The 71677-nt window shown below is 49.0% G+C and overlaps 2 protein-coding genes across 2 annotated transcripts in view; one reads left to right on the top strand and one right to left on the bottom strand.

Annotated features, from left to right (window-relative positions):
* The window catches only part of PRELID1 (PRELI domain containing 1), a 13402-nt gene extending 1435 nt beyond the window's left edge, over window positions 1-11967 (top strand). Inside the window, exons 2-6 of the mRNA XM_075344526.1 lie at window positions 305-515; window positions 803-1028; window positions 1114-1227; window positions 11036-11114; window positions 11582-11967. Of these exons, the coding sequence (XP_075200641.1) occupies window positions 424-515; window positions 803-1028; window positions 1114-1227; window positions 11036-11114; window positions 11582-11721 (651 nt within the window). The 5' untranslated portion in view covers window positions 305-423 and the 3' untranslated portion in view covers window positions 11722-11967. The remainder of the gene's footprint in view (window positions 1-304; window positions 516-802; window positions 1029-1113; window positions 1228-11035; window positions 11115-11581) is intronic.
* A 15729-nt stretch (window positions 11968-27696) lies between these two features.
* Window positions 27697-68959, bottom strand: MXD3 (MAX dimerization protein 3). Its single transcript, XM_075342320.1, has 6 exons — window positions 68595-68959; window positions 53498-53594; window positions 53132-53161; window positions 29418-29532; window positions 29077-29251; window positions 27697-28994 (listed from the first exon to the last, which is right to left on the bottom strand). Exons 1-6 carry the CDS (start codon window positions 68662-68664, stop codon window positions 28876-28878), a joined length of 606 nt encoding a protein of 201 aa, XP_075198435.1. The 5' UTR covers window positions 68665-68959; the 3' UTR covers window positions 27697-28875.
* Window positions 68960-71677: the final 2718 nt, after the last annotated feature.

Genomic DNA, 71677 nt, shown 5'->3' with positions numbered 1-71677 from the left:
AAAAACCTAACAAAACAGTGTTTCCTGGAGCGATTTCTGCTTGAAAACTTGTGTTTTTTGCGATCTTAGGAAAATCCTCAGTGTGGACACCCCCTTAGTTTGGCATTTGTGACCAGGTCGTGGTATTTTTAAGTACTCCGCTGACGTTCCCCACTAGTGACGTGTCATGTGGAGGGTCCTCTGCAGGATAATCCCTCGGCCTGGCCTTCTGGAAATCCTCTGTGAGGATACTGATCGGTATAGCACGGATTACACATTTCCCGCTGCTGGATTCTTATGCTTCTCTTTTTTTCTTTGTGCACAGTCCCATTATTAGGACGCATGCCAGCCTCACCCCCAGACGGTTTCTCCAGGTGACCTCCCCTCATCACTGCCATCCCCTGATGGTTTCCTGAGCTTGGCGCAGTGATTCTCCTGGGAACAATGGTGAAGTATTTTTTAGGCTTGAATGAGCTGAGGAGCTCGTGGGACCAAGTGTTCACTGCTTTTTGGCAGCGTTATCCAAACCCCTACAGGTACGTCCGGACTTCTGAGTGAGGGGCAATGTTTGTGTATCAATGCTAGTAAAACTCGTCACCGCTGTTGGGGCTCGGGCTCCTGTCCTTTGTCAGTGCCTTGGAAAATGATAGCCATTCACCACATATGCTCTTGGTGACGCACATTATTAGTCAGTATAAAAGACATTCCATGTTATATTAAATTGTGTGTGCGAAAAACAAGTCCCATGGCCAATTATATCACATGGTGATTTACTGAAATTCATCAAATATTTTAACATATCCATTTCCTTCTGGACACACAGCAAACATGTCCTGACCGAAGACATTCTGTACCGCGAGGTGACCAGTGACCACAAGCTACTGACCAGGAGACTGTTAACCAAGACCAACCGCCTGCCACGGTGGGCAGAGCGATTCTTCCCTGCCAACGTGGCCCATGCTGTGTACGTCTTAGAAGACTCCATAATTGATGTCCACAAGAAAACCCTGACCACGTACACGTGGAACATAAACCACAGCACCGTCATGGTAGGAGGCCCAATGTGAAGAATAGTTTTCATAGTTTATTTATCTTTCAGGGTGTTTACCTCCCTTCTTTATTCTTACACTACAGTCTGTGGAGGAACGCTGTTTATACTGTGAAAATTCAGCAAACAAAAATTGGACCGAGGTTAGAAGAGAGGCCTGGGTGTCCTCCAGGGTGTTTGGTTTTAGCAGACCAATACAGGTGAGAAAATCGGCAGTACCATGACTAAGGGGGATGAGTTTCTCCAAATGCACAGGCCTGTTGTGCATGCTGTTTACATTGGTTTCTCTTCTAAGATATTAATGACTGAAAAGTAGAACAGCTGAAGTGAGGCCTGCGAATCCCTCTCCTCCATCTCTGAGGAGATTACTTCACAGATTACTGAGCTAGCCGATGGACGGGTCTCCTGCAAAGGGATTCTCCAAGCTACGGTCATTGTCTATCTCTGAAAATATACAAAACAAAAAGTAAATGTTTGTAAACTCTTGAGAATTACCTTCCCTTAAGTTTAGGTGGTTATGACTACAGATGAGCGTACCCAAACTCTTCCCGCTGTACACGGGTATGCTCGTTGTTCAGCCCGGTTGCAGTGTTTGGATGGCTCACACTGGTGGTAACAACAGCGTGATGGGATGTAGTATGTGCAGAAAATAATAATGGAAATTCCTGCCCTGTATCTCCTGGAAGTGATCTGTTTATGGCTGGCTGCATGTGGGCCGAGAACTGAACCTCCATATCAGTGACTTCTAAAGAGGTTCAGGTCAAGTCCAGATCCAGAACTGAACTTTGCCTAAAGTCCAGCTGAACTCGCTAAACCCAAACAATATCCTCAGGCACCTGTAGGCACTCAAGTTCAAAAGTTTGGGGTCACACAGACCATTTTGTCTTTCTTCGGCGCTCCATTGGGAGACCCAGACGATTGGGTGTATAGCACTGCCTCCGGAGGCCACACAAAGCAATTACACTAAAAAGTGTAAGGCCCCTCCCCTTCTGGCTATACACCCCCAGTGGGATCACTGGCTCACCAGTTTTCTGCTTTGTGCGAAGGAGGTCAGACATCCACGCATAGCTCCACTGTTTAGTCAGCAGTAGCTGCTGACTATCGGATGGAAGAAAAGAGGGCCGATATAGGGCCCCCAGCATGCTCCCTTCTCACCCCACTTGCGGTTTGTAAGGTTGAGGTACCCATTGCGGGTACGGAGGCTGGAGCCCACATGCTGCTTTCCTTCCCCATCCCCCTGAGGGGCTCTGTGGAAGTGGGATCTTACCGGCCCCCAAACCCTGAGGCCGAGCTCCATCCACAGACCCAGAGACCCTGCTGGAGGAGCTGAGTACAGTCAGGGACAAGGCCCTGCAACGTTCAGGTACTCTGTGTCCCCGCACAGACAGGCCACGCACACTCCAGGCTTGCTGGGTGTGCTAGTGCGCCGGGGGCACTAGCGCTGCGCGCTCGGGTTAGAGTCACTGCAGCTTAGCTGAGTGATTTTATGTCTTGGGAACTACCGCGCCGGCCGCTCCGGGAGCGGCGGCGCCGCTGGGACTTGTAGTGCGCCGGGGACTCGCGCTGCCCGCGCTTTTACGGCGGCAGCGCTCATAAATCTAGTCCCCGGCTTTTGCGGCCTAGCTCTGCTTCGTTCCCGCCCCCACCCTGTCAATCAGGGAAAGGGAGAGACGCTGTTCTATAGCCAGCGCCGAGGGCTGGAGTCTTATTTACATACTCCAGCCCTCTCACTGGGCACAGTGGGGACGCAAGTTTCCCGCTCTTGGTCTCAACACGCCCAGGGCCCGCCCCTCTCCACAGGACGCCGGCAGCCATTCCTGCAAGCAGTCTGGCTGGAGAACGGACACAGGCTCTGGGGGACTCAGACAAGGGACTCTGGCGACCACACACCCGCGTTTATGCGGGCGGTAAGCTGCACATAAGTGCTGGCCCCACTAGTGCCACAGTGTTATTTGGTGCATTTTTTCCCTGTACCATATTTATTTATATTGCACTGTACAGTCGCTTCTTGGCTTATACCCTCATTGCTCTGAGGAGACAACAACATGTCATCCGCAAAACGCAAGGGTGCCAAGGCACAGGCGGTATGCACTGCTTGTGCCGCATGTGGGGCTAATCTACCGGCAGGTTCCAATGACCCCCATTGTGTGCAATGTTCGGTCCCTGTGCCACTTCGTCAGCCAGAGTCTATGGTAGTAGTGGCCCAGGCAGAGACGCCTGTGAACCCTGCCCCGGTGACGGGGACAGAATTTGCAGTTTTTGCTGATAAGATGTCTGTGACTATGACAAAAATCCTGGAAACCTTGCAGTCCAGGCCAGTTTCTCAGACCATGGACACTGCTGTGTCTATGCTCCCCGGTCCCCCTCAGTTGGAACTAATCCGTACTTCAAGGGGGTCCCAGGCATCACAGGCTGAAGACTCTGACTCGGATGACAGTCCCAGGCAGCCTAAGCGGGCTCGCTGGGAAAGACCCTCGCCGTCATCACACTGGTCAGGGTCTCAGCGAGACGAGGCTCTGTATGAGGAGACAGAGGTGGGTGATCAGGAATCTAATCCTGACACCGCTCTCAATCTAGATACCCCTGATGGTGACGCTATGGTAAATGACCTTATAGCGGCCATCAATAGACTGTTGGATATTTCTCCCCCAGCCCCTTCAGCAGAGGAGGCAGCTGCACAGCAGGAGAAGTTCCAGTTCCGGTATCCTAAGCCTAAATTGAGTACTTTTCTGGACCACTCTGACTTCAGAGAATCAGTCCAGAAACATCATGCTTATCCAGATAAGCGTTTCTCCAAACGTCTTAAGGATACACGTTATCCCTTTCCCCCTGACGTGGTCAAACGCTGGACCCAGTGTCCAAAGGTGGACCCCCCTATCTCCAGGCTTGCGGCTAGATCCATAGTTGCAGTGGAAGATGGGGCTTCACTTTAAAGATGCCAATGACAGACAGATGGACCTTTGGTTAAAGTCTGTCTATGAAGCTATCGGCGCGTCGTTTGCTCCAGCATTCGCGGCCGTGTGGGCACTCCAAGCTATTTCAGCTGGCCTGGCACAAGTGGACTCTATCATACGTCCAGCAGTGCCGCGAGTAGCGTACCTAACCTCGCAAATGTCTGCGTTTGCGACTTACGCTATCAACGCTGTCCTGGACTCTACGAGCCGTACCTCAATGGCGTCTGCCAACTCTGTGGTTTTGCGCAGAGCCTTGTGGTTAAAGGAATGGAAAGCAGATTCTGCTTCCAAGAAATGTTTAACCAGCTTGCCACTATCTGGAGACAGACTGTTTGGTGAGCAATTGGCTGAGATCATTAAACAGTCCAAGGGTAAGGACTCCTCCTTACCCCAGCCCAGATCGAGCAAACCTCAACAGAGGAAGTGGCAGTCGAGGTTTCGGTCCTTTCGAGGCTCCAGCAAGACCCAATTCTCCTCGTCCAAAGGGACTCAGAAGGAGCAAAGGAGCTCAGATTCCTGGCGGGCTCATTCACGCCCCAAGAAAACAACCGGAGGAACCGCTTCCAAGGCGGCTGCCTCATGACTTTCGGCCTCATCCCTCCGCATCCTCGGTCGGTGGCAGGCTCTCCCGCTTTTGCGACATTTGGCTGCCACAGGTCAAAGACCGGTGGGTAGCAGACATTTTGTCTCACGGGTACAGGATAGAATTCAGTTCTCATCCTCCGCCTCGGTTCTTCAGAACCTCCCCACATCCCGACCGAGCAAATGCCCTTCTGCAGGCGGTGTGCTCACTAAGAGCAGAAGGAGTGGTGATCCCTGTTCCTCTGCAGGAACAAGGGCAAGGTTTTTACTCCAATCTCTTCGTGGTTCCAAAAAAGGACGGCTCGTTCCGTCCTGTTCTGGACCTAAAGCTGCTCAACAAGCATGTGAACGCCAGGCGGTTCCGGATGGAATCCCTCTGCTCTGTCATTGCCTCAATGTCTCAAGGAGATTTCCTTGCATCAATAGACATCAAAGATGCTTATCTCCACGTGCCGATTGCTACAGAGCACCAACGTTTTCTACGTTTCGTGATAGGAGACGACCATCTCCAGTTCGTAGCTCTGCCATTTGGTCTGGCGACAGCCCCACGGGTTTTCACCAAGGTCATGGCGGCAGTGGTAGCAGTCTTGCATTCTCAGGGACACTCGGTGATCCCTTACTTGGACGATCTACTTGTCAAAGCACCCTCTCAAGAGGCATGCCAACACAGCCTGAATGTTGCGCTGGAGTCTCTCCAGACTTTCGGGTGGATCATCAACTTTTCAAAGTCAAACCTGGCACCGACTCAATCACTAACGTATCTTGGCATGGAGTTTCATACTCTCTCAGCGATAGTGAAGCTTCCGCTGGACAAGCAGCGGTCTCTACAGACAGGGGTGCAGTCTCTCCTTCAGGGTCAGTCGCACCCCTTAAGGCGCCTCATGCACTTCCTAGGGAAGATGGTGGCAGCAATGGAGGCAGTCCCGTTCGCGCAGTTTCATCTGCGTCCACTTCAATGGGACATTCTCCGCCAATGGGACGGGAAGACAACTTCCCTAGACAGGAAAGTCTCCCTTTCTCAGACGGCCAAGGATTCTCTGCTATGGTGGCTTCTTCCCACCTCATTTTCGCAGGGAAGATCATTCCTGCCCCCATCCTGGGCAGTGGTCACGACAGACGCGGGTCTGTCAGGGTGGGGAGCAGTTTTTCTCCACCACAGGGCTCAAGGGACGTGGACTCAGCAGGAATCCACCCTTCAGATCAATGTTCTGGAGATCAGGGCAGTGTATCTTGCCCTATTAGCCTTCCAGCAGTGGCTGGAAGGAAAACCGATCCGAATTCAGTCGGACAACTCCACAGCGGTGGCATACATCAACCACCAAGGAGGGACACGCAGTCGGCAAGCCTTCCAGGAAGTCAGGCGGATTCTGATGTGGGTAGAGGAAAGAGCATCCACCATGTCAGCAGTTCACATCCCGGGCGTAGAAAACTGGGAAGCAGACTTCCTCAGTCGCCAGGGCATGGACGCAGGGGAATGGTCCCTTCACCCGGACGTGTTTCAGGAAATCTGCCGCCGCTGGGGGGTGCCGGACGTCGACCTAATGGCGTCTCGGCACAACAACAAGGTCCCGACCTTCATAGCGCGGTCTCGCGATCAAAGAGCTCTGGCGGCAGACGCCTTAGTGCAAGATTGGTCGCAGTTCCGGCTCCCTTATGTGTTTCCACCTCTGGCACTCTTGCCCAGAGTGTTACGCAAGATCAGATCCGATTGCGGCCGCGTCATACTCGTCGCCCCAGACTGGCCGAGGAGGTCGTGGTACCCGGATCTGTGGCATCTCACGGTCGGCCAACCGTGGGCACTACCAGACCGTCCAGACTTACTGTCCCAAGGGCCGTTTTTCCATCGGAATTCTGCGGCCCTGAACCTGACTGTGTGGCCATTGAGTCCTGGATCCTAGCGTCTTCAGGATTATCCCAAGGGGTCGTGGCCACCATGAGACAGGCTAGGAAGTCCACTTCTGCTAAGATCTACCACAGAACGTGGAAGATTTTCTTATCCTGGTGCTCTGCACAAGGAGTATCTCCCTGGCCATTCACGTTACCTGTCTTTCTTTCCTTCCTGCAATCTGGGTTGGAAAAGGGCTTGTCGCTCGGCTCCCTTAAAGGGCAAGTCTCGGCACTATCCGTGTTTTTTCAGAAGCGTCTAGCACGACTTTCTCAGGTGCGCACGTTCCTGCAGGGGGTTTGTCATATCGTACCTCCGTACAGGCGGCCGTTAGATCCGTGGGATCTAAACAAGGTCCTTGTTGCTCTCCAGAAGCCGCCCTTCGAGCCTCTGAGGGATGTGTCACTTTCTCGACTCTCACAGAAAGTGGCCTTTCTGGTAGCGGTCACGTCTCTTCGGAGAGTGTCCGAACTAGCAGCGCTGTCATCCAAGGCTCCTTTCCTGGTGTTCCACCAGGACAAGGTAGTGCTGCGCCCCATTCAGGAGTTTCTCCCTAAGGTGGTATCCTCTTTTCATCTTAATCAGGATATCTCCTTGCCTTCCTTTTATCCGCATGCAGTTCATCGGTATGAAAAGGATTTACATTTGTTGGATCTGGTGAGAGCACTCAGAATCTACATTTCCCGCACGGCGCCCCTGCGCCGCTCGGATGCACTCTTTGTCCTTGTCGCTGGTAAGCGCAAAGGGTCGCAGGCTTCCAAAGCCACTCTGGCTCGATGGATCAAAGAACCAATTCTTGAAGCCTACCGTTCTGCTGGGCTTCCGGTTCCATCAGGGCTGAAGGCCCATTCTACCAGAGCCGTGGGTGCGTCCTGGGCATTACGACACCAGGCTACGGCTCAACAGGTGTGCCACGCAGCTACCTGGTCGAGTCTGCACACTTTCACCAAACATTATCAGGTGCATACCTATGCTTCGGCGGACGCCAGCCTAGGTAGAAGAGTCCTGCAGGCGGCAGTTGCCTCCCCGTAGGGGAGGGCTGTCTTTGCAGCTCTAACATGAGGTATTTCTTTACCCACCCAGGGACAGCTTTTGGACGTCCCAATCGTCTGGGTCTCCCAATGGAGCGCCGAAGAAGAAGGGAATTTTGTTACTTACCGTAAATTCCTTTTCTTCTAGCTCCTATTGGGAGACCCAGCACCCGCCCTGTTGTCCTTCGGGATTTTTGGTTGTTTTTCGGGTACACATGTTGTTCATGTTGAATGGTTTTCAGTTCTCCGACGTTACTTCGGAGTGAATTTGTTTAAACCAGTTATTGGCTTTCCTCCTTCTTGCTTTTGCACTAAAACTGGTGAGCCAGTGATCCCACTGGGGGTGTATAGCCAGAAGGGGAGGGGCCTTACACTTTTTAGTGTAATTGCTTTGTGTGGCCTCCGGAGGCAGTGCTATACACCCAATCGTCTGGGTCTCCCAATAGGAGCTAGAAGAAAAGGAATTTACGGTAAGTAACAAAATTCCCTTCTTTCCATGAAAAATCATACTTCTATTAAATGAGTTGCATAATGAATAGAAAATATAGTCCAGACATTGACGAGGTTAGAAATAATGATTTTTACTTGAAATAATTTTCTCCTTCATACTTTGCTTTCCGCACAGAATGCTCCTTTGCAGCAATTCCAGCTTTGCAGAGCTTTGGCATTCTAGCTGTTAATTTGCTGCGGTAATCTGGAGATATTTCACCCCATGCTCCCCCCCCAACACACACAAGTTGGATTGGCTTGATGGGCACTTTTTGCATACCATAACGGTCAAGCTGCTCCCACAACATCTCAATAGGGTTGAGATCTGGTGAAAGGGCTGGCCACTCCATTACAGATAGAATGCCAGCTGCCTGCTTCTTCCCTAAATAGTTCATGCATAATTTGGAGGTGTGTTTTGGGTCATTGTCCTGTTGTAGGATGAAATTGGCTCCAATCAAGCGCTGTCCACAGGGTATGGCATTGCAAAATGGAGTGATAGCCTTCCTTATTCAAAATCGCTTTTACCTTGTACAAATCTCCCACTTTACCAGCACCAAAGCAACCCTAGACCATCACATTACCTCCACCATGCTTGACAGATGGGGTCAGACACTCTTCCAGCCCCTTTTCAGTAGTTCTGCGTCTCACAAATGTTCTTCTGTCTGATCCAAACACCTCAAACTTCGATTCATCTGTCCATAACACTTTTTTTTTTTTCCAATCTTCCTTTGTCCAATGTCTGTGTTCTTTTGCCCATATTAATCTTTTCCTTTTATTAGCCAGTCTCGGATATGGCATTTTCTTTGCCACTCTGCCCTGAAGGCCAGAATCCCGGAGTAATCTCTTCACTGTAGACATTGACACTGGCGTTTTGTGGGTGCTATTTAATGAAACTGCCAGTTGAGAACCTGTGAGGAGTTGATTTCTCAAACTAGAGACTCTAATATACTTGTTGCTCAGTTGTGCAGCGGGGCCTCCTACTTCTTTATCCACTCTGGTTAGGCTATGTGCGCACGTCGCGTAAAAACATGCAGTTACGCTGCACTTTGTAGCGCAGCGTAACTGCATGCGTCCTGCGTCCCCTGCACAGTCTATGGAGACTGTGCAGGGGCCGTGCGCACGTGGCGTTTAAGAGCGCAGCGCTTCGGCTACTGCCGAAGCGCTGCGCAAAAAGAAGTGACATGTCACTTCTTTCCTGCGCTTTGCCGGCAGCTCCTGCACGGTCTATGGCAGGAGCTGCAGGCAGAGCGCATGGAATCGGCGCTCACTACGGACATTTCTGCAGCGATCTAAAGCGCACATGTGCTCTTCAGATCGCTGCAGAAATTTCTGCAGGGCTTGTATGCAACGTGCGCACATAGCCTTAGAGTCTGTTTGTGCTCTCCTCTGAAGGGAGTAGTACTCACCGTTGTAGGAAATCTTCAGTTTCTTGGCAATTTCTCGCATGGAATAGCCTTTATTTCTAAGAACAAGAATAGACTGTCGAGTTTTTCATGAAAGTTCTTTTTATGGCCATGTTGAGAGTTTAATGGAACCATCAAATGTAATGCTTCAGATTCTCAACTAGCTCAAAGGAAGGTCAGTTTTATAGCTTCTCTAATCAGCAAAACTGTTTTCAGCTGTGCTAACATACTTGCACAAGGGATTTCTAAACATCCATTATCCTTCTAACACAGTTAACAAACACAATGTACCATTAGAACACTGGAGTGGTGATTGTTGGAAATGGGACTCTATATACCTATGTAGATATTGCATTAAAAAACAGACGTTTGCAGCTAGAATAGTCTGTTAGCTTTATTGAAAAAAAAAATGTGCTTTCCTTTCAAAAATAAGGAAATATCTAAGTGACCCTAAACTCTTGAACTGTAGTGTATTCGCTCTTGAGATACAACACCTGCTACCCTGGATTTTTCTGTTCCGGTCTCCTAATGAACCCTTGTGGACTTTCCGTGGGGAAACACGCTGGGACTGATTTGGGGCTCTATACTGTGGACCTCATTTTCACATAAGTAACCGTTATTATTATTATTATTATTATTATTATTATTAAGGATTTAGACCTATTTGGGTTATGCCTGTATGTTGGTGTCTATTGGTCATGTGATTTCACATTTGTTTCCAATACATGTTGGTGCACTCTAAGCACAGTGCAGGGTAAACTAGGGGATTCTAGGGATTCCCATCGGTGAATGGGGGCGCTACAACCTTATGGCATCATATCCTCCATTGCTAAGTAGGAATTATTACAGAGTCTATAAGGTCGGGGCCACACGGGGATCTACTGCGATCCTAGCATGATAGTCGGCTCACGCTGGCAGCACAGCAGGAGCCGTGTATCCTGCGAGTGTCACTGCGACTGAGGTCGGATCATGCGATTTGGACCTCAGCTGCGGGGGGCGGGCCGGCCCTGAGGAGGGGAGGGAGGGGATTTATGGCTGACTGCATGTGGGGCGGAGATCCGAACTGCCCAGTCAGTCACTTCCATTGGGGTTCAGGTCAAGTTCAGGTCCAAAATGAATCTTAATTTAAAGTTTGGCTCAACCCGCAGAACCTGAACTTCCACTGGGCCTCTCATCTGTTTATAAGCTCTATTGGAAAGCTCTTGTAAGCACTGTGCATGTTCACTGCTGCTACCATAGCCAACAGCAGTAAATCATAAAAATCCCTCTTTTTGAGAATAGAGTATTTTTAAAAACAGTTGCTTTATTTTATGAGTCCTTTAAAATTGTACCCATAAAAAAACCTAAGCAATAACCCCTTAATAATTGCAGGGAGGGGTGGGGTAGTGTAAGGCTCTACCTGATCCTGTAATGAAGGGACCATAGTGCTGTGATCCCGTGTCTTCCTGCAGCTCCTTCTGTCCACATAGCAGTGCACAGAACTGGAGCCGGCCATATTCACATGAATGGTGCGGTGGTGGAGCCAGTGGTTGTGCGCTGCCGTGTAGAGAGTAGTAGTAGTTCTTGGCACTGCAGTTAATGGTGAAGTACAGTTGTATATTTACTTTCCGTTTAACCTTCATGTTTTATAAATGCCATTCTTAAGTGTGTGTTCTGTTCTCCAGGAGTTTGGGCTGGCTAGATTTAAGAGTAACGTGACCAAGGCTATGAAAGGATATGACTACATCTTGGCAAAAATGCAAGGTAAGTGGTCAAGACACGTTCAATGGCAATGTCTGAGTCTTAAGACAGGAAGTGTGACTAGTAGGTCACGTGGAAGATAATAGTAGTAGAGCAGTGAGCCATGGGCTCCATGCTAATAACATGTCATCATCCCAGGGATAATGAGGAAATTGTTCTCCCAGTCCAGCCGCTACTAAGAATGTTTCCATGCAGGTTTTAGAATAATACGCTAGAGATAGATAAAGTTTACATATGTTTTAGGCATTCGTCAGGTCTGAACAATGGAGTAAAGAAAAAGCGTTGACCCCCGTGTAAGGTGCTCATTTATTTGGTAACTGTAGATGTCCACTGTTGTAAGGATTACCTGTGTAGCATGCAGGCACATTTGTAGCTTGTCGTAGTTTCCAGTGGTGATAGTCCCACTTTTGAAACTAGGTGAAATTTCACCCCTGTAAAGTTAAATAAGAAGCTCATTTGTTTTTCCCCAGGCGATTTGCCTACCAGGACATTGGTAGAAACTGCAAAGGAGGCAACAGAAAAAGCAAAAGAGACTGCCCTTGCCGCAAAGGAGAAAGCCAAAGACTTGGCCAGTAAGGCAGCTACTAGTAAGAAGCAGCAGTTTGTGTGACGTTCCTCGTGACGTTCCTCGGGCTGCCGTCCTAATTCAGAGATCACTGCATACAGGCACAGGAGGCTGGCAGTGCTGCTGGGTTCATCGGTTTTCTGAACCAAATGTAACTTTCTATATTTCAATCAACTCACGTAAAAAGTGAAGAAGAAAACTTGAATGTTGTTATGAGCAATGAAATGTCAGACAATTACTCTTTTCTAAGCTTTAACTTATGATTAAACAATGCTATCAACAAGCATACAAGTCTCTTCTTTCTGCGTGAGATGGAAAAAGCACCTGGTTTTACTAGCTTTTTACACTGAATGTAAAATTGTAACCATTATTTGCAGGAAATCAATAATTTAGAGGGAGCACATACTCTAAATGAGAAGGAAAACCGGCTCTTAGTTGCACAACTCCAGTACAGTGAAGTAGAACTGGAGTGGCTCTTCAGTCTGGCCCATAATGGAGGTACTGAGATGGACAGCTGCTTATAACGTGCGGGTGACCTTTATAGATCACATGGACAGGAGTTGTCTTCACGAACTAATCCCTTTCACGTGTTCAGTAGTATCCAGCTCATTCTGTAGTAAGGCAGAAGATGGGGTCTTGAATGTGGCATACTGGTTCATTGAACCTTGTAGGCTCTATTTTGGTTTTGATCAGGGTTTTTTTTTAATAAAAACTGCAGTGTAAGCAAATAAGAGAAGTATGAATCTATTATATTGCACCATGTTTAGGGTCTGCTCCTGGTTTTGGCTTCAAACACTGATGAAGAATACCAACCGAATCTGGAATGAGGTCTTAAGGCCCTGTCACACACAGAGATAAATCTTTGGCAGATCTGTGGTTGCAGTGAAATCATGGACATATTGTTCCATTTGTACACAGCCACAAACCTGGCACTGATTGTCCACAATTTCACTGCAACCACAGATCTGCCGCAGATTTATCTCTGTGTGTGACAGGGCCTTTAGTATTGTTCATTTCAGGTGTACAGAGATGGAAAATACTGAGGGGCATCAACATCCTTTGTGATCAAAAAGAAACCTTATACTAGAGATGAAAAAATTATTTATCAGGACCCTGATCCAGTGGCCAGAGGATTCTTTCCCATACGCTCCTAACTCCCCACATCCCTGACACTTACCAGTTTGTAGACTTGGTACAGCATGACCAACACCTAACCTTTGTGACAGATGTACGAATCAGAAAAGGTGTCAGAGATGGTAGGAGGCAGCTATGATTTACTGCCACTAGACCAGGGTCCTGCAAATTTATTTACTCATCTCCACTAAATACACATTTTTCTTTCTAAGATTGTTTTCCAGGTTGTCCCTCAAGACCACACCACAGGATTTGTCCTTCATGCCCTTTAAAGGGACAGGAAAACAAGAGTTTAAAAGACCGTCCCACTCACCCCAACCATCTGTTTTTCCTGTCCTTATACAGGACCAATTTGGAAGAAGGAAACCGGGATATGTCGAGCTGACATCAAACATCCAGAAGTTGATTAATTTCTCTGTTAATCAATCAGGTCTACGCGTTTCAAAAGACACAGCCTCCTTCTTCAGGACTATTATTACAGAAAAAAACAACCATTTATTTTTTTCAGTAATTCTTTTCTGTAATAATTGTCTTGAAGAAGGAGGCTGTGTCCTTTGAAATGCGTAGACCTTCTCAATGAGACAGATCATACCGAAACATTGGAGGTTCACCTATACATTGAGAAGAGCAGACTGGGTGGGGGCTATGGATGCCCTGAGATGTTTGGAAGAGATAAGAGCATTTGATGAAGGGAGACACTCACTATGCTTTTCCACCTGGTATCCGTGGCTTCAATTCAGAGAAACACAATTGCAATCCTGGTTACTCACGGGCACGCTGCCACATTGATGTTTGGCGGGGCGAAGTGGCCCTCCTGATGGGAGGGTGGCGTGGTGCGATGTCACAGAGCCCTACATAATCTCCCCTTCTCTCTTTCTCGTGTTTTCCTTCTTTCTCTTCTTTCTCACTCTTCTTCTCCTTTCATCCCTTGCTTTTCTTTCTTTCCCCTCTTTTCCTTCTCCTGCTTATCTAATTAGTGTACATAGGTTTACTTGTTGAAATATATGGCAAGATTATACAGAATATTACCATCTACATATTAAATAGAACAAAAGATAAACGATTGATATATACTTGGGATAAGATGTCATTAAGGATGTTATGAAGAATTTTTCCTGTAAGACCTACGATAAAGTTCACTGTAGTATATGCTGTATAAGATTTAAATGCCCAGACCAAACCTGTAACTTTTCCATATTCTGTAAAACCGGGCACTACAAAATTATCTATATTCATGCTTTGTTATATAATTTTTCTTGAAAACAAAGAAATAGTAAACGAAATGCGTAGACCTGACTGAATAAAAGAGAAATGAATCAACTTCTGGATGTTTGATGTCAGTGCGGCATATCCCTGTTTCCTTCTTCTACATGTATAACACATCTCTCCAGGGCTACAGCAGACAATATTTTATGCCTATGTAGGAGTTGACTGGCACAACCTCTACAGGTGAGTAGCTTACCTGTTGTCTTGTCAGATCCCACCAGATAAGACCCTATCTGCGCTTCTTATCCACAGCATACCGTTATATACAGGACCGATGCAAGAGGCGGCACAAAGAACTTGTGGACTGACTCAGCGGGATTGAGAGGTCCATCCCTCTCGTTCCTCCTGTTAAGAGGACCAGGCTGACACCTCTCAAAGGGAGGTCCATCAGCCCGCCCCAGTAGAGTGGGATGATGCTGATCACGCAAGCAGCTTCCTTTACCTGATGGCTCTCTGCGTCCTGCTAAGATGGCTACAAATCCATTTCTAGGCATGTGTAGTGCGTGCCTTCCACTCTGGAACTCGCTTCCAGCGTGCACTCAGGAGGGTGGCGTGCGTTCCTCCATAGAGTGCATGAAGCTGAAAGAGGACCGGATGTAAACCCTGTTAAGGTGATATAAACCTGATGGAGAGGGGGGAATTTTAACCTTTTATGGGTTATGCACTCTGGTAGTCGGGATAGCTTACAATGTGTTGTTTGGCTATGGAGTATTTGGCCCTCTCAGATGCACTCCCTGAATTGCCCCTGGTCCACATAAATTGTCAGTGTATGGGTTTCCAAGGGTTTTTGTAGTTCCCCATTCTTAGTTTACCCTTATGTATTTTTACGGTACGGATTCCTTGGTGGGGTCTGGCACTACTTCAAGGAATGAATCTGGTAAGATGGCAGGAAAGTTGAAGAGATGTGCTGTCTGGAGCTGCAAATTGCCAGACACATACCAAGAGCAACTCTGTTGCAATTTCATATCTAAAATTGTCAGTGAGGAGCAGTCATCTTTGCTTTTGGAAAAGCGGTCTATGATCTGAGAAGAGGTGCAGGCGCCTGTTTACAGGCTAACTCTCCGGACAGGAGCGTGTCAACTGCAGAGATACATGCAACCAACCCGCTCCTGTCAGGAGAGTGTGCGGCTCTGTCGGGTGATGTGAGACTCGCGCGAGTTACACGCGAAGCACTCCCAAGTGTGACTCAGGTCTAAGAGCAAGACTTCAAGAGATCCTGGAATCCCTCCTACTACTAAAGATGGCTATTGGGTTTGTGGCTGATGCATCTCCTGAATCTGTCAGATTTGCAGCTAGACCATGCCCTCTCAAACTCAGCCTGACAAGCGGTCTGGTTGAAGACCTGGTCGGGAGATCATTTATTTTTTGACAGACTATGTATTGTATCTCTTTTTTTTAGGGTTTAGAGTTTTCGGGTCAGTAATGGAAGACATTCTAAAGAAAGCGTCCGATAAAAATAAGGATTTCCCATTAGAGTGAGCACACAGATTTCAGCCCTTTTGTAGATCCAGTGCCTCTTGAGGAAAAGAAAGACAGGGAGATGGCGTTACCCAAAAGGGGGCAAAAACAGAAGTTCCCTATTTGTATCCAGACCGGGCCCTGATAGGTCATGATGCTACCAGGGTAGGTGGGAGACTGTCAATTCTAGAAGGATGGAGGCAGGTGTCCATGAATCAGTGGGTTCTTCTCGCAGTCTCCAAGGGTACAGGATAGAGTTTTCTCAGTTACCTTCCGAAAGGTTTCTGTCATCCATTCAGTCCCCTGCCCCTTTTTTTCAGTGGTTGTCGACAGATGTCCAAAAATTAAGCTGAAATGCGGTCGTTCTCATCGCAGTAGCAGAGCATACCAGGGTCACTATTCCTGCTCCTCAGATATTCAAGAAATTGGTAGCTGAAATAGTAGCCTACCTCAGGCATAATTATAGTTCCCTACTAGTGATGAGCGAGTACTAAAATGCTCGGGTGCTCGAGGCTTGGGCCGAGCATCTCAAAATACTCGTGTACTCGGCCCGAGCACCGAGCCTAATGTTATCCTATGGGAGACCCGAGTATTTTTGTGAAATGACCCCCGGCAGCATGTAGAAACCATAAAACTGTAAATTAATAAAAAAAAAACGTGCGTGTGTGTGTAAGCGTGCATATATATATATACATGCGGAGTGGAGTGCGGGAGGGGCCGTAGCCGAGCGGGGAAGTGTCGGGCTAAAGGCACGGTCACGCTGTGCGGGCCGGCCAATCACTGCAATTCCACAACAGGGCTGTGGCATTGCAGTGGTCTGCCAGCCAATCCCTGCATAAGGGATGGCTGTAAAAAGAGCGCCAACATGAAGACCACGAGTACAGCACGAGTATCGCGAGATTACTCGGTCCCCGCCGAGTAGCCCGAGTACAGTGATACTCGTGCGAGTACCGAGTAGTAACAAGCATGCTCGCTCATCACTATTCCCTACCTAAACGACTTCCTGCTGGTTGCGGACTCAGAACAAGAATTGGCTCAACATCTGAACCATTAGCATGACAACACTAAGGGTAAGTGCGCACGCTGCGTTCTGTGCAGTGCGGAAAAGAACGCACCCTCTGGCAGACTGGACAACTGGAAACACTGCGTTTGTCAAAAAAAATGCATCCCAAATGCATGCGTTTGGATGCATTTTTGACAGTGCAGTCCCATGGCAATTCAGCTCTGCTACATGCCCGCTGACCGCAGACAGTCACGCGATGAGAATGAACTCTGATGAACTTCACCCAACTTCATTATCATCCCGCGGCTCTGTGTGTCGCGTCATGATTAGCGGTCACCCGTGAAGGTCTCCCAGGTTAACACAAATCCCCTGAGTAAAGTGAGCAGCGCGATCAGCGGTGCAGTCACTCAGGTTAACAGAGACCGCAACTCACCTGTGATGTCATCGCCGATCGCGCAGCTCACTTCAGTGACTCAGGCGACTTGCTGTCACAGTTGGAGGATCCAGCGGCGGCCGCAAGTAACCTAAGTGACGTCATCGCTAATTGCGCGACTCACTTCAGTTGCTGCGTGGAGCTGACAGAGAGCGGTCGTGGTCTGTGGCCATTCCTGTCAGCTTCATGTAGCAGAGCTGGATGTGTCGCGGGACCTCGTGTGGATTACGTCAGACCTGGAGGGGTATTTGGGGATTAATAAAGTGGTGAAAGAGGGTGTTTTTTTGTCTTTTATTCCAAATAAAGGATTTTTTGGATGTGTGTGTGTTTATTTTCTTTAACTTACAGGTTAATCATTGAAGGTTTCTCGGGGAGATGCCTGCCATGATTAACCTAGGACTTAGTGGCAGTTATGTTATAAAGAAAACCTTGCATCACCTCTCGTGGGTGCTCTGGAGAAAAATAAGTCAAGTAATGGAAACTCCGGCACACTCACTATCACCCTTGGAGACACAGAAAGTCAGAGACATGTAGCTGATATCAAAATCCTTTTCTTTTTATTTTGTGGTGAAAAACGTGTGACAAAAAAGTGCTGTACAATAGTCCGCCAATCTCAACGTTTCGGCCTATCTGGCCTTCTTCAGGTCGGACGGGCTCAAGGATGAAAGGACTGGAAGTAGATAAATGTGCACAGGACACCGTTGTAAGACCAATGCTAAACTGTAGTGAGAATTATGGACTACAGGGTAATCAATGTCAGGATACTCTATGCGTAGACAATGTCGGATAGTACTGTTATCAAGGCATATGGGTCTCAACCTTGTGTTGAATAAATGGTATAATGATACCGATTCGTACGCAGAATCTCTGGTTTATCTAAGAGCCATCACCTCAGTATTCCATGATATGTAGATTGGTCTATGACGTGGTCAGACGTCTAGAGTGGTTTATTTGGGTATGGTGATCCTTATTGAGGACTGAAATGGTGCATAAGGATCAGAGGTGGGAAGCCACGGTGCGGTCACATTCGTCAGCATTTAGTGGAAAACATTGTTAGTTTTAAATGACTTACTGGCTGAGACTCCACTCGTATTTTGTTTGGATAGGGGTCCTAGAGATACAGTGGTGGGAGTCCAGGTAACATGTGCTGGTGTGATGCAGGGGTGAACCGCACGTCCTGTGAGTCACAGGACGTGCGGTTCACCCCTGCATCACACCAGCACATGTTACCTGGACTCCCACCACTGTATCTCTAGGACCCCTATCCAAACAAAATACGAGTGGAGTCTCAGCCAGTAAGTCATTTAAAACTAACAATGTTTTCCACTAAATGCTGACGAATGTGACCGCACCGTGGCTTCCCACCTCTGATCCTTATGCACCATTTCAGTCCTCAATAAGGATCACCATACCCAAATAAACCACTCTAGACGTCTGACCACGTCATAGACCAATCTACATATCATGGAATACTGAGGTGATGGCTCTTAGATAAACCAGAGATTCTGCGTACGAATCGGTATCATTATACCATTTATTCAACACAAGGTTGAGACCCATATGCCTTGATAACAGTACTATCCGACATTGTCTACGCATAGAGTATCCTGACATTGATTACCCTGTAGTCCATAATTCTCACTACAGTTTAGCATTGGTCTTACAACGGTGTCCTGTGCACATTTATCTACTTCCAGTCCTTTCATCCTTGAGCCCGTCCGACCTGAAGAAGGCCAGATAGGCCGAAACGTTGAGATTGGCGGACTATTGTACAGCACTTTTTTGTCACACGTTTTTCACCACAAAATAAAAAGAAAAGGATTTTGATATCAGCTACATGTCTCTGACTTTCTGTGTCTCCAAGGGTGATAGTGAGTGTGCCGGAGTTTCCATTATTAGTGGCAGTTATGGGCTGCCATTAACTCCTTATTACCCTGATTGCCACCGCACCAGGGCAATACAGGATGAGCCGGGTACAGTCCCGGGACTGTCGCATCTAATGGATGCAGCAATTCTGGGCGGCTGCTGGCTGATATTGTTAGGCTGGGGAGCGCCCCATAACGTGGAGCTCCCCATCTTGAGAATACCAGCCTTCAGCTGTGTGGCTTTACCCTGGCTGGTATCAAAATTGGGGGGACCGCATGTCGTTTTTTGTTATTTATTTTACTGCACGATATAGACCCGCCCACCGGCGGCTGTGATTGGTTACAGTGAGACTGCCGTCACTCAGCGTGGGGGAGTGTCTGACTGCAACCAATCATAGGCACCGGTGGGCAGGGGAAGCAGGGAATAAGAGATGGCATAATGAGCGGCTGGCATTTTCAAAAGAGGAAAAGCCGCTGGAGCAGTGTGACAGCTGTGCAGTGCCGCGCCCGTGATCGGTGAGTATGAGAGAGGGGGCAAGACCGAACAACAGACAGAGAGAGAGACTGAAAGACCTGTGATTTGTCAAAAAAGCATGCGGAACGCAACAAAGAAGGGAATTTTGTTACTTACCGTAAATTCCTTTTCTTCTAGCTCTTATTGGGAGACCCAGACGATTGGGGTATAGCTACTGCCCTCCGGAGGCCACACAAAGCACTACACTAAAAAGTGCAAGGCCCCTCCCCTTCTGGCTATACCCCCCCGTGGTATCACGGGTTCTCCAGTTTTAGTGCCAAAGCAAGAAGGAGGAAGCCAATAACTGGTTTAAACAAATTAACTCCGAATAACGTCGGAGAACTGAAAAACCGTTCAACATGAACAACATGTGTACCCGCAAACAACAAAAAAATCCCGAAGGACAACAGGGCGGGTGCTGGGTCTCCCAATAAGAGCTAGAAGAAAAGGAATTTACGGTAAGTAACAAAATTCCCTTCTTCTTCAGCGCTCTATTGGGAGACCCAGACGATTGGGACGTCCAAAAGCTGTCCCTGGGTGGGTAAAGAGATACCTCATGTTAGAGCTGCAAAACAGCCCTCCCCTACGGGGGTGTCACTGCCGCCTGCAGGACTCTTCTACCTAAGCTGGCATCCGCCGAAGCATAGGTATGCACCTGATAATGCTTGGTGAAAGTGTGCAGACTGGACCAGGTAGCTGCCTGGTACACTTGTTGAGCCGAAGCCTGGTGTCGTAATGCCCAGGACGCACCCACGGCTCTGGTTGAGTGGGCTTTTAGCCCTGAAGGAACCGGAAGCCCCGCAGAACGGTAGGCCTCTAGAATTGGTTCTTTGATCCATCGAGCCAGGGTGGCTTTAGAAGCCTGCAACCCCTTGCGCGGACCAGCGACAAGGACAAAAAGTGCATCGGAACGGCGCATGGGCGCCGTGCGGGAAATGTAGATTCTGAGTGCTCTCACCAGATCTAGCAAACGTAAGTCCTTTTCATACCGGTGAACCGGATGAGGACAAAAGGAAGGCAAGGATATATCCTGATTAAGATGAAACGAGGATACGACCTTAGGGAGAAACTCCGGAATGGGGCGCAGCACTACCTTGTCCTGGTGGAACACCAGGAAGGGAGCCTTGGATGACAGAGCTGCCAGCTCCGACACTCGCCGAAGCGATGTGATCGCAACAAGAAACGCCACTTTCTGTGACAGGCGAGAAAAGGAAACTTCCTTCAGAGGCTCGAAAGGCGGCTTCTGGAGAGCAACTAGTACCCTGTTCAGATCCCATGGATCTAACGGCCGCCTGTACGGGGGCACAATATGACAGACCCCCTGCAGAAACGTGCGCACCTTAGGAAGACGTGCTAGACGCTTCTGAAAAAACACGGATAGTGCCGAGACTTGCCCTTTAAGGGAGCTGAGCGACAAGCCCTTTTCCAACCCCGATTGCAGGAAGGAAAGAAAGGTGGGCAATGCAAATGGCCAAGGGGATACTCTCTGTGCAGAGCACCAGGATAAGAAAATCTTCCACGTTCTGTGGTAGATCTTAGCAGACGTTGACTTCCTAGCTTGTCTCATTGTGGCTACGACTCCTTGAGATAATCCTGCGGACGCTAGGATCCAGGACTCAATGGCCACACAGTCAGGTTCAGGGCCGCAGAATTCTGATGGAAAAACGGCCCTTGGGACAGTAAGTCTGGTCGGTCTGGCAGTGACCACGGTCGACCGACCGTGAGATGCCACAGATCCGGATACCACGATCTCCTCGGCCAGTCTGGGGCGACGAGTATGACGCGGCTGCAATCGGATCTGATCTTGCGTAACACTCTGGGCAAGAGTGCCAGAGGTGGGAAGACGTATGGGAGCCGGAACTGCGACCAATCTTGAACTAATGCGTCTGCCGCCAGAGCTCTTTGATCGCGCGACCTCGCCATGAATGCCGGGACCTTGTTGTTGTGCCGGGACGCCATTAGGTCGACGTCCGGCACTCCCCATCGGCGACAGATTTCCTGAAACACGTCCGGGTGAAGGGACCACTCCCCTGCGTCCATGCCCTGGCGACTGAGGAAGTCTGCTTCCCAATTTTCTACGCCTGGGATGTGAACCGCGGATATGGTGGAGGCTGTGTCCTCCACCCACATTAGAATGCGCCGGACTTCTTGGAATGCTTGCCGACTGCGCGTCCCTCCTTGGTGGTTGATGTATGCCACCGCTGTGGAGTTGTCCGACTGGATTCGGATCTGCTTTCCTTCCAGCCACTGTTGGAAGGCCAGTAGGGCAAGATACACTGCCCTGATTTCCAGAACATTGATCTGAAGGGTGGACTCCTGCGGAGTCCACGTCCCCTGGGCCCTGTGGTGGAGAAACACTGCTCCCCACCCTGACAGACTCGCATCTGTTGTGACCACTGCCCAGGATGGGGGCAGGAAGGATCTTCCCTGAGACAATGAGGTGGGAAGGAGCCACCATTGTAGAGAGTCCTTGGCCGTCTGGGAAAGAGAGACTTTCCTGTCCAGGGACGTTGACTTCCCGTCCCATTGGCGGAGAATGTCCCATTGAAGTGGGCGCAGATGAAACTGCGCAAAGGGAACTGCTTCCATGGCTGCCACCATCTTCCCGAGGAAGTGCATGAGGCGCCGTAAGGGGTGCGACTGGCCTTGAAGGAGGGATTGCACCCCTGTCTGTAGGGACCGCTGCTTGTTCAGCGGAAGCTTCACTCTCGCTGCTCGAGTATGAAACTCCATGCCAAGATACGTTAGCGACTGTGACGGTGACAGATTCGACTTTGGAAAGTTGATGATCCATCCGAACGTCTGTAGAGTCTCCAGCGTAGCATGTAGACTGAGTTGGCATGCCTCTTGAGAGGGTGCCTTGACAAGTAGATCGTCTAGGTAAGGGATCACCGAGTGTCCCTGAGAGTGCAAGACTGCTACCACCGCCGCCATGACCTTGGTGAAGACCCGGGGGGCTGTCGCCAGACCGAATGGCAGAGCTACGAACTGAAGATGGTCGTTTCCTATCACAAAACGTAGAAAACGTTGATGTTCTGTAGCAATTGGCACGTGGAGATAAGCATCTTTGATGTCTATTGAGGCAAGGAAATCTCCTTGAGACATTGAGGCAACGACAGAGCGGAGGGTTTCCATCTGGAACCGTCTGGCGTGCACATGTTTGTTGAGCAGCTTTAGATCCAGAACAGGACGGAACGAGCCGTCCTTTTTAGGAACCACAAAGAGATTGGAGTAAAACCCTCGCCCTTGTTCCTGAGGCGGTACAGGAACCACTACTCCTTCCGCTCTTAGGGAGTCCACCGCCTGCAGCAGGGCATCTGCTCGGTCTGGATGTGGGGAGGTTCTGAAGAACCGAGCTGGAGGACGAGAACTGAACTCGATTCTGTACCCGCGAGACAAAATGTTTGTCACCCACCGGTCTTTGACCTGTGACGTCCAAATGTCGGAAAAGCGGGAGAGCCTGCCCCCAACCGGAGATGCGGAGGGGGGGGGGCTGAAAGTCATGAGGTAGCCGCTTTGGAAGCGGTTCCTCCATTTGCTTTCTTGGGGCGTGCGTGAGCCCGCCAGGAATCTGAGACTCTTTGCGTCCTCTGAGTCCCTTTGGACGAGGAGAATTGTGTCTTGCCCGAACCTCGAAAGGACTGAAACCTCTGCTGCCATTTTTTCTGCTGAGGTTTGCTTGATCTGGGCTGGGGTAAGGAAGAGTCTTTACCCTTGGACTGTTTAATGATGTCAGCCAATGGCTCGCCAAACAGTCTATCTCTAGACAAAGGCAAGCTGGTTAAACATTTTTTGGAACCAGCATCTGCTTTCCAGTCCTTTAACCACAAGGCTCTGCGCAAAACTACCGAATTGGCGGACGCCATTGAGGTGCGGCTGGTAGATTCTAGGACCGCATTGATAGCGTAAGACGCAAACGCAGACATCTGCGAGGTAAGGGACGCCACTTGCGGCGCCGCTGGATGTATGATAGCATCCACTTTTGCTAAACCAGCTGAAATAGCTTGGAGTGCCCATACGGCTGCGAATGCTGGAGCAAACGACGCGCCGATAGCTTCATAGACAGATTTTAACCAAAGGTCCATCTGTCTGTCATTGGCATCCTTAAGTGAAGCGCCATCCTCCACTGCAACTATGGATCTAGCTGCAAGTTTGGAAATCGGGGGGTCTACTTTTGGACACTGGGTCCAGCGCTTGACCACCTCAGGGGGGAAAGGAAAACGTGTATCCTTAGAACGTTTAGAGAAACGCCTTTCTGGATGAGCGTCGTGTTTCTGGATTGATTCTCTGAAGTCAGAGTGATCCAAGAAAGCACTCAATTTACGCTTGGGATAGAGGAAACGAAACTTCTCCTGCTCTGCAGCTGCCTCCTCTGCTGAAGGGGCTGGGGGAGAAATATCTAACAGCCTATTGATGGCTGAGATAAGATCGTTTACCATGGCGTCCCCATCCGGGGTATCCAGTTTGAGAGGGGTTCCAGGATAAGACTCCTGATCACTCTCTTCAGACGCATCACAGGGCGACTGATTGCGCTGAGACCCTGAGCAGTGTGATGACGTTGAGGGTCTTTCCCAGCGAGCTCGCTTAGGGTGGCTGGGGCTATCATCTGAGTCATAATACTCAGCCTGGGAAGCCGGGGACCCCCTTGCAGTCTGGACTAATTCCAACTGAGGGGGATTAGAGGACAGAGACCTCGCCGTGTCCATAGACTGAGCCCCAGTCATGGATTGCAAAGTTTCAAGGATCTTTGCCATAGTCACAGACATTCCATCAGCAAAAACTGCAAAGTCTGTCCCTGACACCGGGGCAGGACTTACAAGCGTCTCAGCCTGGGTCACTACCCCTCCGGACTCCGGCTGGCGAAGCAGCACCGGATCTGAGCATTGCACACAATGGGGGTCTTTGGAACCTGCTGGCAGAGCAGCCCCACATGCAGCACACGCAGTGTACACAGCCCTAGCCTTGGCAGCCTTGCGTTTTGTGGATGACATGTTGCTGCCTCCTCAGAGCGATCTGGGGTATCCAGCCAGGAAGCGACCTCACAGTGCAAGAAATAAATAAATATATATATCTGGTGACACAGTACACCAATACACACTGAGGCACTAGAGGGGCCAGCTGAAATGCCGCTTACCGCCCGCTTAAGAGCGGGTGTGTGGTCGCCAAAAGCCCCCTAGTCCAGGTCTCCCAGAGCCTTGCGTCCTTCCTCTAGCCAGACTGCATGTAATGGCTGCCGGCGTCCTGGGAGAGGAGGGGGAGCGGGCCCTGGGCGTTCCTGACTAAGAGCGGGAAGCCTGCTTCCCTCTGTGCCTAGTGAGAGGGCTGGAGCATGTAAATCAGGCTCCAGCCCTCGTCGCTGCTGCGAAACAGCGTCTCTCCCCTACCCTGATTGACAGGGTGGGGGCGGGAACGAAGCGGAGCTAGGCTGCAAAAGCCGGGGACTGGATTTATAAACGCCGCCGCCGTAAAAGCGCGGTCGGCGTGTCCCCGGCGCACCACAAGTCACAGCAGCGCCGCCCGGTCCAGTGGGGGTCGGCGCTGCGTTCCCACAACACAAAGTCCCCCAGTAAACTGTAGGAACACTAACTCCAACGTTACGGTCCCCGGCGCACTACAACACCCAGCCAGCCCGGAGTGTGTCTGTGCCTGCCGGGGACACAGAGTACCTGTATGATGCAGGGCCATGTCCCTGATTGTACTCCTGCTCCATATCCATCAGGTTCAACTGGGTCTGTGGATGGAGCCCGGCGTCAGAGCTTAGAGGCCGGCAGGATCCCACTTCCACAGAGCCCTACAAGGGGATGTGGAAGGAAAGCAGCATGTGGGGCTCCAGCCCCTGTACCAGCAATAGGTACCTCAACCTTACAACACCATCCACGGGTGAGAAGGGAGCATGCTGGGGGCCCTATATGGGCCCTCTTTTCTTCCATCCGAAATAGTCAGCAGCTACTGCTGACTAAAATCTGTGGAGCCATGCGTGGATGTCTGACCTCCTTCGCACAAAGCTTGAAAACTGGAGAACCCGTGATACCACGGGGGGGTATAGCCAGAAGGGGAGGGGCCTTGCACTTTTTAGTGTAGTGCTTTGTGTGGCCTCCGGAGGGCAGTAGCTATACCCCAATCGTCTGGGTCTCCCAATAGAGCGCTGAAGAAAATGCAGTCCAAGTGCATTTTGGTTGCATTCTGACCCACATCATTGATTTCAATGGGTGGAGAACACAGCTACAACGCACAAAAGTGACATGCTGCTTTTTTTTCTGCAGCGATTTTTCACATCCAAAACGCTGTGTTTAAAAAAGCAGCGTGCGCATTAAATTTTCGGACTTCTCAGACTTTGCTGGGGAAGCAGAACGCATGCACTTTGGCACTGAAACGCTGCAGTTCAAAACGCAGCATTACCGCAGGAAAAAACGCAACGTGCGCACATAGCCTAAGTCACCTAGGTTGGAGCGTAAACAAACAAGTCAGGCTTACAGCCAAACACCAGCAAGATTTTTTAGGGTCCTGTTATATTCCCACAGAGTATCACCCTTCCAGAAGAAAAGTATATTGTCAGACTGGATCCTCTCCATACAGAAGAGAACTATGGACAGTCAGGGAGGCCATGAGTATCATGGGCTTGATGACATCCTGCAGCCCCTGTGGCCAATAGAGCCAGTTTCATTCCAGAGATCTTTAGAGGGTAATTTTGTCAGCCACAGACAAGCACCAGAGGTCTCTGGTCTGAAGGATCTGTCCCATGCAGTCAGTCTCTCTCTATTGGTGGACTGTTCTAGAAATCTGCCAGTAGGGGTCTCTTTGGTCTCTCATGCCTGTGTCATGCTAACCATCAATGCAAGCAAGTTTGGCTGGGGGCCCCAGATAGATCAGTACTGCCAGGAAAGATGGTCGGCCCTGCCTTTGATGTGGGCTCAGATGCTGAGACTGCAATTTTCCCCCACTTTATGGCTGATTTAATCAACCGTCAAGTGTCTCTAACAGCCGCTGGTAGATTCAAGATCCACCCCCACCCGTGACTGTTAACCAGTTAGATGCCACTGTCAGACTGACAGCTGCATTTAATACAGGCAGACATTAAGCGAGTCTTTGATCCTGTCCATCAGCACAGCTTTCGCATCATCGTGGGGTGCTAATGGAGTGTCATGACAGCCAGCAGTCTGCTGATGACCCCCGTGCCCGTCGTCATGATTTTCTTTTGAACGGCGGCCCCGTGACCAGCATTCATAGGAAATTGTGATTTTTGCAATACAGAGCAGTGCATCAGCGTTGCTGTATATAGCACTGGCGATCATCCGATGGCGCAACAAGAAAAGAAAGAAACCTGCCAGCACTAAAGTACTTTTGGTCGCTGCAACAGTGCAATAAAGATGATATAAGTAAAAATGTCAGCTCAGGGCGCCAAAAAATAAGCAGTCACCAAGCCCCAGATCCCAAAAATGAGAACGTTACAGAGCTCAGAAAACAAATACTAAATAACTAACTTTTTTTTTGCCATTTAAATGACAAAATAAAAAAACCAACAAGAACCTCCAAACCCCACATACGTTTAGTATTTGCGCACTCATATTGTCCTGGGGAAATCAGATTGCCCAGCCGGTTTTACCATATATTGAACATAGTAAATAAAACCAAAAATCAACCATGGAATTGCACTTTTTTTTTTTGTACGTTCGCCACACTTGGAATGTTTTACCTCATTTTCCAGTACACTACATGACAATGAATGGAGTCACTCAAAAGTACAACTCGTCCCACAAAAACCTTGCCCTCATATGGCTATATTGACGGAAAAATAAAAAAAGAAGGTTGGTTATGGCTCTTGGAAAAAGGAGGGGAAAGAAAAGAAGAAAAAAAAAAATCAGAATTTGTCAGCAGGTTTTTGTTATGTAATCTGAAAGCAGCATAATGTAAGGGCAAAGACCTGGTTTCCAGTGATGTCACGTCCTATGCTGTTTTAATGAAATCAGTGGTTTATCAGCAGACGTTGATCACTACAGGAGGTGTCTCGTGCTGCCTAGTAGCCACTACTGATTACAATAACAGAAAGCTGCTATAGTGTACAGCTACTAATCAGTGGTATAGGCGTGGTTATATCAAGCTCAGCATTCTGAGCTCCGCAGCAGAGAAAACTATGATTTTGTCACAATTTCAAAAGTAAGATACATCAACGGAATCCGGTTCTCTGTCCCTACCTTATGATGCTATCACATTACATAGCAAAAAACCTGCTGACAGAATCCAGTTAAACAATAGGTCATTTTCTGATGGCTTTCAATCTAATTTTTTTTGCATATCACTGGTGTAGTTGGCTTATCTCCATGTTTGCGTCATCTCTACCGATTCTCAATACCAATATTAATACGGTTGTATTTTCTCCACTTAATAGTGTGCAATATATTAGATGTACGATGACACTATATGGACTAAATCCATATTACGCATGTTTTTATCCATCGTCCAGTTCAGCCTGTGTAAGGAATTTAATTTTTTCGAGTTACTATATGAATGTAGAGAGGAAAGAGAAAGTACAAGCATTTCTACAGAACAAAAAAACAAAAACACATTTACTAAAATAGAAGTTACAATATTGAAAAAAAGCTTATTGGGAGGAGTTCCCCCTCCGTGCCCCAGTGACACGCTCACAATACAATAGTGCCTGGGCTTAGGAATGTAAGTCAGCTGCTCATCTGAAATGGGGGATGTAACGTCCGGACCCCACTGCTCTCGGGAGGAGTACGGGCGTCCTTCCAGCTAAACGCTTGTGCTGTGCTAAGAGAAGATTGGCTAAGGCAGCTTGATCAAGATGCTTCTCTTCTTCAGCAAGTGCATGTAAGAGCTTGGACTTTTTACAATGTGACAGTCATGTAAACATTAAACCTCCCAGAGATATTTTCCACATTTGTTTTTACTGAAAGCATCCATTTTACTGGAAAAAAATGTGAGACTAATAACCCTGGAGAATCCACTGATTGACATCTCACATGCTTTCTTCCTGTAAGTGTTGCAGCATAGTTCTTAGACCTTTATAGATGATAAAAAATATATAGTTGTTTACATGGGGTTGTTCCTTTAAGTGCACACATAAAGTGCTTCTCATATGTCTGGGAGCGCCGTACAACCAGTGCACAGCCATGTGGTGAGAGGAGCTCCAGCATTTGTGTATGTACAATAAATTAGATGATCATGATGGCACTGAACACATGATGAGATCTTCTGATGGCACCTCAATAGTAAAATAATCCTCTCTACTAGAGCACGGTCCTGTGCCAGACAGCACGACGCTGCGTGGATGAGGGATGTAGAGTTTATGGTAGACATCGGAGGTGACCATCATCAAAGCTTTAGAGAGAGGGGAGGAAAAAAATTACAAAGTAAAAACTGCATCCACGAAGGTGGGATACAAATCAATTGACTGCCTTCATGGACAGTTCCTTGAAGGAGCTATGGCATTTTGGGAGTTGAATGTACGCTAGTTAGGAATCTTCATAAAGCTGTGTTATTGCTTGTGGTGGTTCCGGCACTGTGGTCATAGCCAGGCGTGAGCTGGAGTAGAGTAGCTGTGCTCCATGCCAGCGCTAAACGACACAAACAGGTCCCCCTCATTAGCGCCCAGGATAACGCCTTCCACATCTACCTCCAAATCCTCTGCAAAGAAAAGAAACATGCTCATATATCATTCAATCCGGTAGGTTTCCCCAGAACCCCTCGCTTGTCTTGCGGTGCTCACCTTGGTCAGAGTCCGAGCGCTCCGAGGACAGGGTGGAGGAGTCCAGACTGTCCGCTCTGATGCGCTCAGTGCTGCTGGAGGGCAGAAGCTGCTTTAGTCTCTGTCGTAATCTCTGTTGCTCTGTCCGCAGTTTTTCTTTGATATTCTTTGCTCGTAGTTCCTGATCCTCCAGTTTCTACAATAGATTAGACACAGTATTACTATCACTAAATGTGTCACCTGTACATGGATTGGAAGAAATGCCCCTCACATGGGAAATAAACATCTAGTAAGTGATGGGCGGTCAGTACTAAGCGCATCGTGTGAGAATGGCACACCGTGTCTGCCAGGCAGTGACTCACTTTGATGTGCTGTCTGGCTCTGTGCAGGAGGCTGAGGGTGGTGTGACGGGACGTATCCACACTTAGAGGAACTTGCTGCTTCAGTTGTTCTAGACATCGCCGCAGCTGGGCTCTCCTACAAATAGAATTGCTGAATGAATGCTTTGTACTTGCACAGAAGATGGCAACGTACTAGAATGGATTGTACAATTTACTACATAAATTAAAGGGGTTGTCCGGGCTTTTACTAAATGTCAGTACCTGCAGACTTTTCACCCTCACAACGTGCACCGCACCCTGTCAGGATGATCTGGTGAAACTGAACAGTCATGTGACCTCAAGTATGTGATTGTCATACTTCTGGCCACATTCAGACTAGTCGTGCCCAGTCTCACTCAATACGAGTGAATTGAATGAGGCCACAGACATGTCAAAATGTGACCGTAAATATGCATATCACATACTTATGGTCACATGACCACCCAATATAGCTACATAAAAGGAGAATCCTAACAATATGTGGGGTGCGCAATAAGGATTCGAAAGTCACCAGTCACAAAGTACATCTAGCAAGAGACTGGACAATCCCTTTAACATTCTCATATGGAGGGGAAAACCAAAAACAAACAAACCCCAAAACAACTGACTGTTGGCACTGTACCAAACCAAAGACTTTGCGCTCTCTTCACATTGCAGATCTGTTGCAGAACTAAATTGGGAGTGCCAATGACCTCCATTTTGGCAGAGCTAGGCACAACTGGTGTGATGTATGGATGCACAAAAAAAAATAAATCTTGTGACTTATCTAAGTGATTTACACCAGAATTCTGGTGTTATCACTTTAAAGCAACATTCCAGAGTTTTGTTTTTCAGCTCATGAGTGGTACTTTAAGCCTACATCCCCCGCCCCTGGTAGTATATTCACACTTTAAACTATTCGGCACCGCTCTGGTACTGCAATGCCATCTTGTGACTGTAGCTTCTGACTGGTCAGAAGTTACATCACAAGAGCATAATACAGCTCTATGAGAGCCAGAACAAGGTTCTCAGAGATGTATTGATTTGTGACCTCCGGTGCATGAAACACTGAAGCTGGCCACAGGTCACATATCACAGGAGACCACCTGGACCGGCAGTGATAGAAGGGGTGTAGAAGACCAGCATCTTAGATTTAAAGCACCACTCTTTTATTTATTTTATTTTTATAAAACATTGTACCTTATCTTAGTGATAAATTTAGGTTGACATTTTTCATTTGTGTAAATTTCTATAGCTGTAAACCAGTTAGTCATGCTGAGCAAAATAATTAATAAATCACATTTCCCATGTCTACTTCACCTCTGCATCATTTTATGATGTTAGAAGGGTAAGATATTTAGCAGCAATTTCCCATTTTTTTCAAGAGATTTACAAAATTTATTTCTTTTGAGACCTGTTAAAGGGAACCTGTCATCAGAAATTTCGCCCAAAAGCTAAAAGCTTCCCCCTCTGCAGCTCCTGGGCTGCATTCTAGGAAGGTCCCTGTTATTATTGTGCCCCATGTGAGACCAAAATAAAGCCTTTATAAAGTTCTACCTTTTTGTATGCAGCTTCTGTAAATCCGTCACGGGGGCGGGCTCTCTGCCGTCCGTTATTCTGCCTCCTGGTCCTGTATGCCGCCCCCATCGCTCCTTTCCATATCTGATGCACCGCCCACTGCTCCAGCCATCCCCGCGCATGCCCAGTGCCAGTCTCACAGGACTGAGCAGTGTGACCGCTGGTGACGTGTGCACAGGCAAGTGATTATGGACGGGACTGTGACTGTTATCAGCAAGTACCCGGCCATAATCTCTTGAGCGCGCAAACCTCACCAGCATTCACACTGAACTCAGTGTAGATGCTAGACTGTATGGGCTGCTTCCAGGGATGACGTCCCTTTGTCATGTGATAGGGGCGTGTTCGAAATACTATCACATGACAAAGGGACGTCATCCCTGGAAGCAGCCCATACAGTCTAGCATCTACACTGAGTTCAGTGTGAATGCTGGTGAGGTTTGCGCGCTCAAGAGATTATGGCCGGGTACTTGCTGATAACAGTCACAGCCCCGTCCATAATCACTTGCCTGTGCACACGTCACCAGCGGTCAAACTGCTCAGTCCTGTGAGACTGGCACTGGGCATGCGCGGGGATGGCTGGAGCAGTGGGCGGTGCATCAGATATGGAAAGGAGCGATGGGGGCGGCATACAGGACCAGGAGGCAGAATAACGGACGGCAGAGAGCCCGCCCCCGTGACGGATTTACAGAAGCTGCATACAAAAAGGTAGAACTTTATAAAGGCTTTATTTTGGTCTCACATGGGGCACAATAATAACAGGGACCTTCCTAGAATGCAGCCCAGGAGCTGCAGAGGGGGAATCTTTTAGCTTTTGGGCGAAATTTCTGATGACAGGTTCCCTTTAAGATTTAAATGGCCTTTGAGGGGGATATATATTGGAAACTCCCCAAAAGTGATACCATTTTAAACACTGCACCCCTCAAATACTTCAAAACTTGTGTCAGGAAAATGTTTAACCCTTCAGGTGCTATATAGAAGTTATTGCAAAGTGGTAAAAAACAAAAATGTTTAATTTTTACTCTAAAATGTTGCTTAATCCCCAGTTATTTTTTCACTTTTACAAGAGATAGAATGACAAAATGGACCCCACAATTTGATACCCAGTTTCTTCTGAACGCACGGATACCCCACATGTGGTCAGAAACCTGTTTGGACAAATGGGAGGGCTCAGAACAGAAGAAGCAATATTGGAATTTTGAAAACACAAATTTGGCTGAAAAAGATTGCGAGCACCATGGCACATGTGCACGGACCCTAAGGTGCCTAAACAGCGGAAACACACACACACACACACACACACACACACACACGCACACACAATCAGTCTAGGGAAACAAGATCTATCAAGGAAGTTACGGTGGGTACGGAAAGTATTCAGACCCCTTTCACTCTGTTTCATTGCAGCCATTTGGTAAATTCAAAAAAATTTGGTTTTTTTCTCAATGTACACTGCACCCCATCCCCCATCTTGACAGAAAAAAAAAACAAATGTAGAAATGTTTGCAAAATTTATTAAACAAGAAAAACTGAAATATGACATGGTTATAAGTATTCAGACCCTTTGCTCGGACAGTCGTATTTAAGTCACATGCTGTCCATTTCCTTGTGATCCTCCTTGAGATGGTTTTACTCCTTCATTGGAGTCCAGCTGTGCTTAATTACACTGATATGACAGTTTGGAAAGGCACACACCTGTCTATATAAGACCTCACAGTGCATGTCACACCATATAAGAATCATGAGGTCAAAAGTAACTGCCCAAGGAGCTCAGAGACAGAATTGTGGCAAGGCACAGATGTGGCCAAGGTTACAAAGAAGGGAATTTTGTTACTTACCGTAAATTCCTTTTCTTCTAGCTCTTATTGGGAGACCCAGACGATTGGGGTATAGCTACTGCCCTCTGGAGGCCACACAAAGCACTACATTAAAAGTGCAAGGCCCCTCCCCCTCTGGCTATACCCCCCCCGTGGTATCACGGGTTCTCCAGTTTTAGTGCCAAAGCAAGAAGGAGGAAGCCAATAACTGGTTTAAACAAATTAACTCCGAATAACATCGGAGAACTGAAAAACCGTTCAACATGAACAACATGTGTACCCGCAAACAACAAAAAAACATCCCGAAGGACAACAGGGCGGGTGCTGGGTCTCCCAATAAGAGCTAGAAGAAAAGGAATTTACGGTAAGTAACAAAATTCCCTTCTTCTTCAGCGCTCTATTGGGAGACCCAGACGATTGGGACGTCCAAAAGCTGTCCCTGGGTGGGTAAATAAATACCTCATGTTAGAGCTGCAAAACAGCCCTCCCCTATGGGGGTGTCACTGCCGCCTGCAGGACTCTTCTACCTAAGCTGGCATCCGCCGAAGCATAGGTATGCACCTGATAATGCTTGGTGAAAGTGTGCAGACTGGACCAGGTAGCTGCCTGGCACACCTGTTGAGCCGAAGCCTGGTGACGTAATGCCCAGGACGCACCCACGGCTCTGGTTGAGTGGGCTTTTAGCCCTGAAGGAACCGGAAGCCCCGCAGAACGGTAGGCCTCTAGAATTGGTTCTTTGATCCATCGAGCCAGGGTGGCTTTAGAAGCCTGCAACCCCTTGCGCGGACCAGCGACAAGGACAAAAAGTGCATCGGAACGGCGTATGGGCGCCGTGCGGGAAATGTAGATTCTGAGTGCTCTCACCAGATCTAGCAAACGTAAGTCCTTTTCATACCGGTGAACCGGATGAGGGCAAAAAGAAGGCAAGGAAATATCCTGATTAAGATGAAAAGAGGATACGACCTTAGGAAGAAACTCCGGAATGGGGCGCAGCACAACCTTGTCCTGGTGGAACACCAGGAAGGGAGCCTTGGATGACAGAGCTGCCAGCTCAGACACTCGCCGAAGCGATGTGATCGCAACAAGAAACGCCACTTTCTGCGACAGCCGAGAAAAGGAAACTTCCTTCAGAGGCTCGAAGGGCGGCTTCTGGAGAGCAACTAGTACCCTGTTCAGATCCCATGGATCTAACGGTCGTTTGTACGGGGGCACAATATGACAGACCCCCTGCAGGAACGTGCGCACCTTAGGAAGACGTGCTAGACGCTTCTGAAAAAACACGGATAGTGCCGAAACTTGCCCTTTAAGGGAGCTGAGCGACAAGCCCTTTTCTAACCCCGATTGCAGGAAGGAAAGAAACTTGGGTAATGCAAATGGCCAGGGAGACACTCCCTGGGCCGAGCACCAGGATAAGAAAATCTTCCACGTTCTGTGGTAGATCTTAGCAGAATTCGACTTTCTAGCTTGTCTCATTGTGGCAACCACTCCTTGAGATAATCCTGCAGATGCTAGGATCCAGGACTCAATGGCCACACAGTCAGGTTCAGGGCCGCAGAATTCTGATGGAAAAACGGCCCTTGGGACAGTAAGTCTGGTCGGTCTGGCAGTGACCACGGTCGACCGATCGTGAGATGCCACAGATCCGGATACCACGACCTCCTCGGCCAGTTTGGAGCGACGAGTATGATGCGGCTGCACTCGGATCTGATCTTGCGTAGCACTCTGGGCAAGAGCGCCAGAGGCGGAAACACGTAAGGGAGCTGAAACTGCGACCAATCTTGAACCAAGGCGTCTGCCGCCAGAGCTCTTTGATCGCGCGACCTCGCCATGAATGCCGGGACCTTGTTGTTGTGCCGGGATGCCATTAGGTCGACATCCGGCACTCCCCAGCGGCGACAGATTTCCTGAAACACGTCCGGGTGAAGGGACCATTCCCCTGCGTCCATGCCCTGGCGACTGAGGAAGTCTGCTTCCCAGTTTTCTACGCCTGGGATGTGAACCGCGGATATGGTGGATGCTCTGTCCTCCACCCACATTAGAATGCGCCGGACTTCTTGGAAGGCTTGCCGACTGCGCGTCCCTCCTTGGTGGTTGATGTATGCCACCGCTGTGGAGTTGTCCGATTGGATTCGGATCTGCTTTCCTTCCAGCCACTGCTGGAAGGCTAGTAGGGCAAGATACACTGCTCTGATTTCCAGAACATTGATCTGAAGGGTGGACTCCTGCGGAGTCCACGTCCCCTGAGCCCTGTGGTGGAGAAACACTGCTCCCCACCCCGACAGACTCGCATCTGTCGTAACTACTGCCCAGGATGGGGGCAGGAAGGATCTTCCCTGAGATAATGAGGTGGGAAGGAGCCACCATTGTAGAGAGTCCTTGGCCGTCTGGGAAAGCGAGACTTTCCTGTCCAGGGACGTTGACTTCCCGTCCCATTGGCGGAGAATGTCCCATTGAAGTGGGCGCAGATGAAACTGCGCAAAGGGAACTGCTTCCATGGCTGCCACCATCTTCCCTAGGAAATGCATGAGACGCCGCAAGGGATGCAACTGGCCCTGCAGGAGAGATTGCACCCCTGTCTGTAGTGACCGCTGCTTGTTCAGCGGCAGCTTCACTATCGCTGCTAGAGTATGAAACTCCATGCCAAGATACGTTAGTGACTGAGTCGGTGATAGGATCGACTTTGGAAAGTTGATGATCCATCCGAAAGACTGTAGAGTCTCCAGCGTAGCATTCAGGCTGTGCTGACATGCCTCCTGAGAGGGAGCTTTGACCAATAAGTCGTCTAGGTAAGGGATCACCGAGTGTCCCTGAGAGTGCAAGACTGCTACCACCGCCGCCATGACCTTGGTGAAGACCCGTGGGGCTGTCGCCAGACCAAATGGCAGAGCTACGAACTGAAAATGGTCGTCTCCTATCACAAAACGTAGAAAACGTTGATGTTCTGTAGCAATTGGCACGTGGAGATAAGCATCTTTGATGTCTATTGAGGCAAGGAAGTCTCCTCTGGACATTGAGGCAATGACAGAGCGGAGGGTTTCCATCCGGAACCTCCTGGCGTGCACATGTTTGTTGAGCCGTTTTAGGTCCAGAACAGGACGGAACGAGCCGTCCTTTTTTGGAACCACAAAGAGATTGGAGTAAAACCCTTGCCCTTGTTCCTGAGGAGGGACTGGGATCACCACTCCTTCCGCTTTTAGGGAATCCACCGCCTGCAGCAGAGCATCTGCTCGGTCTGGATGTGGGGAGGTTCTGAAGAACCGAGCTGGAGGACGAGAATTGAACTCGATTCTGTACCCGCGAGACAAAATGTCCGTCACCCACCGGTCTTTGACCTGTGACATCCAAATGCCGGAAAAGCGGGAGAGCCTGCCCCCGACCGGCGATGCGGAGGGGGGGGGCTGGAAGTCATGAGGTAGCCGCTTTGGAAGCGGTACCTCCATTTGCTTTCTTGGGGCGTGTGTGAGTCCGCCACGAATCTGAGTTTCTTTGCGTCCTCTGAGTCCCTTTGGACGAGGTAAATGGTGTCTTGCCCGAACCTCGAAAGGACTGAAACCTCTGCTGCCACTTTTTCTGCTGAGGTTTGGATGTTCTGGGTTGTGGTAAAGAGGAGTCTTTACCCTTGGACTGCTTAATGATGTCAACCAATGGCTCGCCAAACAGTCTCTCTCTAGACAAAGGCAAACTGGTTAAACATTTTTTGGAACCAGCATCTGCTTTCCAGTCCTTTAACCACAAGGCTCTGCGCAAAACTACCGAATTGGCGGACGCCATTGAGGTGCGACTGGTAGATTCTAGGACCGCATTGATAGCGTAAGACGCAAACGCCGACATCTGCGTGGTAAGGTGCGCCACTTGCGGCACTGCTGGATGCATGATAGCATCCACTTTTGCTAAGCCAGCTGAAATAGCCTGGAGTGCCCATACGGCTGCGAATGCCGGAGCAAACGACGCGCCGATAGCTTCATAGACAGATTTTAACCAAAGGTCCATCTGTCTGTCATTGGCATCTTTAAGTGAAGCGCCATCCTCCACTGCAACTATGGATCTAGCTGCAAGTTTGGAAATCGGGGGGTCTACCTTTGGACACTGTGTCCAGCGCTTGACCACCTCAGGAGGGAAAGGGAAACGCGTATCTTTAGATCGTTTAGAGAAACGCCTTTCTGGGTGAGCGTCGTGCTTCTGGATTGATTCTCTGAAGTCAGAGTGATCTAACAAAGCACTCAATTTACGCTTGGGATAAAGGAAACGAAACTTCTCCTGCTCCGCAGCCGCCTCTTCTGCTGAAGGGGCTGGGGGAGAAATATCCAACATCCTATTGATGGCTGAGATAAGGTCGTTTACCATGGCATCCCCATCCGGGGTATCCAGGTTGAGAGGGGTTCCAGGAGTGGATTCCTGATCACTCTCATCAGACACATCACAGGGAGACTGATTGTGCTGAGACCCTGAGCAGTGTGAAGACGTCGAGGGTCTTTCCCAGCGAGCTCGCTTAGGGTGGCTGGGGCCATCATCTGAGTCATAATCCTCGGCCTGTGAAGCCGGGGACCCCCCTGTGGGCTGGATACATTCCAAGTAAGGGGGACCTGAGGACAGAGGCCTCGCCGTGCCCAGAGACTGAGCCCCATGCATAGATTGCAAGGTTTCAAGTATTTTTGCCATAGAGACAGACATACTATCAGCAAAAACTGCAAAGTCTGTCCCTGTCACCGGGGCAGAACTTACAAGCGTCTCAGCCTGGGTCGCTACCTCTCCTGACTCCGGCTGGCGAAGCAGCACCGGGTCGGAGCATTGCACACAATGGGGGTCATCGGAGCCTGCTGGTAGATTAGCCCCACATGCAGCACACGCAGTGTACACAGCCCTTTTTGCCTTGGCCGCCTTGCGTTTTGAGGATGACATGTTGCTGCTTCCACAGAGCGATCTGGGATATGCAGCCAGAAGCGCACCTCACAGTGCAAGAAATACAATATCTATATATCTGTACCCAGTACACTGATACACAGTGAGGCACTAGAGGGACCAGCACAGAAAAATCGCTTACCGCCCGCTTAAAAAGCGGGTGTGTGGTCGCCAGATAGCCCCTAGTCCAGGTCTCCCAGAGCCTTGCGTCCTTCCTCCAGCCAGGCATGCATGTAATGGCTGCCGGCGTCTCGAGAGAAGAAGGGGGGGCGGGCCCTGGGCGTTCCTGGCCAAGAGCGGGAAGCCTGCTTCCCTCTGTGCCAAGTGAGAGGGCTGGAGCATGTAAATCAGGCTCCAGCCCTCGTCGCTGCTAGCGAACAGCGTCTCTCCCCTACCCTGAATGACAGGGTGGGGGCGGGAACGAATCGGAGCTGCCGGCGTCCTAGGCCCAAAAAGCCGGGGACTAAATTTATAACCGCCGCCGCCGTAAAAGCGCGGACGGCGGATCCCCGGCGCACCACAAGTCACAGCAGCGCCGCCCGGTCCAGAGGGGGTCGGCGCTGCGTTCCCATACACAAAAAAGTCCCCCAGTAATCTGTAGGGACACCAACTCCACGTTGCGGTCCCCGGCGCACTACAACACCCAGCCAGCCCGGAGTGTGTCTGTGCCTGCCGGGGACACGGAGTACCTGTATGATGCAGGGCCTGTCCCTGATCGTACTCCTGCTCCGAATCCATCAGGTTCTAATGGGTCTGTGGATGGAGCCCGGCATCAGAGCTGAGAGGCCGGCAGGATCCCACTTCCACAGAGCCCTACCAGGGGATGTGGAAGGAAAACAGCATGTCAGGCTCCAGCCCTGTACCAGCAATAGGTACCTCAACCTTACAACACCATCCAGGGGTGAGAAGGGAGCATGCTGGGGACACTATATGTGTCCTCTTTTCTTCCATCCGAAACAGTCAGCAGCTACTGCTGACTAAAATCTGTGGAGCTATGCATGGAATGTCTGACCTCCTTCGCACACAAAGCTAAAACTGGAGAACCCGTGATACCACGGGGGGGTATAGCCAGAGGGGGAGGGGCCTTGCACTTTTAATGTAGTGCTTTGTGTGGCCTCCAGAGGGCAGTAGCTATACCCCAATCGTCTGGGTCTCCCAATAGAGCGCTGAAGAAAGAATTTCTGCAGTACTCAAGGTTCCTAAGAGCATAGTGGCCTCCATAATCTTTAAATGGAAGAAGTTTGGGACCACCAGAACTCTTCCTAGACCGGGCCGTCCAGCCACACTGAGCAATAGTGGGAGAAGAGCCTTGGTGAGGGGGGGGTAAAGAAGAACCCCAAGATCACTGTGGCTGAGATCCAGAGATGCAGTAGGGAGAAAGTTCCACAAAGTCAACTAGTGAGATGATGGACCCGAGTGGGGGCTGGTTTGTGCAGGATAAGTTAGGGGTTTTATTGGTAACATTTTGGGGTACATAATTTTTTTTTATGTTTTTCAGTATGAGGCTGGGATCACATTCTTCTGTTTTGTGCTGAGCACTTACGTCTGAATTTTTGTGCAAAAGTCTCACAATGTGATTCAGATGAAAGTCCGATGGAATCAATGAGTCATATGGAGACACTTTGGACACCATTTGGCGTCTCTTCCGATGGGATCCATCTTTTCAGACGTGCACAGAGCTGTGGTCGTCCACATTTGTGTGCTTAAAAAGACTCCTAAAATGATGGGACACCACTGGAGCACAGACCAGACGGAGTCTAATATAGAGAGTGGTTCCATTTGGGGTTTTGTCTAAATCGGTTTTTGAAATCTCCAGGGAAACCCCGACGTGAGCGTTCAGTGAAGAGCGCAGGATAAATGTGCCAAGACTTGTCCCAATTTTTGGGAGGTAGAAAAAACAGAGTACAACACTAATTCTTATGTTTGCGCAGGTCACCATGCATTATTAGTGATAGGAGGGATTTATTCTGCGTGTCGGTGCAATGACCGCGATCCCAGGTTAATAGTTTTGTGGGGTTATGTTCTAGTTCTATGACTGTAAAAATGCTTTTTCATAATAAACAGTTTCTCCGTCACAATATTCTGTTACTTATTTGTCGGAGGAGAGGGCTGTAATAAGGGCTTATTTTTAGAGCGACAAGTTGGGAGATTTATTTGGTAACATTTTATTTATTGCTTTTTATTCAGATTTTTAAGATGCAGAATGAACATATTGATATAATGAATATATCTTTTGCGGGGCGAGTTAGCGTTTTGATTTCTACCACTTTTTTTTTTACATCCAACTTTTTGATGGATTCGATTTTTATTACTTTTTTGTGTGATGATGATGGAGACATTTTTGGAGTGTTTTTAATTTCCTTTCTGGCATTCACTGTACGGAATAAAGTGAGATTTATAGATCGGGTGGTTCTGGATGAGTGCAACCAATGTCTAGATTTCTTTGTTTAAACACAAGCTGCGTTTTCAGTGGCGAAGCTGCTTTTCGTCATTTTTGTGCGTTTGTTACAGATTTTTTTTTTTTTTTTTTTAACTTAGACCCACTGAGGGACATATTTTTCTCTTTTCTCGCTGGTTTCCTGTATTGCAGTACTATTACACTGCATAATATGGGACCTGCTCATAGCAGGATCTAACAGGCCACCGTTTCCTGGGGTCATCAGATGAATTCCAAGTACCATGGGAATGTTTGGCACCTGCGAATATAATCGCGGGGTGCCAATCTTGTCAAAGGGGATCTTTTAACACCATTTCAATCTATTAGATAGCGCAGTCATGATTAACTCCTGAAAAACTGTTGTAAATCGGCCCCAAACGTGGGTGGCAGCTGTAATACACAACTGTCAACCGGTAAAAAACAGCACTGGGGAATAAGGCCCTTAAATGACAACCACTAAAAAGGCGTCTCGGTGGTCATTAAAAGGGAACCCATCAGGTCCCAAGTGCACCCAGAACCACGAGCAGTTCTGGATACACATCTATAATCCCTGCCCACTTCACACCTAATACACCCGGCTTCTGAGTTTTGCTCAAGACTGGAAGTGTGGGCGACTTCCGATCATGGGCGGTGAGCCTCTTTGGAGCCGGGACGTAAACACCCGGCGTCACAGAATCTAACAGCTGCGGGTGGAGTGGAGCGCCATCTACAGTGGTTAACATAGAAATTGCCGTTGTCAATCTATGACAGAAGCATTTAATATGTGCCAGCATGGGGACGCATCATTCCACATGCCTATTTGTGCACCTATGATAATTGTGGGGCACTGGTGGGTTGCTATGACAGCTGAAGATGACCACCATGCTAAGCCTGTCATTAGGATTCTCCTGTGAAAGCTAGCGTTCATAGGAGACTGTGATTTTAGCTATACATACCAGTGCCTCAGCACTGCTATGTATAGTACAAGCGATCAGATGATCACAGCTGCAAGTCCCCTAAGGTGACTAAGAAATATAGAATGCAGTATAAATTAAAAAAAAAAAAAAAATTAAGAGCACTTCACTACCCTGTCCCTGATGGTATATTCACCTTCTGGCCATGTTAATCCTTTTTCAGCACCGCTCTGGTTCCATAGTTTCATAGTTTTTAAGGTTGAAGGGAGACTCTAAGTCCATCTAGTTCACCCGTAGCCTAACATGTTGATCCAGAGGAAGGCAAAAAAAACCCAAATGTGTCAAATAAGCTCCAATGGGGAAAAAAATTCCTTCCTGACTCCACATACGGCAATCAGACTACTTCCCTGGATCAACACCCTGTCATAAAATCTAATATACATAACTGGTAATATATTTTTCAAGAAAGGCGTCCAGGCTCTGTTTAAATGTTAGTAGTGAATCACTCATTACAACAACATGCGGCAGAGAGTTCCATAGTCTCACTGCTCGTACAGTAAAGAATCCTCGTCTGTGGTTATGATTAAACCTTCTTTCCTCGAGACGTAGCGGATGCTCCCGTGTTCCAGTCGCAGGCCTAGGTGTAAAGAGATCTTTGGAAAGGTCTCTGTACTGTCCCCTCATATGTTTATACATTGTGATTAGATCCCCCCCTAAGCCTTTGTTTTCCAAACTAAATAACCCCAAGTTTAATAACCTGTCTTGGTATTGCAGCCCACCCATTCCTCTAATAATCTTGGTCGCTCTTCTATCTACCTGTAAGATTATGCTATTTATAACCTTCTATACTTTTGCTATCAAGAAAAGCATCCATTCCTCTCTTAAATTCATTCAGTGAGTTGGCCATCACCACTTCCCCAGGAAGAGAGTTCCAGAGCCTCACTGCTCTTACCGTGAAGAACCCTCTTCTATGCTGATGTAGGAATTTTCTTTCCTCCAATCGAAGAGAATGCCCCCTTGTTCTTGTTACAGTCCTTGGTACAAACAGATCATGGGAGAGATCTCTATATGGCCCTCTGATATATTTGTACATATTTATTAGGTCTCCCCTAAGTCTTCTCTTTTCTAGAGTAAATAGACCTAATTTTGATAACCTTTCCGTGTATTGTAATGCACCCACTCCACTTATTATTTTAGTAGCCCGCCTCTGAACCCTTTCAAGTTCAGTAATGTCTTTCTTGAGCACCGGTGCCCAAAATTGCACACAATACTCCACGTGTGGTCTGACGAGTGATTTGTACAGAGGGAAAATGATGTTTTCATCTCGTGCCTCTTCTAATGCATCCCATCACCCTATTTGCTTTGGTGGCTGCTGCCTGACACTGGGCACTCCAATTTAGCTTCTTATTGACTAATATGCCTAAGTCTTTTTCCATGTCTGATTTCCCCAGCAGTTTCCCATTTAGTAGGTAATCGTAGCATCTGTTTCTCCTTCCCATGTGCATAACCTTACACTTATCTGTGTTAAACCTCATTTGCCATTTTTCAGCCCAATTCTCCAATTTACTCAAATCCATCTGTAGTTGCAAACTGTCCTCCTTTGTGTTAACTACCTTACATAGTTTTGTATCATCTGCAAATACTGATATTTTATTCTGTAAACCATCCACCAGATCATTAATAAATATATTAAATAGTAGGGGGCCCAATACAGACCCCTGTGGTACCCCACTAGTAACCCTGGCCCAATCTGAGTGTGCGCCATTAATAACCACTCTTTGTTTTCTACCACTAAGCCAGCTACCTACCCATCTACACACATTTTGCCCGAGCCCAAGCTCTCATTTTATTTAGCAGTCTTATGTGGGACAGTGTCAAATGCTTTACCGAAGTCGAGATAAATGACATCCAATGATTCTCCTCGGTCCATGTGAGAGCTTACATCCTCATAGAAGCTGATCAGGTTAGTTTGACAGGAGCGATCCTTCATAAATCCATGTTGATATGGAGTTAAACAATTATTAACATTGAGACATTCCATAATAGTATCCCTTAAAAACCCTTCAAACATTTTTGTCGCTCCATTGGGGGACCCAGACAATTGGGTGTATAGCTTCTGCCTCCGGAGGCCACACAAAGTATTACACTTTAAAAAGTGTAACCCCTCCCCTCTGCCTATACACCCTCCCGTGGACCACGGGCTCCTCAGTTTTATGCTTTGTGTGGAAGGAGGCACACATCCACTCATGCATTCTCATAACTTAGTTGTCGGTTGGAAGAAAAGAGGACCCCCACGGGGTCCCCGGCATGCTCCCTTCTCACCCCACTATGTCGGCGGTGTTGTTAAGGTTGAGGTACCCATTGCGGGTACAAAGGCTGGAGCCACATGCCACCTCCTTCACCATCCCTTATGCGGCTCTGGGAGAAGTGGGATCCTGAGCGGTCATCCATTTACTGGGACCGTGCTCCATCCGCAGCCCCTGGTGGAACCTGCCGGACCGGAGCCTTTTCAACCCCAGGGACCGGGCCCTGCTACTTAAAAGGTACTCTGTGTCCCCATTGGGGACTGTACAGGGAGCGCACCTTCTCCCGGAAGCCGCGGTAGTTGTAAAACTGAGGAGGCAGGTGGACTTCCGCGCCGACCGGGCCTGCTGGTCGGGCACGGCCTCAAATTTAGTCCCCGGCTTCACCACGGCCTAGTCGCGAAAATCCCGCCCCCGGGCCTGCCTGTCAGGGGTAAGGGCGGGATTACCGACGTCTGATGTGAGGGCTGGAACATCCTGCATGTCTTCCTCCCCCCTCACTGACCACTGTGGGGAACCCAGACTCCCGCTCTTTGCTGGCGCCGCCCTCGGCCCCCTCCTCCCCTGAGAGCTCCGGCGGCTATTTTCTGGCATTCTGCCGGTGGGGTGCTGGTCCCCCTAGGGTGCCGGATACATATGTATATATTATATATATTTCTGTTCGGACAGACTGTATATTCACATTTACCTTCAGTGGTCACTCTCCTAGGAGACAACAGCATGTCGTCCCAAGGAGCAAAGCTACTAAGGCACAGGTTTTTCTCGCGGTCTGTACCTCTTGTGGGGCTATGTTACCTGCGGGATCCACCTACCCTCACTGTGAGCAATGCTCGACTCCTGCCTCGCTTGCTCAGCCGGAGCCTCGGGCACTGGTGGGCCCCTCAAATCATGAAGACCCCCCTGCTCCCCCTGAGCAGGCTGCAGGGACAGAGTCACCGGTGTTGGCCCTCAGTCATTTTCATATGAACAAATGGTCTTCTAAGCTCCTTGAGGCATTGCAGTCCAGACCGGACCTTTCACAGGTCCTGGCCCTGTTAGCTTATCTCATCCAGGCCCCGCTTGGTTAGCGCCGCAGCGCACTCCCAGGTTGAGCCCTAGGTCTCAGGCGGAGGACTCCTGCCCGGACCGCAGTCCAAGACCGGCTAAGCGGTCTCGCTGGGACTCTTCCCCGACTTCCTCACGCTGCTAGGGATCCCAGCTTGAGGACTCTCAGGAAGACGAGGCGGACGGGGGAGCTCAGGGCTCTGGCCCTGACGTCACCCTTAACCTTGATACTCCTGAGGGGGACACCTTAGTAAATGATCTTAGTAAATGATCTTATCTCATCCACCAACCAGGTGCTGGATCGCTCTCCTCCGCCTCCTCCTGTAGAGGAGTCGGCTTCTCAGCAGGAGAAACACCAGTTTCGGTTCCCCAAACGTACACACAATACGTTTTTTTGATCACTCTAACTTCAGGGATGCTGTCCAGAAACCCGGAGCGGTCCCGGACAAGCGCTGGGTTAAACGTCACACTGACACGCGTTACCCCTTTCCATCTGAAGTCGTTAAGGGTTGGGCTCATTCTCCCAAGATGGATCCTCCAGTCTCCAAATTGGCTGCTAGGTCCGTTGGGTCTGTTGCAAATGGCTCGTCCCTGAAGGATGCCACTGACAGACAGATAGAGCTCTTGGTGAAGTCCATCTATGAGGCCACGGGCACGTCTTTCGCCCCGGCCTTTGCAGCCGTGTGGGCTCTCCAAGCAATCTCGGCTTGTCTGAAGGAGTTTAATGCTGTCACATGGAATTTTGATCCGCATGTTCCGTCTTTGACTCTCGGGCATCAGCCTTTTCGTCCTGCGCCATGAACGCCGTCCTGGACTCCACTAGCCGCACGGCTGTAGCATATGCTAACTCCGTGGCAGTTCGCAGGGCCATGTGGCTGCGCGAATGGGAACCAGACTCAGCTTCAAAGAGGTTCTTAACTGGTTTGCCTTTTTCTGGCGACCGTTTATTTGGCGAACGATTGGATGATATTATTAAGGAATCCAAGGGAAAGGACTCCTCCTTACCCCAGTCCAAACCTAAGAGACCTCAGCAAAGAAAAATCCAATCGAGGTTTCGGTCCTTTCGTCCCTCCGCCAAGCCATATTCTTCTTCGTCCAACAGGCCGGAGAAAGGCCAGAGGAACTCATATGCGTGACGGCCCACGTCACGACCCCAAAAGGCGGCAGGGGGCACTGCCTCCAAAACGGCCTCCTCATGATTCTCGGCCTCCCCTAGCTGCATCCTCGGTCGGTGGCAGGCTCTCCCGCTTTGGCGGCGCCTGGTGGCCACAAGTTCAAGACCGATGGGTGAGAGACATTCTGTCTCATGGTTACAGGATAGAGTTCAGTTCTCGTCCTGCGGCTCGTTTCTTCAGAACCTCTGGGCCCCTTCTCAGGTGGCGTGTCAACAAAGCCTTGCCGTCGCTCTGGCGACTCTCCAGGGACAAACAGCTTTCTTTGAAGGCGGGGGTGCAATCACTTCTTCGGAGTCAGTCACACCCCTTAAGGCGCCTCATGCACTTCCTGGGGAAGATGGTTGCAGCTATGGAGGCAGTGCCGTTCGCGAACCAAGGCGGCACTCGCAGTCGTCAAGCCTTCCAGGAAGTCTGGCGGATTCTGCAGTGGGTGGAAACCACAGGCTCCACCATCTCCGCAGTTCACATCCCGGGCGTAGAAAACTGGGAAGCAGATTTTTTCAGTCGTCAGGGCATGGACGCGGGGGAATGGTCTCTGCACCCAGAAGTGCTTCGAGAGATCCATCGCCGCTGGGGAACGCAGGACGTCGATCTCTCAAGGTCCCGGCCTTCATGGCACGGTCTCAGGATCACAGACCTCTGGCAGCGGACGCTTTAGTCCAGGATTGGTCGCAGTTTCGACTGCCTTATGTGTTTCCCCCTCTGGCGATGCTGCCCAGGGTACTACGCAGGATCAGGTCCGACTGCCGTCACGCCATTCTCGTCGCTCCAGTACTGGCCGAGACGGTCGTGGTATCCGGATCTGTGGCATCTCACGGTGGGTCAACCGTGGGCACTTCCAGACCGCCCAGACTTGCTGTCACAAGGCCCGTTTTTTCCATCTGAATTCTGTGGCCCTCAACTTGACTACGTGGCCATTGGTCCCTGACTGCTAGAGTCTTCAGGGTTATCTTAGGATGTCATTGCCACCATGAGACAAGCCAGGAAGCCAACGTCCGCCAAGATCTATTACAGGTCTTGGCAAGTCTGGTGCGCTGATAACGGCTTTCCCCTCTCCCGTCTTTCGCAGAAGGTGGCCTTCCTGGTGACAGTCACATCTCTTCAGAGAGTGTCTGAGCTTGCAGCGCTGTCATGCAAGGCTCCCTTCCTGGTTTTCCACCAGGATAAGGTGGTTCTTCGTCCTGTCCCGGAATTTCTCTCTAAGGTGGTATCTCCTTTTCATCTAAATCAGGATATCTCCTTGCCTTCCTGTTGCCCTAATCCAATTCACCAGTGTGAAAAGGTTTTGCACTCTTTGGATCTAGTGAGAGCACTCCGGTTCTACGTGTCTCGCACGGCGCCCCTGCGCCGTTCAGATGCGCTTTTTTGTCCTTGTCGCTGGCCAGCGTATGGACTTTCAGGCCTCCAAGTCGACCTGGGCTCGGTGGATCAAGGAACAGATTCTCGAGGCCTACAGTTTTTCGGGGCTTCCGCTCCCTTCAGGGCTGAAAGGCCATTCTACCAGAGCTGTAGGTGCGTCCTGGGCACTGCGGCACCGGGCAACGGTTCAGCAGGTGTGTCAGGCAGCTATGTGGTCTAGTCTGCACACTTTCACGAAGCACTATCAAGTGCATATCTATGCTTCAGCAGACGCCAGTCTAGGTAGGCGAGTCCTTCAGACGGCGGTTGTCCACCTGTAAGAGGGGGCCGTTTTCTGCTCTTTTTATTGAGGTATTCTTTTACCCACCCAGGGACTGCTCTTGGACGTCCCAATTGTCTGGGTCTCCCAATGGAGCGACAAAGAAGAAGGGAATTTTGTTTACTTACCGTAAATTCCTTTTCTTCTAGCTCCTATTGGGAGACCCAGCACCCGCCCCTGTGCCCTTTGGGCTGGTTGTTCTTTTGGTTCATGGTCTTCAGTTCTCCGAACATCCTTCGGATTGAATTTACCCTAGACCAATTTATAAGTTTCCTCCTTCCTGCTTTTGCACCAAAACTGAGGAGCCCGTGGTCCACGGGAGGGTGTATAGGCAGAGGGGAGGGGTTACACTTTTTAAAGTGTAATACTTTGTGTGGCCTCCGGAGGCAGAAGCTATACACCCAATTGTCTGGGTCTCCCAATGGAGCGACAAAAATGTTTGAAGGGTTTTTAAGGGATACTATTATGGAATGTCTCAATGTTAATAATTGTTTAACTCCATATCAACATGGATTTATGAAGGATCGCTCCTGTCAAACTAACCTGATCAGCTTCTATGAGGATGTAAGCTCTCACATGGACCGAGGAGAATCATTGGATGTCATTTATCTCGACTTCGGTAAAGCATTTGACACTGTCCCACATAAGACTGCTAAATAAAATGAGAGCTTGGGCTCGGGGAAAATGTGTGTAGATGGGTAGGTAGCTGGCTTAGTGGTAGAAAACAAAGAGTGGTTATTAATGGCGCACACTCAGATTGGGCCAGGGTTACTAGTGGGGTACCACAGGGGTCTGTATTGGGCCCCCTACTATTTAATATATTTATTAATGATCTGGTGGATGGTTTACAGAATAAAATATCAGTATTTGCAGATGATACAAAACTATGTAAGGTAGTTAACACAAAGGAGGACAGTTTGCAACTACAGATGGATTTGAGTAAATTGGAGAATTGGGCTGAAAAATGGCAAATGAGGTTTAACACAGATAAGTGTAAGGTTATGCACATGGGAAGGAGAAACAGCTAGAAGAAAAGGAATTTACGGTAAGTAAACAAAATTCCCTTCTTTACCCACAACAGATGTTAAGCTTACCGGCCTATAGTTTCCAGGTTCCCTTTTACACCCTTTTTTGAATATTGGTACCACGTTTGCTAGCCGCTAATCCAGTGGAACAGACCCGGTTTCTATAGAGTCTTTAAATATAAGGAATAGAGGCCTGTCTATCACATTACTTAACTCCCTTAATACCAGAGGGTGAATGCCATCAGGGCCTGGTGATTTGTCAATTTTAATGTTACTAAGTCGGTTCTGCACTTCTTCCTGGGTTAGGCAGGTCATACTTAATGAAGCGTTTACATGGTCACTCTGCATTTCCCGTGGCATATGCTTTTCCTGTGTGAACACAGTTGAGAAAAAAGTATTTAAAACATTTGCTTTTCCCACATCGCTTTCTATGATTTTACCCTCATTATTCTTTAAAGGGCCAACACCATCAATTTTAATCTTTTTTCTGCTTATATAATTAAAGAATAGTTTGGGATTTGTTTTGCTTTCCTTAGCAATGAGTCTCTCAGTTTCTACTTTTGCTAAATGTATTTGTTTTTTTTACACATTTTATTTTTTTCTCTATATCTTTTTAATGCTTCTTCGCTGCCTTCTTGTTTTAGCTTTTTAAATGCCTCTTTCTTATTATTCATTGCCCCTTTTACATCCTTATTTAGCCACATTGGTTTTCTCCTGTTCCTAGCCCTTTTATTTCCGTATGGCATGGCTCGCTCGCAGTGGGTGTTTAATACCGATTTAAAAATTTCCCACTTATTTTCTGTGCTCCCATTTTTGAGGACATTGTCCCAATCAATTTGGCGAAGGTCTTCTCTAAGCTGATCAAACTTTGCTTTCCTGAAATTCAGCGTTTTTGTAACCCCCCTCCAAGGCAAGGTTCCGCAGCGCCATCTTGTCGCAGTAACCTCTGACTGGCTGGAAGTCATAAGTCACAAGCTCCAAATGCACCTCTATGAGAGCTAGAGCGAGGCTGTGATAGAGCTGTATCGAGGTGGACTGCACCGGAGGTCACAAATCCCAAGAGACTGATGGGAGTGACACTGGAAACAGATGAGGAGGGTGGTAGGAGAGTATAAGACCGGGTATTTACATTTAAAGCACCACAACAGTGCTGAAATAAACGAACAAATAAACAAAAAAAAAAATACCCTAATAGTTTAATTCACCCCACTTTTAGGGATGGGCAAACCCGAACAGTAAAGTTTTCTGGGAAGCTCGTGTAGTTCTAGGGGCTGTTTTAAAAAAAAAAAAAAGGGGGGCACATTATTAAAAAAACATTATGATCATGCTTACAGGTCCCGCAACGCGTCCTGCAGACTGTCTCCCGGCCGCTTCTGCTTACGATTATTGCTTTGCCCCCCAGTAAGCACCACTGCCTAAAGCACCTTCCATGACATCCCCAGCCATGTGACCAGCCTGGTGTGAATGTTGTACAGACTGGTCACACGGCTGTGACATCACTGTGCCGAAGACTGCCGAGTGACGAGCAGTGCAGTGAATACCATTAAAAAAAAAAAAATAATGTGTGGGCTGCCACCGTATTTTGATCACCAGTCAGGTAATACCAGGCAGCTGTGGGCTGGGATTCCCTGCAGCCGCCCCTGGAAATGGCGCATTGTTTCTTAGCGCCACTTCCATGCGATTTTCCTGGCTTGTCCAACACCCTGGTGGCAGTGGCACGATGAATAATAAAGGGGTTAATACCAGCTTTTTATTCTCAGGTGGTACTAAGCCCGAAATTTATGGTGTCACGCCAAATTAAACATGGCTACCATGAATTTCTAGTAAACAGTTAAAAAAAAAAAAAAAAAAAAAAAGTCCAAAAGGTTTTTTTATTAGAAATAATAATAATAATAATAATAATAATTAAAAAAAACAAACATTTAGAGACTCCATCTTTGTTATAAAAAAAAAAAATCCTTAGTCTAACGTAGTCCACAGGTAGAGCATTGTCATCTCTGCTTCATCACTCTGTACAGACAGAGTCTATACAGAGTGAGATGCAGAGAGAGCCATGTCGGTTCTGCTTAATCTGACTGTACAGAATGAGAAGCAGGCTGACAGTGAGGGGATGATACCACTTGCGTCTCGCATTGCATCAACTTGCACGGCCTGATGCTCTCAGGAAAGGAGCGCTTCAGCTGCATGGAAATACATGTAGCCGACCTGCTCCTCTCGGGAGAGTGTGCGCCGTGTCGGGTGATGCAATGCGACACTCGCACAGTGACCGTCAAAGTTCATTTAACAGGACCTTCCATGACGTCATAGCCATGTGACCAGTCTGTAAGGCTGCTTTCACACATCCGGCTTGAGCTCTGCGGCTCAATCCGGCTGTGCAAGCTATGCAACGGATGCGGTGAAAACACCGCATCCTTTGCATAAGTTTTTCCCATGCGGCCCGTCCGGTTTTTGCCGCTTGCGGCATGCTACTGAGCATGCGCCGTAGCAAAAACCGCATCCGGCGGCCGGATGCGGTTTTTGCCGCATCGCGCCGCATCCGGCCGCCATAGGCATGCATTGAAAAATGCGCCGCATCGGCCAAATGCGGCGCGATGCGTTTTTTTTTGCCGCACGAAAAAACGTGCTAGGCAACGTTCCTTCCATCTGGCCGCCGCATCGGCTAAATCTGCCGCATGCGGCAAAAAACGGATGGAACGCAAGGCCTTGCGGCACAAATTAAAGTCTATGCAGAAAAAACGCAACCGGCAGAAAAAAAAAAAAAAACCGGTTGCGATTTTCCTGCAAAGTGCCGGAGTGTGCCGCATTGCAGAAACCGGAGGTGTGAAAGCAGCCTAAGCCACTGTCTGTACAACATTCACACCAAACTGGTCACATGGCTATGATGTGATGGAAGGTCCTTTATTCAGTGGTGGTCACTCGGGGGCACAGCAATGATCGGGCGCGAAAGCAGAAGCGGCCAGGAGACAGTTTGCAGGACGCGTCGCGGGATCTCCAAGTATAAAGACAATGTTTATTATTAGCTATATTCTTTATTTTACAGCCCCCCCACCCCATCACTTAACTATAAAGCCCGAGTTTGGCGTTCGGACACAAGTTCGCGTTATATCAGAACCCAAACTCGATCTTAACAAAACATTCGGGCGAGGCTCCTGATTAGTTGGTGCTCGCCCATCACTATCCACTTTCCCCCATTACAAATAAAAAAAACAAAAAACAAAACATTTGATATAGCTGGATCTGTAAAGGTTGGCCTATAAAAATCTAATATTAATTAACAATTGCAATAAATGTGAAGAGGAAAAAATGCCAGAATTGTGATTTTTCAATCACGATAACTCGCAAAAAAATAAATAAATTAAAAAAAATATTGTATGCCCCAGCAGTTGCCATCGGGCGGTCGCTCCTCACAGTTCTTGTGATGGAAAACTAAAATCATAACAAATCTCAGAAAATGGTGACAAAGTCATGGAGAACCTTGATTCCTGTATACAATGAACACCCTCAAAACAATACAATGAACACCCTCAAAACAATACAGTGGTGAAGTTGCATTATTTTCGCCATTCCATCCTACTTGGAATAATTTCCCCGTTCCCCAGTACATTGTATGGTAAAATAAATTATGTCAATCCAAACTAAAACTTGTGGTGTAAAAAAACAAAAAACAAAAAAAAACAATCTGTATAATGACTGAAAAATAAAAAATAAATAAAAAAAAAAAAAAGTTACAGCTTGTAAGAAGAGGAGGGAATCGTGCAAACATGAAAATTGGCTGTGGAGGCAAGGGGTTAAAGGGAACCGGTCACCAGGTTTTCCCTTATAAGCTGCGGCCACCACCAGTGAGCTCTTATATACAGCATTATAGAATACTGTATATAAGAACCCAGGCCACTCTGTATAATGTAAAATCACCTTTATTATACTCACCAAGGGGTCCGGTCCGATGGATGTCGCTGTTCTCCAGTCCTGCGCCTCCTTTTCTCCATCCATCGGTGTCCTCCTGCCCAGCTCTGTGTAGATGACGCGTCCTACATCATCCACACACAGCCCTTGATGATGCTCTTGCGGAACCGCACTTTGATCTGCCCGGCTAAGGGCAGCGCTAAGTACTGTAGTGCACATGCGGCTTTAACCCTTCCCCGCACTTGTACATTACAGTACTTTGCGCTGCCCTCAGCAGGGCACATGAAAGTGCATTTGTGCAGGAGCACCATCGAGGGCTGTGTGTGCAAGAAGGAGGACGCGTCATCCACACAGAACTGAGAAGGAGGATGGCGATGGACTGAAGAGAGGAGGCGCTGGACTCAAGAGCAGCGATGCCCATCGGACCCACAGGCGCAGGCGAGTATAATAAAAGCTGTTTTTTACTTTATACAGTGGCCTGGGCTCTTATATACACTATTATACCATGCTGTATACAAGAGCTCACTGGTGGCGGCCGCAGCTCATAAAGGGACAAATCACGGTGACAGGTTCCCTTTAAAGGGGAATTCCAGCATGCTCCAAGGTGGAGCTGTGTTAGAATAGGAGTGATCAGGAGGTTTGATGGGGGTCATCCCACAGATCAGAGGAAATTATGTAATGGAGTAGTGGTCAGACTAGACTTCAGATGGTTCAAAGTGAATCAATGCCACCGAGCTAGAGTGCCCAGCAGTGGCAGAGCCACATCAGGCAGAGACTGGCAGACAAACCTGTCCGTACACTCCAATGGAACGGAGGCATGTAACGACTGACCGTGGCATCTAAGGAGTCTCTGACCACAGCTAGTGCCATATCCAGCCAACACCAGCTCCATACACTCCCGCAGGTGCGCAGAAGGGTGCATACAGTAAGATGGAAGAAAAGAAATGCCAAATTATCAAGTCACTCACCGGTGTTTCTCTAGCTCATTGTGGACAGACCTGAAAGTACATGAGAAGGTAAACAGTGTAACTAGTGAGAATAACTGCACGAATCAGAGATAAACGTGTGTTTCTGGAGAATGATAGTATAACGCAGGGTAAACGCTGGCCATCATTCGCAAAGAGGAAATCCTGGAATAGACGACCTGGGGGAATGCCACAAGCTTATTACGTGGCTAGTTAAACGTCCATGTGGCTCCTCTCTTCAGCGAGCCCATCCTGAACACAACTTCATTGATAACGGGAATAAGAATGGAGTATTTTACACTTCTGGCCCGATTATGGACGGATGCCACAGCTAATGTAATAGACTGGACAGCTGCTGCCGGCTCTTACCTCACGTTGTCCGGGTTGCTGGTGGTCCTCTGCCGTTTTCTCCTACCGGGTGTAGCAGTGTCACAGGGTAATATGGAAGCATATCCGTGTTCTGCCTCTGAAATAAATGTAATCCAGAGCGTCGTCACTTATTCATGCACAACCGTGGTTTTCACCTATCAATACTGTGTATGAGGTGCATTACTAATCGGAAAATTGCACCAGAGGTGGAGATCACACCGGCCGCCACAATTATTACCCATTGCATGACATTTCTTTTTACCCAACAGAAAGGGTGAAACAAATGTATCTCCCGGGAGCACCGTCTGGTGACATGTCCCATTACTGATCATTCTCCTCCACCGCACTGCCCATCTTGTTCTGATGTATGACCAATAGCGGAAGGTGCGGTGTCTTTCGTTGTAAATAAAATGAATTGCAAGGTGCACTGAACATGTGCGGTATATCACAAAAATGAGTACACCCCTCACATTTTTGTAAATATTTTATTATATCTTTACATGGACAACACTGAAGATATGACACTTTGTACAATGTAAAGTAGTCATTGTATAACTTGCATGACAGTGTAAATTTGGTGTCTTCTTATTAACTCCACACACAGCCATTAATGTCTAAATCACTAGCAACAGATGTGAGTACACCTCTAAGTGAAAATGGACCAATTGTGCCGAAACTGACTATTGTGTGTGGCCACCATTATTTTCAAGCTCTGTCTTAACTCTCTTGGACATGGAGTTCACTAGAACTTCACAGGAGCGGCTGCATCCTCTTCACTCCTCCATGATGACATCACGGAGCTGGTGGATGTTTGAGACCTTGCCCTCCTTCACCTTCCTTTTGAGGATGCTCCACAGATGCTCAATAGGCTATAGGTCTGGAGACATGCTTGGCCAGTCCAGCACCTTTGCCCTTAGTTTCTTTAGTAAGACAGTGGTCATCCTGGAGATTTATTTGGGGTCGTTATGTTGGAATACTGACCTGTGGTCCAGTTTCTGAAGGGAGGCCTCATTCTCTGCTTCAGTATACCACAGAACATGTTGCCACTCATGGTTCCCTCAATGATCTGTAGCTCACCACAACCAGCAGCACCATACAGCTCCAAACCATGACACTCCCACCATCATGCTTGGCTGGAGGCAAGACACACTTTTCTTTGTACTCCTCACCTGTTTGCTGTCACACACACTTGACACCACCTGAACCAAATAAGTTGACCTTGGTCTCATCAGACCACAGGACATGGTTCCAGCACTCCATGGCCTAAGGCTAGGTTCGCACACTGCGTCTTTTTGACGCTGCGTTGTTGGCCGCTAAAAACGCACAAAAACGCACCTGCGTCGAAAAAACGCATAAAAAAACGCATGCGTTTTTGCCGCGATTTGGTGCGTTTTTGGCTGCGTTTTGCTGCGTTTTGATCTCTGCGTTTTGCTACGTTTTTCCAATGCATTGCATGGGGGGAAAACGCAGAAAAACGCAGGAAAGAACTGACATGTCCTTTTTTTTTTTTAACTCAAAAACACAGGTAAAAAAAAAAACAGATGTGTGCGGACAGCAAAAATGAAAACTCATAGACTTTGCTGGGGAAGCAAAGTCCTGCAGTTTTGAGGCCAAAAACGCACCCGAAAAACGCGCAAAAACGCAGCGAAAAACGCACTGTGCGCACATAGCCTTAGGGGTACTTAACACGCTGCGACATCGCTAGCAATGTCGAGCGCGATTGCACCCGCCCCCATCACACGGCCGATATGTGGTGATCACTGCCGTAGCGAACATTATCGCTACGGCAGTGTCACACGCACATACCTGCTCTGCGACGTCGCTGTGACCGGTGAACCGCCTCCATTCTAAGGGGGCGGTTTGTTTAGAGTCGCAGCGACGTCACAGCAGCGTCACTGAACAGCCGCCCAATAGAAAAGGAGGGGCGGAAATGAGCGGCCGGAACATGCCGCCCACCTCCTTCCTTCCTCCTTTTCCGGTGGACGGAGGTAAGGAGATGTTTGTCATTCCAGCGGCGTCACACATAGCGATATGTGCTGCTGCAGGAACGACAAACAACATCGTACCTGCAGCAGCACCGATATTATGGAAATGAACGACGTGTCAATGAGCAACGATTTTGCACGTTTTTGAGCTCGTTGATCATCGCTAATTTGTTTTACACGCTGCGATGTCGCTACCGGCGCCGGATGTGCGTCACTAACGACGTGACCCCGACGATATATCGGCAGCGATGTCGCAGCGTGTAAAGTACCCCTTAGTCTGCCTGTCTTCAGCAAACTGTGAGGACTTTCTTGGACATCTTTTGAAGAGGCTTTCTTCTGAGACGAATATGATGCAGACAAATTTGATGTATTGTGCGATGTATGGCATATGGTCTGAGCACTGACAGGCTGACACCCCCACCATTCTAACCTCTGCAGCAATGCTGGCAACACTCATAAGTCTATTATGAAAAGACAACCTCTGGATATGACATTGAGTATGGGGCACTCTAACTTCTTTGGTCAACCATGGTGAGGCCTGTTCTGAGTGCAACCTGTTTTGTTAAACCACTGCATTGTCTTGGCCACCATGCTGCAGCTAAGTTTGAGGGTGTTGGCAATTTTCTTATAGCCTAGGCCATCTTTATGTAGAACAACATTTTTTTTTCAGATCCTCAAAGTAATCTTTACCATGAGAAGCCATGTTAACCCCTTCACGACCGGCCGATTTTTCGCTTTGTTTTTTTTTTCGCCATTCTTTTTCTGAGAGACGTAAATTTTTTATTTTTCAGTCAATATGGGTCATGTGAGGGCTCATTTTTTGCAGAACGAGCTGTACTTGTAAATGAAACCATACGTTTTAGCATATAGTGTACTGGAAAAAGGCAAAAAAAATCCAAATGCAGAAAAATTGCAAAAAAAGGTGCGATAGCACTATTGTTTTTGAGATATTTTATTCACTGTGTTCACTATATGGTAAAACTGATATGTGGGTGTGATGCCACAGGTCAGTGCGAGTTCGTAGACACCAAACATGTATAGGTTTACTTTTATATGAGGGGTAAAAAAAAAAAAAAAAAAAAAAAAAAAAAAAAAAAAAAAAAATCGGAAGTTTGACCGAAAAAGTTGGGGCGACAAAAAAACGTCATTTTGGTGTTTGAGAATTTTTTTGCCGCTACGCCGTATACTGATCAGATTAATTGATTTTATATTTTGATAGATTGGGCGTTTCTGAACGCGGCGATACCAAATGTGTGTATATTTTTTATTTTTTTAACCTTTTAATTTTCAATGGGGCAAATGGGGGGTGATTTGAACTTTTAGGTTTTTTTTTAATTTTTTTAAAACTTTTTTTTTTAACTTTTTTTTTATTTTACTAGTCCCCCTAGGGGGCTATTGCGATCAGCAATCCGATCGCTCTGCAGTATCTGCTGATCACAACTCTACAGCTGTAAACAGCAGATACGCTCTCTTTATCTTTTGCTGTGCCGCGGGCACAGCGAAAGTGAAAGCAATTCATGTGTAGTACAGGAGTCATCACACGACCCTGTGCTACCGTGACAACTATCGGAAGTCACGTGATCGCGTCACGTGACTTCCGGTATCGGGCGGTAAGTAAAAGTTTACCGCGATCGCGCTTATAATGGCGCTATCACATATTGACAGCGCCATTTAAGGGGTTAAAACGGCACGAGCAGATAACGATTCTGCTCGTGCCTAGCAGGCACACATCTCAGCTGTGAAAATCAGCTGAGATGTGCGCCGATCGCAGCATGCTGCCGCCGGCAGACCGCGGGCAGTAACATTATGACCGCTAGGACGTAATTTTACGGCCCGCGGTCGTTAAGGGGTTAATCTTCCAGTGACCAGTATGAAAGTGTGTGTGAGTGATAACACCAAATCTAACACACCTGCCCCCCCCCCCCTTCACACCTGAAACCTTGTATCATTAATGAGTCACATGACACCAGGGATGGCAAATGTCTAATTGGGCACAATTTGGCCACTTTCACTTAGGGGTGTACTCACTTTTGTTGCTAGTGGTTCAGACATTAATGCCCGTGTATTGAGTTATTTAGAGGGCACCAAATTTACACTGTTATACAAGCTGTACACTGACTACTTTACATTGCATCAAGGTGTCATATCTTCAATGTTGTCCCATGAAAGAAGGGAATTTTGTTTACTTACCGTAAATTCCTTTTCTTCTAGCTCCAATTGGGAGACCCAGACAATTGGGTGTATAGCTATTGCCTCTGGAGGCCACACAAAGTATTACACTTAAAAGTGTAAGGCCCCTCCCCTTCTGGCTATACACCCCCAGTGGGATCACTGGCTCACCAGTTTTAGTGCCAAAGCAAGAAGGAGGAAAGCCAATAACTGGTTTAAAGACCAATTCAATCCGAGGAAACATCGGAGAACTGAACCATACCACATGAACAACATGTGTACCCGAAAAAACAGAAAAACCCCGAGAAAACAGGGCGGGTGCTGGGTCTCCCAATTGGAGCTAGAAGAAAAGGAATTTACGGTAAGTAAACAAAATTCCCTTCTTCTTTGTCGCTCCATTGGGAGACCCAGACAATTGGGATGTCCAAAAGCAATCCCTGGGTGGGTAAAAGAATACCTCATGATAGGGCCGTCAAACGGCCCTCTCCTACAGGTGGCCAACCGCCGCCTGAATGACTTATCTACCTAGGCTGGCGTCTGCCGAAGCGTAGGTATGCATCTGATAATGCTTGGTAAAAGTAAGTAGACTCGACCAGGTGGGTGCCTGACACACCTGCTGAGCCGTAGCCTGGTGCCGTAATGCCCAGGATGCACCCACGGCTCTGGTAGAATGGGCCTTCGGCCTTGAGAGAACCAGAAGCCCAGTAGAACTGTAGGTTTCAAGAATTGGTTCCTCGAGCCCCCGAGCAAGGGTGGATCTGGAAGCTTGCGACTGTTTACGCCGACCAGCGACAAGGACAAAGAGTGCATCCGGGTGGCGCAGGAGCGCCATGCGGGAAGTAGAACCTGAGTGCTCTCACCAGAACCAACAGATGCAAATCTTTCTGAAATTGATGGACTGGACGAGGACACAAAGAAGGTGAGGTGATATCCTGATTGATATGAAAATGGGATACCACCTTAGGGAGAAATTCCGGAACCGGACGCAGAACTACCCTGTCCTGGTGAAGGACCAGGAAGGGAGTTTGTATGAGAGCGTTGCTAGCTCGGAAACTCTCCTAAGAGACGAGACCGTTACTAGAAGGCCACTTCCCGTGAAAAACGGGAAGGGAGACATCCTTCAAAGGCTCGAAAGGCGGCATCTGGAGAGCAATTAGAACCTTGTTCAGATCTCAGGGCTCTAACGGCCGCTTGTACGGAGTGCTGAGAAGACAAACTCCCCGTAGGAACGTGCGTACCTGAGGAAGTCGTCGTTTCTGAAAAAATACAGATAGCGCTGAGACTTGTCCCTAAAGGGAACTGAGCGACAACCCATTTTCCTACCTAGATTGCAGGAAGGAAGGAAACATAGACGATGCAACCGGCCAGGGAGAAACACCCTGCGCCGAGCACCGAGATAAGAACATCTTCCACGTCCTGTGGTCAATCTTGGCGGACGTTGGTATGCTAGCCTGTCTCATGGTGGCAACCACGTCCTGAGGTAATCCTGACGACACTAGGTTCCAGGACTCAATGCCACACCATCCGGTTGAGGGCCGTAGAATTCAAATGGAAGAATGGCCCTTGAGACAGCCAGTCTGATTGGTCTGGTAGTGCCCCCGGTTAGCCTACCGTGAGGCACCACAGAACCGAGTACCACAACATCCTCGGCCAATTTGTAGCGACGAGGATGGCGCGGCCGCAGTCGGTCTTGATCTAGCGCAGTACTCTGGGCAACAATGCCAGAGGTGGCACCTAAGGTAGCTGGAACTGCGACCAATGCTGAACTAAGGCGTTTGCCGCCAGAGCTCGATGATTGTGAAACCGTGCCATGAAGCTGGCACATTGTTGTTGTGCCGTGACGCCATTAGATCGACGTCCGGCCTCTGTCAGCGGCGCCAGATCTCCTGAAACCCGTCCGGGTGAGGAGACCATACTCTTTCGGCCACACCTCAGCGACTTAGGAAGTCAGCTTCCTAGTTTCCACACTTGGGATGTGAATTGTGGATATGGTGGATGCCGTGTCTTCCACCCACATCAGAACCTGCCGGACTTCCTGGAAGGCTTGCCGGTTGCGCGTTCTTCCTTGGTGGTTGATGTATGCCACCGCTGTGGAGCTGTCCGACTGAAGTCGGATATGCTTGCTTTCCAGCCGCTGTTGGAAGGATTGTAGGGCAAGATACACTGCTCTGTGTTCAAGAACATTGATCTGAAGAGTGGACTCTTGCTGAGTCCACGTACCCTGAGCGCTGTAGTGGAGAAAAACTGCTCCCCACCCTGATAGACTCGCGTCTGTCGTAACTATCGCCCAGGACGGGGATAGGAAGGACCTTCTTTTTGACCAAGAGGTGAGAAGAAGCCACCACCGTAGAGATTCCTTGGCCGCCTGAGAAAGAACGACGACTCTGTTGAGGGACGTCGACTCCTCGTCCCATTGGCGGAGAATGTCCCATTGTAGTGGACGCAGTAAAACTGCGCGAAAGGAACTGCCTCCATTGCTACCATCTTACGTAGGAAGTGCATGAGGCGTCTCAATGTGTGCGACTGGTTCTTAAAGAAGAGCTTGCAGCCCGTAGTGAATGCTGTTTGTCTAGCGGCAGCTTCACTATCGCTGAGAGAGTAAGAAACTCTATGCCTAGATATGTTATCGATAGGGTCGGGGTCGGATCTGACTTTAAAAAGTTGATGATCCACCCAAAACTCTAGAGAGTCTCCAGCGCAACGTTCGGGCAGTGTTGGCATGTTTCCTAAGAGAGTGCCTTGACAAGTAGATCGTCTAAATACGGGACCACAGAGTGACCCTGAGAGTGCAGGACTGTGACTACTGCTGCCCTGACCTTGGCGAAGACCAGTTGGACTGTCGCTAGCCGGAAGGTAGAGCTACGAACAGAGGGTGTTCGTCTCCTATAACGAAGCGTAGAAACGCTAGTGCTCTGGATCAATCGGCACGTGTGGATAAGCATCCTTGATGCCTAATGATGCTAGGAAATATCCTTGGGACCTTGAGGCGATGACATGGCGGAGGGATTCCATCCGGAACCGCCTGGTGTCCACGAGCTTGCTGAGCATTTTTAGATCCAGAACGGGACGGAACGGCCCGTTGTTATAGGTACCGCAAAGAATTTGGGGTAAAAACCGTGACCTTGTTCCTGAAGAGGAACGGGGGTCATCACTCTTTCTGCCTATAGAGTGCACCCTGTTTGCAGAAGAGCAGCGGCCCGGCCGGGAGGTGGAGAAATTCTGAAGAATCGAGTTGGAGGACGAGAAGTGAGCTCTATCCTGTACCCGTGAGACAGAATGTCTCACACTCAATGGTCATTGACCTATGGCAGCTAAATATCGCCAAGGCGGGAGAGCCTGCTACCGACCGAGGCCGCAAGTCATGAGGAAGCCGCCTTGGAAGCGGGTTTTCAGACTGTCGCTTTTTTGGGCGAGACTGAGCCCGCTAAGAATCTTAGCTCCTCTGATCCTTTTGAGTCCACATTGGACGAGGAAAAATGGGACCTGCCCGAGCCTCGAAAAGGCCGAAAACCCCGACTGCCTCTTGCTCTGTTGGGGTTTGTTGTGTCCGGGCTGAGGAAAGGATGAATCCTTACCCCTGGACTGTTTGATGGTTACATCCAACGCTCACCAAACAGTCGGTCAGCAGAAAAAGGCAACTGGTTAGGCAACCTTTTTTGGAAGCAGAATCTGCCTTCCATTCACTTAACGAGGAGACCAGGCTCTGCTTAAAAACACGGAGTAGCGGAGGCTACCGCCGCACGGTTCGCAGAGTCCAGGACAACCTGAATCGCGTAAGAAACAAATGCAGTTCCATCTCCCACTGCAACTATGGATCTAGCTACAAGCCTGGAGATTGGAGGATGCCGCTCGGGACATTGGGTCCAGTCCTTGACCAAGTCAGGGGACAGGGATAACGTGTATCCTAAGCCGTTTGGAGAAGCGCATATCTGGATAAGCGTGGTGTTCCTGGACTGCCTCTCTGAAGGCAGAGTGGTCCAGAAAAATACGTGAAGCTGACTCCTCCACTGGAGGAGCTGTGAGAAATAACCCACATTCTATAGATGGACGCTATAAGATTATTTACTATGGCGTCACAATCAGGTGTATCCAGATTGAGAGCGGTCTCAGGATCAGAATCCTGAGCCGCTACTTCCGCCTCATTACACAGCGAGTCCTTCTGTTAGGACCCTGATGAAACCGAGGCCGCTCATAGCGAGCCCACTTAGGCTGTCTGGGACTGACGTCCGTGCAGAGCCGTGACTCTGGGATGCGTGTGACATTCCCGGAGCTGTTAGTTATTCACACTGAGGGGGGCCATGGATCAATGATTCAACAGTGCCCATATTGTGAGAGACATGTCCGGACTGCTAGGCTTCTAGTATCATAGCCATAGTCTCAGAAAAACTGTCAGTAAATACTGCAGACACCGTCCTCATCCCCTGGCCATTAGTGCATACAATGGGAGTCTATGTACCTGCCGGCCGTATAGCCGTACATGCTGTACCAGCTGTATAGAAAAACATGTGGTTCTGCACCTTTGTTTTACACAGAGAATATGCTGATAACTCCTCCGCATAATCCAGGAGGGTATATACAACGTGCGACCAAACAGTGCAATGTATATAGTACAAGCATATCTATAAGTGCACTTCTGCACTAGTGGGGTTAGCACCACAGGTGCTGCTTAACGCCTGTTACAGCGATTGTGTGACTATCAGAATGCCAGGGTCTTCCACACTTGTCTCTGTATCGTACAGAAACTGACACTAATGGCTGCCGGTGTCCTTGTAGAGAAGGAAGCCGTGGGCGTGCCTGAGAAAGTGCGGGAATCCGGATTCACAGTGCACACAGTGAGAGGGGTGGAGTATGCAAAACATACTCCAGCTCTCAGCTCTGCTCTATGCAGCGTCACGCCCCTACCCTGACTGTCAGGGCTGTGGGCGGTAACGAAGGGAGACTAGGCCCAGAAGCCGGGGACTCGAGTTAACAGCGCGGCCGCCGTAAAAGCGCGGGCCACGCTGAAGTCCCCGGCGCACCACAAGTGCCAGCCGCGCCGCAGTTCCAGCGGCCGGCGCGACCGATTCATAGAAGTGGCCAGCGTCCCGCCCCTCTCCTGACTGGCAGGTCTGGGGGCGGGAACGAACAGAAGCAGGCCGCAAAAGCCGGGGACTCTAGTTATCAGCGCGGCCGCCGTAAAAGCGCGGGCCGCGCTGAAGTCCCCGGCGCACCACAAGTGCCAGCCGCGCCGCTGCCAGCGGCCGGCGCGACCGATTCCTGGAAGTGGCCAGCGTCCCGCCCCTCTCCTGACTGGCAGGTCTGGGGGCGGGAACGAACGGAAGCAGGCCGCAAAAGCCGGGGACTCTAGTTATCAGCGCGGCCGCCGTAAAAGCGCAGGCCGCGCTGAAGTCCCCGGCGCACTACAAGTGCCAGCCGCGCCGCAGTCCCAGCGGCCGGCGCGACCAATTCCCATAAGTGAGCCTGCTTCAGCAAAGCTGAATGAGGCCATGGCACAGGCGCCGCAGCGCTGATGTCCCCCGGCGCACTACAACACCCAGCATGCTGCGGTGTGAGCGCCAAATGCACGGGGACACAGAGTACCTTGAGGAAGCAGGGCCATGTCCCTGATGTACTCCGCTCCATCCAGCATCTTCTCCAGGGGCTGTAGATGGAGCACGGTCTCAGTGCCTGGAGACCGGTAAATCCCACTTCACCCAGAGCCCTGTAAAAAGGGATGGGGAAGGAATCAGCATGTGGGCTCCTGCCGCCGTACCCGCAATGGGTACCTCAACCTTACAAACACCTCCGACATACAGTGGGGTGAGAAGGGAGCATGCTGGGGACACTATATGTGTCCTCTTTTCTTCCATCCGACATAGTCAGCAGCTGCTGCTGACTAAAAAGTGGAGCTATGCGTGGATGTGTTGCCTCCTTCGCACAAAGCACAAAACTGGTGAGCCAGTGATCCCACTGGGGGTGTATAGCCAGAAGGGGAGGGGCCTTACACTTTTAAGTGTAATACTTTGTGTGGCCTCCAGAGGCAATAGCTATACACCCAATTGTCTGGGTCTCCCAATGGAGCGACAAAGAAAGATAAAATATTTACAGAAATGTGAGGTGTGTACTCACTTATGTGATATACTGTACCTTTCCATCATTTCTGGGGGTTCTGAGCTCCATACAAAACGGCCACCCATGGCTGCTACTGCCAATAGCCACTGCTGCATCTAAAGAAGCTGCTCCTTCATCCCACATATGCTTTGTGCCCCTTATCACCATGGCATGGGGCTAACAGGTTGTCACTGCACACAAGAGACTGACAATTATGTACTGCAATTAAAAGGCTTATCTAGTACCTCTCCTTACTACAGTTCAAAGTCACTGCTTATGTTGGGTAGATGGGAAGTAAAAGGTGCCGTGCGCACATCCTATACAAATTATTAGGACAGTAGCACAATAGTTGGCAGGCGGGCATCCACACGTCCCCAGCATTGCCTCTGTAGAAATTGAAAAAAAAAAAAGTGGACAAGTCCTTTAAATGGGGCGCACTGACAAAACGATACCCTGCAATACATAAGTGCACTGTACCACACCAGCGATAATTCAATTCCATGGCTAAGAAAAAAAAAAAAAAAGCTAAATTGGAGGCGTTGCTGGAGTGGGCCCCGCAGTGGGCGCCAGCCGTAACTGTACAGCCAACACCTGCCTGCACCCACCAAGATGGAAACCAGCTACCAACAGCACTTCAACCTGTTAGAAGCCGTGATTAATGGCAATTGTGGAGTCTAACTTGTTAGATAGCTCATCAACATGATTGTAATTTAGAAAAAAAAAAAATTTAAGAAAAAGGAGGATGAATTACATTTCTTTTTTATTTGGTATTGCTGCAGCTGTAAGGAGACAAAATAATGACGCCTAAGTATTTCCAAATACTAAAATAAGGAGCTCTTGAATCACTGATTGCACCGATCCGTACACCAGATCAATTTTAAGACAGAAAACGTTTATAAAAATAAATAAAATAGTTTTGTTTTTTCCTCTCAATTCTATCCTACAAAAGGATATTATTGTTCTTTGGCTTCCAATACACTACAAATTAATGGCACCACTACTGTCCCACGAAATGTAAGCTCTCGTTTGTTGAGGGAAAAGAAAAAAATATATATATATAATAATAATAAATTATAATAATAATAATATGACTTGTAAGGCGGGGAACAACAGACAAAACTGGAGGCGTCCTCAAGGGGTTAACAAGGTTTTCATAGTGGCTGACGGAAGAAGAATGTAAAGAGATGAGCCCATGTGCCCACTTTGCCTTAGTTAAAGGGAAGCAACCAGCAGGATTTTGCCATAGTGGCACTATGATGCTGGGTGCAGGCATACCTGTTGTAGAGATCGGATGCTCGGTTGATTATCTGTAATAGTTGCAGTAATGCCCTACACTTTTCGTGTGCAGCGGTGCGGTCCTTTGTGGGTCGGGTCCTCTGGTATATTCCTCCTCTTGCGCCCCCTTTTATTTAAATATGGTGCCACACAGTCATGGCTGGTGTTGGCGGCTCGTGCGCACTGCTACAGTGATGATGTCTTCATTAAAATGGTGCCGGAGTCCATGTATGAAGAGAACTCTTCAATTATCTGGTGATTGACCCCTACTCGAGCACCGCTTCCATCATTAACAGCAGTGACTTGTGTATTTCCACTGTTATTGGAGTCTGAGCGTGCACGTACCACAATCCGTAGCATCATGTCATTGAAGACACTGCGGAGAAGACTATGAGCGGCATCATGTCATTGAAGACACTGCGGAGAAGACTATGAGCGGCATCATGTCATTGAAGACACTGCGGAGAAGACTATGAGCGGCATCATGTCATTGAAGACACTGCGGAGAAGACTATGAGCGGCATCATGTCATTGAAGACACTGCGGAGAAGACTATAAGCGGCATCATGTCATTGAAGACACTGCGGAGAAGACTATGAGCGGCATCAGCGCATGTGTATATTTTTTTTTCTTTTAACATCTGCACACGTGCTCCTACCGCTCAGTTTTCTCCATAGTGTTTTCAATAAAATGATGCCAGAGATCGCAGTACGCACATGTGCGGACTATGATATCTTCATTAAAATCGCACCAATGTTGCAAGGCACATGCGCCACCAAAAGCAGCAATGGCGGATTTAAAGAAAAGGGGGCATGCAAAACAAGACACTGGAGGAGGAATATAGACAGGACCCAACTCACGAAGGCCCGCACCGCTGCACACAAAGGGCCGTGCAATTCTGCAACTTTGATTAAAGATATTTCAGCATCCGACAACAGGTATGCCTGGATTTAACACCCTAGTGTCAGTATGGCACTGCCTTTACTTCATATAGCAGAATCCTGCTGGTTGGTTCTCTTTAAAGAGGGCTTGTCACTGGATCGAAAACAGCCAACATGCTCTTGTGTTACAGGGAACCTGTCAGGTCCTCTTACTCCCCCCCCCCCCCAGGCCAGCCGCATTCACATCTGCATGACACGATCCTTCCCGAATCAGATCTGTGTAATGTTATGTACTAAGATCAAAGTTTTAAAAAAACTTTTAGAAAATGCGCTGTCACTATGCTAATTAAGCCTTTAGCGGGCTTTACATGCTGCAACATCGCTCAAGTGATCTCGTTGGGGTCACGGATTTTGTGACACCGCAGGAACGAGGAAGCTCTCCTTACCTGCCTCCCGGCTGCAATGCGGAAGGAAGGAGGTGGGCGGGATGTTACGTCCCGCTCATCTCCGCCCCTCCGCTTCTATTGGGCGGCGGTTCAGTGACGCTGAACGAACCGCCCCCCTTAGAAAGGAGGCGGTTTGCCGGTCACAGCGACGTCACAGGGCAGGTAAGTAGTGTGACGGGTCCGATCGATGTTGTGCGACATGGGTAGCGATTTGCCAGTGTTGCACAACCGATGGGGGCGGGTACGCACGCTGGCGATATCGGTACCGATATCGCAGGGTGTAAAGCGGCCTTTTGTCTAGTCATAGGAATGTGGATTCCCCAGACTAGTTGTCTCTCTTTCCATGTTATCACACCCCTGTAGTCATGATAACATGATTTCCATAAACTGCCATCATTGCGGCTACTGGAAATCTTGCACATGTGCACGGCTCATTTCAGCAATATCAGCGTGCCACAGATGCCAGGTGTATGCGTCCCGGCCTCAGAGAGGTGCACAGCGTATGATCGGAAGTGCAGAAGCTTTTCTCCTGATCATGCACAGTGCACCTACTGGAAGCAGAGATGCGTACACCTGGCATCTGTGGCACACAGACCCTGCCTAAATAAGTCACGCACATACGCAAGATTTCAAGGAGCTGCAGTACTGCCGGCTTACAGAATTCATGTTATCATGCGTGTGATAAGGGGCGTGTCCTTAGGCTGCTCCGAGGGCGTGTGATAAGGGGCGTGTCCTTAGGCTGCTCCGAGGGCGTGTGATAAGGGGCGTGTCCTTAGGCTGCTCCGAGGGCGTGTGATAAGGGGCGTGTCCTTAGGCTGCTCCGAGGGCGTGTGATAAGGGGCGTGTCCTTAGGCTGCTCCGAGGGCGTGTGATAAGGGGCGTGTCCTTAGGCTGCTCCGAGGGCGTGTGATAAGGGGCGTGTCCTTAGGCTGCTCCAAGGGCGTGTGATAAGGGGTGTGTCCTTAGGCTGCTCCAAGGGCGTGTGATAAGGGGTGTGTCCTTAGGCTGCTCCGAGGGCGTGTGATAAGGGGCGTGTCCTTAGGCTTTCCTTACAAAATTACCATATAAATTGCCACTAACATGGTCTATATCTCTGGAATTACTTGGTGGATTTATAAACAAATAAAAAAATAAGAGTATTAAGTGGAGCATCAGGACAAATAAGAACAAAAACTGACCACTTTCCCCTGGTGATAGGTCCCTTTAACCCTGGTTTTATGTCATTTTGTGAAAGAATCTTTCACCAAGATTTAGAGAGCAGATTTATATACAGGTTAGGGTACTTTCACACTTGCGTTTTTTTTCCTTCAGTCACAATCCACCCTTTTGGAAAATAGCGGAATCCGTTAACGTCCGAGCGATCAGCTGATCACCCGGCCACCGGCTGCTGTGAGCGATCAGCAGATCGTTCACAATAGTCTGCTGCCAGTAAAACTGTAAAAAAAAAAAAGGGCCGATTCCGTTGTTTTGTACGATCCGTTGCGCCACTATATGCAACACATCCATTGCATCCGTCACACAACGCAACGGATACCGTTCAACGCAAGTGTGAAACTAGCCTAACTGTACATAAATATGGCCAAAGAAACTAACCACTGAGGATCCAACAGCACTGGTTGGGCACCCTCCTCCCCAGGGCACCCTGGTCCCCAGTTCTCCCCGGGGGCACCCTGGTCCCCAGTTCTCCCCGCGGCACCCTCCTCCCCAGTTCTCCCCGGGGCACCCTCCTCCCCAGTTCTCCCCGGGGCACCCTCCTCCCCAGTTCTCCCCGGGGCACCCTCCTCCCCAGTTCTCCCCGGGGCACCCTCCTCCCCAGTTCTCCCCGGGGCACCCTCCTCCCCAGTTCTCCCCGGGGCACCCTCCTCCCCAGTTCTCCCCGGGGCACCCTCCTCCCCAGTTCTCCCCGGGGCACCCTCCTCCCCAGTTATCCCCGGGGGCACCCTCCTCCCCAGTTATCCCCGGGGGCACCCTCCTCCCCAGTTCTCCCCGGGGCACCCTCCTCCTGTGACAACCTTCCTGTGATCAGGGCAGCGGAGCCTCTGGTGATGATGGAGCCATTGTGACCCAAGATGGAGCCCTTGTGGCCCATGACGGGGCAGGCCAGCAGATGCACAGATTTCCTGGCAGACGTGCCCTGATGGCCGGCCTATGGCAGGAGGTGGCACACAAAGGCTGCCATGTCCCGTCCATCAGCTGGGTCCCGGGGAGGTAAACAGGAGGGTGAGCGGAGCCCTGCCCCGGCCCTTCTTACCTCGCTCCCTCCGCTCCACATACTCGGCCGCCTGGAGCAGGACCTGCAGGTTGGTGGGCAGCTGCTCCATCGCTGCGGTGGACGGAGATGTGGCGCTGTCACTGGCCGGGCCCGGGCCTACCGCTAGTTACCGCACTCCGGCCGCGTTGTGTGCACACCGATCTCCGGAGCGTCCAGGCCCAGTCACAGACACCGCGAGTCCCGGAGGATCTGGGCCGTCCGCTTATACCCGGAGGTCTGGACACTGTTTTCCTACACAATGTAACTAGGACTGAGCAGTCAGCTGACCCCGCCCTGGACACGCCCACACGTCGCACGCCCACTCGTGATATGCCCGGTGCCCACGCCCAGCCCCCGTGCCCGCGGTGCCAGGACCGTACAGGACTATGAGCCGCACGGCCGCGGATGCCTGCTACTACCGTGGTTTGACGACTTTTAGACCCTAATATTCCGTTATAATGAAGCTTCCTGAAGTGGGCGGAGACGTCGGGAGAACGACAATGATTGGCTGAGGGAGTGGTAGGCGAGGCCTGACCTGTGACGTCATCAGGGATAACAACAGAATCAGGCGGGAACGAGGGAGGCTTTCAAATTTCAAAATCGTCCATTTCAGGGACAATGATGACTGCCCCGGGCGGTACCGCGGGACTGTGTGCGGGCACCGGGGGCCGCCAGTGCCGTACCCTCACCACTGTACCCCGGGGCATCTCCCCAGGACTCGTCACCCTGCAGGCTGTGTGCACACCGGCCAGATTGTCACAAATGCCAGCAAAGTGAATGAGAATCCTTAAAGGGGTGTTCCATCTCCAGGTCCTATCCCAATATGTAGGTGTCAGGGCCGGCCCAGGATTTCATGGGCCGAGGGAGAGTCTCAGTGGCCCCTGTAACACAGCTCCATGATTACAATATAGAGGTTGCAGGGCTGAATATTATACATAGATTATACAGCACCGCAACCGCCATATTGTCACAGGGGCCACTGGGACACGCTCACCCAGGGCCCATGTACTCCTGGAGCCGGCCCTGGCCATGCTTAGGACTTCTAGGACCCCCATGCTGTGTGCTGAGCGGTGTCCCAGTGATGCAGGAGATCTGTGCTGACCTCAGGTGACGTCACTAGTCTCGACTCCCAGCTTATTCGTATCCATAAGTCAGGACGCTGGCGCTGCACTCATCACATAGTGCAGAGAGACATGGCATGGGAAAAGAGCGTATGGGATTGGGGGGAGACAGTTACCTGTGCCCCATATATCAAGGGCTGGGGAAACAGGCAAACAGCTCTGACTGTGTCCCCGAGAGCAAGTGGGCCCTCCATTTGTCCAGGATCCTGGAACTTGCCCAGGTGGTGACACCAGCCTTGGTAGGTGTAATAATATTAACAAATACCTCCAATTAGAAATGTATGGTTCTCCTGATATAGCCAGGTCTCTTACCTCATGTGCAGGGCATTGCAGCTTCTGTATCTTTGGATACATCCAGTCCTAGTGACAATTGCTTGGGGATGTAACCAAGGGGATCTAAGCTGCACTCCCCTGCACATGAGGTAAGAGCAGGAGAACTATACTACGTTTCTAACTGGAAGTATGCGTTATTATTACTAAACCTACTCCTTATTAGGATAGGATCTAGACATGGGAATACTCCTTTAGTCTCATTTTCTCCTTGCAGATTTGGCGCAGATGTAAATCTGTTGGATGTCTATTCTATCAGTGGTTTTGCTGCAGGTTTCATCGCTACTAATGAGAAAAATCTGCAGCAAAAACGTGTTTTCTTCTGTATTTTTCGCCAATTGCGCCATGCTGCTACGGGCCAGTGTTATGCGGGGCAAAGTGGGCAATTAACCAGGGCCCTCACTCCATTGGGGTCCCCAGGGTCTACAACAGGAGCAACAGTGATAACAGCATTATAACATAAAAAAAATACACATTTTTGGTATCACTGATAAAAGCCTGATCAATCAAAATAGAAAGTCAATTGATCTGATCGGTAAAAGGCGTAATGAGAAAAAATAAAAATGCTAAACTTAGGGGTTTTTTGGCCACCGCATTGCAATAAAACGCAGTAAGAAGCGATTAAAACATTGTACCGCTGAAACCAGACGTTTACATACATTATCTATAAAGACACATCTGCATGTTTTTCTTAGTATCGGACATGAAATCAGAATAAACCTTTCCTGTTTTAGGTCAATTAGGAACCAAAATTATTTATATTTTCCCAAATGCCAGAATAATGAGAGAGAATGTTTTAAAGGATTTTTATTACTTTCAAAAGTTTCCATCCATTTCATTAGTATTTGGTAGCATTGCCCTTAAGCGGGCTTTACACGCTGCGACATCACTAGCATTTGCTGGCGATGTCGAGCGTGATAGCACCCGCCCCCGTCGTACAGCCGATATGAGGTGATCGCTGCCATAGCAAACATTATCGCTACGGCAGCGTCACACGCACATACCTGCCCTGCGACATTGCTCTAGCCGGCAATCCGCCTCCTAAGGGGGCGGTTCGTGCGGCGTCACAGCGACGTCACGCGGCAGGCGTCCAATAGAAGCGGAGGGGCGGAGATGAGCGGGACGTAACATCCCATCTACCTCCTTCCTTCAGCATTGCCGGTGGAGGCAGGTAAGGAGATGTTCGTCGCTCCTGCTGTGTCACATACAGTGATGTGTGCTGCTGCCGGAACGACGAACAACATCATTAATAAGCAGAAAACGATTTATTGTTTCAGGACGACCTCTCCGCGGCAAACGATTTTGACCGCTTTTGCGATCGTTTAAGGTCGTTCATAAGTGTCACACACTGCGATCTCGTTAATGACGCCGGATGTGCGTCACAAACAATATGACCCCGACGATAATTCATTAACGATATCCTAGCGTGTAAAGCCCGCTTTAAACTGTATGACTTGGGTCAAACATTTCGGATCTCCTTCCACAAGCTTCTCACAATAGTGGGTAGGATTTTGGCCTCTCCCAACACAACTTGGCCTTCGCTATCTATTCCAGACAATTTTGAACTCTAAAATTCAAATTGTGCTCCTTCCCTTCTGTGCCCTGTCATGCGCCAAAACAGTAGATTTCCAC

This window comes from Anomaloglossus baeobatrachus, chromosome 4 (assembly GCF_048569485.1).
Source record: "Anomaloglossus baeobatrachus isolate aAnoBae1 chromosome 4, aAnoBae1.hap1, whole genome shotgun sequence".
In the NCBI taxonomy this organism is placed as follows: Eukaryota; Metazoa; Chordata; class Amphibia; order Anura; family Aromobatidae; genus Anomaloglossus; species Anomaloglossus baeobatrachus.
This window is presented reverse-complemented; position numbering and strand designations above follow the sequence as displayed.

Coding starts and splice junctions, on each gene's coding strand:
- MXD3 (XM_075342320.1), bottom strand. CDS start 68,664: ATGGAGCAGCTGCCCACCAACCTGCAGGTCCTGCTCCAGGCGGCCGAG. Junction 53,595..68,594: donor TGTGGAGCGGAGGGAGCGAG/GTAAGAAGGGCC, acceptor CATTTATTTCAG/AGGCAGAACACGGATATGCT. Junction 28,995..29,076: donor GCGCTCGGACTCTGACCAAG/GTGAGCACCGCA, acceptor TTTTCTTTGCAG/AGGATTTGGAGGTAGATGTG.